Genomic DNA, 72,089 nt, shown 5'->3' on the forward strand with positions numbered 1-72,089 from the left:
CCATTTAGTTGATTCATCTTGAGATCAAGCCAGCAATCAGGAATCAGATCATTAGAGAACTGCAAGTCCTGCATGAGTGTAACTCTCCCTATATAGTGGGCTTTTATGGAGCCTTCTACAGCGATGGAGAAATCAGTATCTGTATGGAGCACATGGTGAGCCCATAAGCTAGAATCTGTTCAATTATTAAGATTTTGGGAGCACGGTACTTCTGCCATTGATTTGAAAGCGTTTGAGTAAATCCGCACCTGTCAAGCTTCCCACAAAATTAAGGGCCTACTCCATCCATAAGGCCTGAATTTGATAGTACTGAAGAGCCTATCTGCTTTATTTGTGCTAAACCAGTGGAGCTGTTAGTAGTGTAAACCCCCTAAACAGTGTTTCTTTGAAAGTACTACTAATATTTTCAAACTTGAGGAAACTTCATCATGAGTTAAGGAGGAATGCTGGATTGAATGCATTGTGTAAGAGCATGCAAGACAAAACTGCAGGGGTGCTATCTGTTCCATCAAGTAAGAACATAGAATGGTTTTGGCAGCACTTTCTGTTATGCCCACAGAGTGAGTGAGTCAGGGAATGTTTTGGATGGAGGGATGGAGATCGTGAGGCAAGAATTACAGATTATGTGTTTCTGACCACAGGATGGAGGCTCCTTGGATCAGGTGCTAAAAGAGGCTCGGAGAATTCCAGAAGAAATCCTGGGCAAAGTCAGTATAGCTGTAAGTATTTAGGGTATGGTTTTGTAAATGTTTGTGTTTTGAATAACACATTTAGGCTTGTGTGCACGTGTGAGTAAAATTGATCCCTTACTATCTCTTGTCATACTAAAGGTTTTAAGAGGTCTCGCTTACCTTCGAGAAAAGCACCAAATCATGCACAGAGGTAACAAAACATAATGTAATACCTAAACAGAATATTCTTCTCTCTTAAAACCAGCACACATGTCTTTACTGCAGAGCATTCATGTCCAGTCTCTCCCATTTTGTTATATTATTTTCATTACATTTTATATTGTTATTATATTTCATTACCTGAAAATGTGCTTATTCTCACGATTGCAGATGTCAAACCTTCAAACATACTGGTGAATTCACGAGGGGAGATCAAGCTGTGTGATTTTGGAGTGAGTGGCCAGCTCATTGACTCCATGGCTAACTCTTTTGTAGGCACAAGGTCGTATATGTCGGTAAGTCAGTCTTCTGCTCTTTTCTGTGCTGTTTGTGGCCACTGGGAACTTCTCGTTTAAGTTAATTGTTCACAGTTAATTGCAAGTCTAATGATAATAGCATGAACCCAGTAATCAGTGCTAACATCACATTTTCATTCTACACCTCTAGTTTTAGGATTATCTGATAAAATCTAGCTGTGAGCAAATAATAAATCAAATATTCTATCTTACTTCTGGATAGTGTATAATAATCATGTGCAATATCTGTGTTTGTTCCTCCTCCCAAGCCGGAGAGACTGCAGGGCACTCATTATTCAGTGCAGTCGGATGTGTGGAGCATGGGGCTGTCTCTGGTGGAGCTGGCAATTGGCCGCTACCCCATCCCTCCCCCTGATGCCAAGGAGCTGGAGGCCATTTTTGGGCGGCCGACGATGAACGTAGAGGAGGGAGGAACGCAGAGCATGTCACCACGACCTCGACCTCCAGGGAGACCCGTCAGCGGTACGATGCACCTCACAGCTGAGGATAGTTTATGAATTTTTTTATGTCATATAAGTCATAGTAAAAGAGCTTTTATTTGGGAGTTCTGTATTTTAGAATCAGTACATCAGTACTGTTTTACTACTATTGCTGCATTTCTAAAATTACGAGTTAATGTCACTATTTGGTAACACAATGCTGTTCGTTGAATGTGCATAAGATATACAAAGTACACTAATGATATTAAAATAAAAAAGTGCTTTTGGAAGCATTTAAAGGTCTCAATCTTGGATCTTAACCTTGGTGGTTTGATCAGTTGGCAAGCCACTTTTAATGTTTTCTGTTGGCATACCATTCGTTTGTAGTTTCTTCACCATTAGCTAATTCTTTTTTCTTCTTCTTATCTTCTGAAATGTATTTTTTGTTTCTGTAGGGCATGGGCCAGCCATGGCTATATTTGAGTTGCTGGACTACATAGTCAATGAGGTGAGATTTGCTGAGCTTATTCTTTGCTTCCTCATAAATGTACAATTGTTGAATTGTTTAGTTTTTTTAATCCTGTATTTGTAAATATATTTAGTGTCTGTCTGTTGATCTTTCTGTTTATAGCCTCCACCAAAACTGCCTCATGGAGTCTTTACTTCAGACTTCCAGGACTTTGTGACCAAATGGTGAATATCATTTTTACATGTTCATTTTAGCTGTGCGTGGTTGAATTTATTTGCCAGAGTAGTGGTTCTCAGTGGTTCTAGACCTGACAGCCAGATATTTGCTCTAAATTAACTTGTAACACATTGGGAAAGAGTCGAAATCTAGACCAGAGGTCTTCAAATCTTGACCTTGAATCCAGTTTGCATTCCTGGATTTTGCCGTCACTGGTAGGTGTAGTCCTAGTTGGCATATCAGTTCCATCAGCAGTTCAATTAAACACCAGTGTTTACAAAATACACTACTGGAAACTGGATTCAAGGTCAAGCTTCGAAAACCTCTGTTGTAGACCATCTGTCCCTGAAGACCAGTTTAAGAATCACTGTGCTAGAGAAACCAATAAGAAACCATTTTCATAGTGTTGCGTTTTGACTAATGGTTTGAGGTATGAATTAAAACATGATTTTGAGCTTTTCTCAATATTTGCCTGGTTTCTGTAGTCTCATCAAAAATCCTGCAGACAGGGCAGATCTGAAGATGCTGATGGTGAGTATTTTTGTGACTCTTTACTGTACTTGTGGTCGCACTGGCAAAATGTAGATTATAAAACGGATGGTTCTGGTGAAAAACCTGAGGCATGTTTTAAAGCAGTTGCAAAATACTTGATATACACATACTCTGCTAAGTTTTAAACATGTTATAAAATTGTTCATGTAGGTGCACTATCAAGGTTTATACAGAAGCGTACCAATTCCGATTTCTTTACAGTGGTGGGGACCAGGGGTTATGATGTCTAAAATGCAAATGGTCATTTACCATCTAAAAAACACACATGCATTTTGGGTACTGTTTTGCCTTATAATGCACTGCATGTACCTCTCTGTCATCAAAGTAATTTTAAAAGAATGGGTCTCATTTATCAACCATTCTTAAGAAGAAATTTCTTCTTAAAACCCACTTGCACAGTTTTCACAAAGATTCTGACATTAACCAGTGTTCTCTTATATGGGTTTTGTTTTTGTGTAAGAACAGAATATGTGCATACTTAAGAGCAGAAGGATGCCAACAATTATGTGGTTAAGAACACATCATGAATTTGACAGACTTTCTCCTAGGACCTTTCTCCAGAACTCAAGAATTTGAGAAAAAACTTAAGAAGATATTAGTGAATGAGGCCCGTGGTCTCGGGCATTACATACTGTATTCATCAACATAACATATAATAGCAAAACACTTCAGATATTTGGTTTCTACAGGGGGTTTCACTCAAAAGTTGCTCTAACGCATTTCAAAACACTGTATGAATCTTCCATCTTGGCGATTTAGTTATGCACACATTTTGAAAAAGTGGTGGAATTTCCCTTTGCACCTTTGAGTTGTTCATAGAAAACCATTCCATAGCCCATGTCTAACGAACAAAATTACTTGATGGAAGAATTATCATCTTTGAGATTATTACTAATACTAAAATTAAGTATTTTATCATATTGTATTTTATCATTTTTAGTCATATTAGGGGTATTCATCAAAGCAATAAGCCTCCCAACACTCCTTAAATTTCTTGAAGTCACCAATGCACAGCTTCTGCTTTCATTTATGCTTAGACTGGACCACTTTGACTAAGTGTTCTACACATCAATGGTGACAGATGTTTTACTTCTCTTCACAGAACCACACGTTTATTAAGCGCTCAGAGGTGGAAGAGGTGGACTTTGCAGGCTGGTTGTGTAAAACTATGGGCCTCAACCAACCCAGCACGCCCACCCGGACAGCTGAATAACTGAATGAGAGAAAGTTTCAGTTTCCCCCTAAAACACACACATGCACAGGCTCAATCTTTCTCTTTTCCTTCTCTCTCGTTTGTCACCGGTAATCCTGCCACATTTTTGCACACACTTCTCATGTACATGCGCCCACATCCTGGATGCATACGCTGTCCCAGTGAAAAATAACTTAGCAGTTTTACACTGTACCCTGCTCATGCAAAAACAAACAGAACTGCCACAAGTATATTTTCACATCTATGTTATATGCATGCAGACACAAACATTATTTTAAGGCCTCTCAGGTGAATCTTATATTAAATAAAGAATTATATAGAGATATGCCTTTTATCTGGGCCTAGATCATGTGCTACAGTTTTTATATATACGTATACATACACACACACACACACACACACACACATATGTATATGTATATATATATATATATATATATATATATATATATATATATATATATATATATATATATATATGTATATATATATATATATATATATATATAATAAATACAGTATAAGGATAAAATGTTCACCTCAGTCACTGTTGTATCAGGCAGTCATGATGATTTGAGTTGTTCTTTAGTCTTTTTTGCCATTGACCATGAACCAGAAATGATTGTATGTGGCATTCAGCCTTTATCTCAAAGAAAATAAAAATAAATAAAAAAACTCTGATTTGTAGGTATTCATTATACCTTTCTGTTGTGACTTTTTTCCGATGTGGGATGAAGATAAGGCAAAGGTGGTTTTGATGGCATAATAGTTCCTAGTTTGGTATTCAGATTAGCCTTTGTAGCATTTTGCTTAACATTCCAAAATTTTGTTCTAACATTGAGAGGAATGTTCATGAAGCCTAGAAATAAGCTAACGACAATGAACATATTTTAAAAAGAGTAAGTCTAAAAATGTCAAGAAAACTGCAAAGTTGGCCCGTTAAGCCATGATTATATAATTTAGTTTTACTTTCTGTAAGCCGACAAAACATTTCCTGTCTATATGAGTACAGCTGATTATTTCATATTTCAGTCAGGGTTGGAATGTTATGGAATTCGTGTTCAAAATACAGAAATTAAGTACCTGTTACATATTTGAAAAAACAGTATTCAGCATGTAGTTACCTTTTACATTTCACTTAATCACTAAATTCCAAAATATGTTCAAGGAAAAATGGCATGTAGCAAATATATTCATTAGACGGACTCTGAAGAGGAATTCATCAAATGCCTTCTTTACAAACACGGAAGTTCCTGCTAAAGCCTGAGTAGACTGATAAATCAATGTGATCAATGCTAGTTATTTATCTTAGCGTTGATAAGCTCTGTTGAGGGATAATCTAACTGAAGAGTCTCCTCAGTCATAGGTCCCCATTTTATTCAGATTCACAAGATTTTGTTACTGGGGTAAGGTAGATTGTTTGCTTAGGTCAGCCATCATTATAAATGCAAGGAGGCCACCAGAGAACCATTTCTGACCAGATATTAATTGGGTGGTCGAGCATTGTCAGCACAGCATTGACACTGACGTGGCAGTGTTATTCATACGAGTGTTTCAGACACAGTGGTGTTGCTGGGATTTATGTACGTTCAAAGTAGTTGCAACTTATATTGCAATTGAAGCTGCTTTAAGTTAAGGGCATTGTATCAGTCTATATCAGATAGCAAGGTCATTGTGTCAGGCATAGAACATTTCATGCACCTCTACACCTTCAGAAAGACATTAATATATTTACTCTGTACTCATTGTCTGTTTTATCAGCTCCATTTACCATAAAGCTGCACTTTGTAGTTCTACAATTACAGACCACAGTCCATCTGTTGCTCTGCATACTTTCTTAGCCCCCTTTTACCCTGTTCTTCAATGGTCAGAACCACCACAGAGCAGGTATTATTTGAGCGGTGGATCATTCTCAGCACTGCAGTGAAACTGACTTGGCGGAGGTGTGTTAGTGTGTTGTGCTAGTGCTGCCGGAGATTTTAAACACTTCTGTGTCATTGCTGGACTGAGAATAGTCTACCAACCAGAAATACCCTGCCAGCGTCCTGTGACCACTGATTAAGGACTAGATGATGACCATCATAAACTGTGCAGCATCAGACGAGCTATTGTCTCTGACATTCTTAGGGGTTAAAGTCACTTGTCCATCGTCTCTTTGCCAAAGATAAACATTTACATGAGGAAATTGCAGTTCCCACTTTCAGCCAGCAGGTGGCGAAAGCTGCATCTGCGGTCACACGGCGGTAGCAAAGCGTTTAATCCAAAGTGATTTTGAAGGTTTGATGTATTCAGAGATCTACTGTGGTTACCGTGGTCAGATGCTCATGTGCTCTTATACCGGGCAGTTCTTAGAAGCATTCTGTGGTTAAACCAGGATTGGTACTGATACTCTATGAGTAGGAAATTAGGATAAGTCTTTGTGACAATAACACTGTTTGTGACTAACATCAACATAAACAAAGGAGGAATGTGATCCTGGATTAGTAATCCTAGTCTAAATGTCTGTGTACAGTCATGACTCGATTGTCTGTCAGTGGGCCATGATGTGTAATCTGATCATTGAGTTGTAACTTGGTATTATATAATCACAGTTTCCACCTGAGAATGTGTTTTGTTTTCTCCTCTTCAAATATTTAGTCATGTGTAGAAGTTGACAGAAGTTATTAACTTAAATTTAATTCAAGCATTTAGTCTCTTCAATGTTTTTTGAGGGACATTTAGGCCCAATCCCATTTCTTCTTTTTACCCTACCCCTCGTTTTCGAGTGTCACCCTAACCCTTTGGAACTGTTACAAGGGGTAGCGGTTGAAATCTTGCCCTACGAAATGGGACGACCCTCAAATAAAAAATAAAAATAAATAAATAAACATTGCTTTATTAAAAGACTATTAGCGCTGCTCTTTAGGCGACCCAGCGCGTCTTCAGTGATAGCAGAGAAGGGAAAAGTCACTGCTGACATTTAGGGCATCATATGCCTTCAAAGAGGGGGATAATTTTATATCACCCACCGTTAATTATTTGGTGATACGAAACTGAAGTCAGCTATTTACCAGCTTCGTATTCGAATTTCCCGGTTCTACCTTAAATGATACAGCAGCTTCAGGCGTTAGGACTCGACACTGCTGTACTGTTTAAGGTGGAACGTGAAAGTTAGCTAGCTAGCTTACAAAAACGTTAGCATGCTATTAGCGATTTTGTGCTTGCTATGAAGAAAACGACCATAATACATTGAAACGACTTTAAACTAAGATTATACGATATTGAAATTTCTTATAAGATAAATGAAAATTCTTACATTTGTGGGGTTTTTTGGTCGCTCGCGCAGTCATCTTGCTCGTTTTTCTTTATTTCTGATAACACTCCGTTTGGAGTGTGCCTCTGGAAAACCTCGGTTTGGAAGGCTTATAGCCCTAACACTTCGCCCTACCCCTCTATCTCAACAAAAACCGGGACACCCTAACCCTAGACGTGAACGCACAAAACAGTGGTAGGGGCAAGGGGTGAAATGGGACTGGGCCTTATTGTCTTCCTTTTCCTCCTGACATCACTGTGATTGCCTTTTTACACTTTGTTAAAGGTGCTAAAAAGGGTTCTTTGGAGCCATGCTATACACACCTAAAAGGTGTTTTCTCAAGGGTTCTTTAGTGAAAAAAAGGTCCTGTATATAAGTCATGAATACTCAAAGACCCTTCACATGATCAAAGTGTTCTTTGCATGGTGAAATGGTTCTTCAGATTAATGGGGAATAGGATGTAAACAGTTCTGTACAGCACCAAAAAGGGTTCTTTCAATCTTATGTCAACCTTGTGTCAATCAAAGAACCCTGTTCAAAAACGTTCTATATAGAACCACCTACAGCAATCTGAAAGACCCTTTCACAATGCCAAGAACCCTTTAATCAGAGTTTGTTGTTCAAGGCTCTATATAGAACCATTTTCTTTCCTGAAAAACCATCTTTTTAAGTTTGTAGAGGAACCCTTTTTGGTTCCCTAAAAAACCATTTGATGAATGGTTCTTAGAGGAACAATTTTTGTAAATGAAATGTGTGAAAGGGAAGAACTTTTTCAAATGTTTAAAGAACCTTCACATAAAGTAAAGATTCTGCACCCTTAGGTTCTTCAAGGGTTCTTTAGTAAAGGCAAAATCTGTCTATAAAAATGAACACTCAAGCACTCATAAAACACTCAAAGAACCATTTGATTGTATTAATGGTTCTTTGCATGATTAAATGGGTCTTAACAGAAACACCAGTTGTATAAGGTTCTTTAAAAAAACTCTTTTAAAATGTAACACTCAAAAGCACCAATATTATTAGAAGTCATAGAACCTGTCGTTGGTGCTGTTTACTCCATTGGTTAAGAGCGTATACCAATTAAATGTTTTTCCTAGAACCATAAACCCAAGCTGATTACCAGTTTTTCACAGTGCATATAATGTAAAAGCTCTGTTATTAACCTGTTTGCTCTGCCCATAAATGTGTTCCTTCGTAGCAGCTGTTGTGAGGTTAGACAAGCCTTACAGAACATTGGCAAAAATTCCATTCAACCTAAATTTTTGTCACCCTGCATGTATCTCACCTCCGTGAACTTAAAAATCGAAATATTTTTGGTCAATGCTATAGTAAAACAATGTCTCAGGCACCAGAGCATGTATTCGTAACCATTTCATGTAACACCTCTATGCGAGGTACCTTTTAGAGGCACTATAAAAGCATTTGGACATTTGGTTGCTATCACCACCACTGTGAACTATTCTGATTCGGTAAGTTTTTCTAGAACAGAGCATCTCACATCAAACCACTCTGATTGACCTTGTTTCCATCTTAACCATTAACTTACGCAAAAAATGTTAAGCCTCAATGGAATTCCCCTTTATGGGCAGACCGCTGCAATGGCTTGAGTTGGGACTGCACTGTATTTTCTGATTGTTGGCAGCAGCCTTAATTAAACAACCCAACCCCCCCCCTTCTAAAAAAACTGCTGTAGAGTGGGGCCATCATATGCCCCATCTATAAAAGCTCATCCAATATGATTCGTCCACATAGTGGTGGTTGTAATAATGCAGTGTGGCTGGATTTCGGAAGGGATGCTGGGTATTTGCCCCGCAGCCATTTTCTCCGAGACAAACAAGACGAGGTCGCTTTAAGCCCTCTCTCCCCTCCACTGCGGCAGCAAAGTCTGCAGTCATTAATATGCAAAAATGCAAATGAGTGGGTAATTAAGAGCAGGAGTTCTACAGAGGCTCTTTGATTGCTAATGAATTCTAATCCGCAAGGAAGGGGGATGGGTTGATGAAAAAAGAATGAGGGAAAAGAGAGCATGGCGACAGAATGAACTCAGTGCACTATCTCTCTCTCTAAAGATGGACCATCCTTCACTGTGGGTGCTGATAAATAGTTGATTTGTCCTCTACACTAGGATGGGGGGAGAAAATGGTCAAGCTAGTGAGCTACAATATATAGGCCGCATTGAATAATGCAAAGTAGAACATAATCCACAAAACACGACGCTGGCTTCCATGATGGAGAAAGTGAAAATTAAGAAACAGTTCAGCTTCGTCTGCAGCATGCAATTTCTATGGACAACATTCTTTTAAGTTTTCCTATATTTAGTGAAAGATACAGAAAACCAATTGACTCTACATACGTTTATAATACAACCAGGCCATGTAGTCGCACTTCAGACATCTGGTTTCTATCTCCACTTTTGTCAAAAAGGTTATAATGGAAGTCAATGGGTAGGTGCCTCTGAGAGCTCCACGAGCACCACTACATTGGTAATGACTTGCCATGAACAGTAAAACTGGATCCAATCTTTGAAAGAATGAATCATGCACATGACTGAAGAATTCCTCAAAGTGTTCTGTGTTTTCTTTGCACAATTTAGCAACTTATTATTTACTATCCAAAATGACTGGTGAATGTTCTCTGTCTTAAAAGTTTTTGTATGTAAAGTCGATAATGTTGGTAAAATAGTGGAAAATCTGGAAAAAGTGTTCTTTGAAGACAATTTTGTCTTACAACGTGCTGAACATACCTCTACACCATAATGAATTAAAAATATATAGCGCTGCTGTTGGAACAAAATGTTGTATCTCCATTTTTGACGTTTTTTCGTATTTGAGAATACCTCTTGTCCTTTACATTGTCTGTAAATTTCATGATGAATGGACTAAAAGAAATGACCCAAAATGGCTTGCAAAGATGCCTGGTTCCATTAATTTACAGTAAAAGCAAGGTATGTTTTTCCTTTCTCCTGTAAATTTACTATTTTGGAGTTACAAGGTTTTGTTCCAACAAGATAAGATAATAGATAATGATAATAGATAAGATAATGACTGCCCTCCCATCCTGCTGAAGACTGACCATCAAGGCCTCCTCACCATCACCAACCCGCTCTCCTGTTCATTTGTGCCAACTGCAACACCCTCAATTACATCACTGTGCCATTCAGATGTATCAGCATTGAGATAGGATGGGACTGTTTCAGCTCACTCCCACTATTCATAAAGACTCAGTCAGAAACTGCCTCAGTCAGAAACTGCCTCTACCAGTGCAGTTTCTAAAGCTTTACCATCCAGTCTTCAAACAGATATTGTCTTAGCTTTTATTTGGTATTTAGCTTATTAAATTGAAAATACTGTTTGACCAGAGGAGGATGGGTCTCCCCTTATGAGTTTTGGTTCCTCCCGAGGTTTCTTCCTCCAGACTGAGGAAGTTTTTCTTTCGACCGTCGCCTCTGGCTTGCTCACTGGGGGATATATTATAACTGTATGTTTTCTAACCTCTGTCAAGCTGCTTTGTGACAACATTGTTGTAAAAAGCACTATACAAATAAACTTGAATTTAATTGAATTGAAAGACACAGATGATTCATGAAAGTACAAAATATGCGCAGTTCACACAAATGTTTATTCTTAGAATCTGGCAACTTCCCATAGACTTCTATTATAAGTGTGTTTCAAATAAGCAGGTTTTAAGTCCTTTTCAGTTCTGAGAAATTATTTTCTGCAGTAATTGACTGTATGCCACATATGCAGCAGATAGAGATCGCATGGAAAACTGCTTAAGTATTCCTTTAAGGTTAGTATAGTGTATAGAGCAGGAGTAGCTGAGATGCTTAATAAATATTTTCCCATAGGCTCTGGTGTGTGTTCTTTGGCACGAGTTGGCAGAAAGGAGCATGTTACTGTGAGTTGCCATCTGACCCCCATTGAGAATGAAAGCGAGAGAATAGGGTTAGGTGTCTTGGCAAGACTCGAACAATGGCAGCATATGTGTGGCGAAGCCCAAATGATGTCATATTGTCGTTTTGGCAAGCATTGACTTCTCAGTCACACACACACAGTGCTGTTATTGTTGTTCAGTACTCCCCTGACACCCCCCACCACACACACACACACACACGCACACCCATGTTCCTCTAATCATGAATCTTACAACACGCATCTGCATGCTGCAGTTTTAACACTAACAGTACAGTCTGCTGTTTATATTCACTACATTCATTCACTAAATCAAGTGCACTGAAACCTGATATTTTAGCATCAAAAAGCATGCTCTATCTAAAACGCTTTGAGAAATGCAGTGCTACTTCTGTGACAGACCAGCAATTACATTGCCTGCTTTCAGAGGAGGTAGCAGAAAGCCCAAAGGGGAACCCTCAGGGCTTTCTAGGCCTTTAGAGAAGGCCTAATTATTTTTTGGCACTAACTTTTATTAAATTTTATCTAATTGTAGCCTGTAAGTATTTAAACTCTGCGAGTATTACAATAATATTCTTACCAATGTTAGGTTTTGGATGGAAGCATAAGATTTAAATGCTTGAAATGCCCAGCAGGTAAGTGGCCAATCAGAAATTGTTTTTATAAGTGGTATCTAGGCAGATATAGCTAAGCAGGCTCTCCTATTGGTTAGGACTTCAAGAGTTAACAAGAAGTCCTAACTCATTAGATTAACCATCAGCACAATTATGAAGTGCCAGTGGAATCAATCAATGTAATTCCAATAGGTGGGACCAATTTCAAGAGAAAAACATCACTCTAGGCCTTCCGGAAGTCCTCCATACATCACTGGCTGTGAATAGGAGTGGGAGACTAAGTCAAGTGGTTGTCAGAAATGGAAAACAGCAGCAGCAGCTCTATACCAGGCTTCTTTACTAGAGACACTATAAAACTGCTAATATATATGTTAATATGTCTGTCACAAGCTTCAAGTATAACACAAAATGTTATTTAGAAGCTACAAATGTTGATGTTTAATCTAGAACTGTAAAAAAAATCTTCTGCAAAAGTGTTTATGCGAATCACTGTTAGCTTAGTGCTAACAAACTGCTAGATTCCCATAGGGATGCTGGCAGAAGTTAGCATTATTGTAGAGGTGTTTTTTCCTCACATTTTCACAGAGTTTTGACATTTGTGGCTCAACGTAAAAGCCTAGCTCTAACAGTGACGGTTCGCCACTACTAAAATCATAAACCATAAAAGCATTGTTTGTTCATCGAAATAATGGCTCATGAAGAAGTAAAAGTACTCTAGTGAATAGCAACTTGAGTAGGAGTTTCCCCACAGAAAAAGCTTCCCTACTTCCCTACAGAGCTGTAGCACAGCTTCTTACTTCTTACCTAAGTTTGTTAGGTTCCATTCTCCTCTTTGGGGATCCTCAGGGTCTACAATACAATTTAATGTTATTACTATTATTTTTTATAGTACGAAGTTATGGTCAAACATATTCTTCTAATTAGGCTATGTCATATGTCATACCTTCAAAGTTACACACCCCTTTTCCCTGCGGTACTGGTTTCTTCCAAAAGTTACAGAATGAAATACAGTAGATACAGAGCCACACGCAGCATCCTCTCTGCATCAGTGCTGATCAGGTTTGGTGCTGAAGTGGTTAGTAGAGAATCATTCCCTTTTTCAAACGTGTAAAAATTAAATGCGATTAGTTCTACACACTGAAGTACATTTGAGAAATACTGTTATAGTTTGCTTAGCAAGATAATTGGCTATGGGTAGTAAGTTACCAGATGCAGTTAGTAGCTATTCTTTAATCCACATGTTTAGCCTTTAGCCATGATTTGTATCCCACTTAATGTCAGTAAAGGGGAGCTTATGGCAGTGAACAGTTTCATCTGTACTCATGTGGCTTCCTATGCCTATGTGTTTGAAAATACAACTAGTACCGTGTTGGCAGGTTCCTTTCATTTGTGGCTTTATTATCTGTCTTCTCTAAATTAATTTGCATTGTGGGTATTTTCTTCTTATGTGAATTTATGCCCCTTTTTCGATAAGTGGCATTTTCAAGTAAAGTGGCAGCAGTGTTGTTAGAGCTAGAGCAGAAGTGACTGAATATGTGAGTGTCATTTTCAACCATTCAGCACAGATAACTCATGTGAAAGTCTCCAAATAAATGTACAGTATTTACCCTACTTTTACCCTAATATAAAGTGGGAGATTACTGAGGCACAGAAGCTGAGTCAGAGTCTTTAAATATACATATATATATATATATATATATATATATATATATATATATATATATATTCACATATACACCCAGAGAAGTACATTGCCAGCAAAATCAACAGTATTGATTACATTCAAATGAACAGTCAAATAATTAAGTTATTACCACAGTGTTTTGAATGGAGTGTGCTAGTTGTCAGAGTTAGGTAGTATGCGCTTATGAAAATTGTTAATTTTCAAATACTAATCCTTTTTCTTGTGTCAATATATACTACTAAATGGGAAGTGTACTTATGTTTCCATGGCTCTATGTCCATCTCTTCATTTGATACATCATATCTCAAAATTATACTATAAGGGGACCTAAGAAACTAGGTTCACAGGACCTAAGGACCTAAGTTCACAGTGTCTTGTTTAACAATGAGCAAATAGGAATGTCTCAGTAAGCTAACTAAGTAAACTTTATAATCCGAAGCATTTTTTGAGAAGACAGAGTGTTGCATATATAAACTTTTTGAATATAGTTGCTTTGTCTGATTTAAATGTACACATGCTTTTTTGTTGTTGCTAGTTATGTAGCCTTTAGCTTGCTAACTAGCAAGTTAGCAGAAAAGTAACAAACTTCACAGAGGGGAAAGAAGTGATGGCCCACTTCTGGCCTACACTTACTACTTTCATCTGGCCCACGTGCTACCATTGAATGATTTTGATGACTCTGTCCAGATCCAGGTCCCAGTACATTACTATTCAATGTTTAACGAACACGAATTTTTAAGTCTACAACAAATAATTTTAAACCAAATTGAATTAGATTGTGAACTATGACATTTAGTAGTGTTCCTTTTGAGGCAGACTGTGTTAGACTACCTAATGTTTTTTCAGTTAACAAAAATATTTTCCATAGGCCAGTATACTGCCATATCTCTGCCAGAAATGGCCCAGATCTGTTTTACTACATGGGCCAAATAAGCATGTTTTAATCTGGGCCACTTTTGGCTTGCATACATTTTGCCAGTATTGACGATGGGCCAGCAGTGCCGTATGTTTGCCAGAAGTGTCCCACATCTGCATACTACCTAAGTACTGATGTCATTGGGGATTCCCCAAGAGAAAATGGTGAGGCCAGTTGACGGGGGCAAAGTAAAAGCAGTTCTAAAATATAGGGTAGACTTGTTTTTGAGGATGTGCTCAACACTTATAGTGCTACCCCAGGTGTTTTACAATGTTGTCAATATTATGAAAATCAAATAAAACGATGACTAAAACATTTAAATGCTGCCTATCACTGTAAAGACTTGTATTCTTGTTCACTGAAATATTAAATGTTCAATGAGAATCAGAATCAAGCTTTATTGGCCAAGTATGCTACGCATACAAGGAATTTGGTTTTGGTTACAGGAGCTCACAGTGCACAGTATCAGACATTCACATATAGGGAATAAGATAAAATAAATACAAAATAAAATAAAACCTGCATTCCTACCTCATTCGCACAGACAGACAGACAGACAGACAGACAGACACACACACACACACACACACACACACACACACACACAGACACACACACACACACACACAGTCATACCTGTAAACCTTACACTGTGCAAAGTATGAATCTAAAGTTAAAGTGCTGAGTGCAGCAGCAGTTAAAGGGTGTATAGTGGCAGAAAAAGGGTGACAGTCAGAGGTGACAGTCAGATAGGTGGGGTAATATGGCAGGTGAGTAAAATGCTAGAACAAACATTGGTTTGAGCGGCAGTTGCAGAGGATGGAGTTGATACTATATACGAGTATACAGTATACTATATACTATATACAGAAGTGCAGTCATGTGAGTTCTAATAAAATAACTTGTTTGAAAGCAACATGTACATTAACACAAGTTCAGTTTTTTAAACATCAGAATATGTACATTACACAGTAAGTATATCAGAGGTATGGGCATTACTTTTGTTTTACTATTAAGGTAACATAGGAACATTTTCTATGGGAGTTATGGAAGATGAATACTTCAACAGGAGAACATGTGACTTTGGAAATATAGGGCAGTGGGAATATAGACCTGTTTCAAAAAGTACAATGAGGGAACATAGGGCCTGGGGATCATTCTGTTCAGTTAATTCAGCACCTGAACTGCTTTGCTGTTGCTGACGCCTCTCTTTCTGTACAGCTTGTGCATTATATTTTAGCAAGTTTGCTCAACAGGATCCCAAAAATAGAAGACAGAACCTAACAAACACCAGTTTCTATGCTAATATATGTTGGCTCTACTAAAAGTTCCATTCTTGTTCTATAGGGAATTCAATAACTGAGTTTTTGATACTCAAACCAAGTTGTTTTTTGCCAGATTAATGTTACTTCTAAAGTACTTCAGTCATTTAATTGAATTTACAAGTATTTACAAGTATACAATTTACACAAGTATGACTTTAGGCCATTGTACCCACAACGCCAGTTGTTCAGTTTTATCCCCATTCCTTTCCATTAGAACAGTGACTGGTTTGGCTCTTGTCTTTATTGAGTTCTTGCATATCTAATTTGGAGTGCATTGAACCCGTTTTGCTTCACATACACTTCCTTTTCTTACCTGCACCGCTGCAACCGCAGCGCTGCACAGTAGCACGGTGCTCGGCTGCAGAGGTGTGTGTGTGTGTGTGTGTGTGTGTGTGTGTGTGTGTGTGTGTGTGTGTGTGTGTGTGTGTGTGTGTGTGTGTGTGTGCGTGTTGAACAGGAAGTGTGTGCTGTGTATACTGTAGCTGGAGCGTGGGCGTTCAGACAGGGCCTCCCCAAAAATATACTCCGTAACAGGGATCCCGAGGTAAAACATGTTGGCTGATGGTGACCATTACCCGCTTAACAGAAATATTAACTGACCAAATTTATTTTTTCCCATACAGTTGTATTCATTCACCCATTGCAGTTACATCATTACATTTTGTTAATGCTTAAACAGACAGTAATTCCATTTAAATTACATTGAGGGTGCATCAGAAAGATTACATGACCAAAAATTAAAGCCCACGTAACTTCCCATGCCTTATTTCTTCATTTGTAAAGATTGCTGCAAGCTAAAATGCTTTAGTACTTGCTAGATACTTTTGATTAATTTCCCTGTCATCAGAAAGCATCCAGTATACTAACAATTGCACAGTGCACCATTTGCAGCAGTCATACGAACATAGCAGGCTTTATCAGATGTATAATCACTGTGCAGATTAACTTGTACTACACCACCTAAAACGTTATCTGCATGCTCCCAAACAGGTTTCATATAGGTGATAGGCAGGTTGTGTAAATGTATGTTCCCCAAATTTTGCGGGTGCAGCAATTTAATTTGAACTGAGGCTCAATGGATGTACAAATTAATTCCCACTTATTTTGATTTGTGTCCATTAAAGGCTTAAACACAAATGGCCGTTTTTGTGGACACATGTCTTGTCTTGGACCATATTGCAACAGTTCAATAATTTTGTGCCATCGGCAATTTTAAATGATGCTGGTGGTGGTAGTGCTTAACGTGTCCGTGTCCTCACCCTTCCAGCTTAGTAACAATATGTGAGGGGCGAAGATCTAGCTAGCGGGTAGGCATTCAACACAACTACCCTGTTGAGAAAATGGAGACAAAATAATAAACAAAGGTTATATTTAGTGTAGATTTAGGTCTAAATCTACAGGTGTTAATGTGTTTACTTAATCTGATGATCTGCACAGAAAAGGGGGTTTAGAAATCGCCTGTGACTGCATGAGCAGTGTCTGAATGCCTCTGTTGTCTGGTGTTCCTTTATGCAGTTGATTTTTACAACAGGCAAGACTTGTAAGAAGCTTTTAATTGTTTAGTTTATTACATTCAAATGTATTTTTTGCATTGGTTATTTGGCAGTGTGCATGGTGGTGATGTTTATTTTACATTCTGCTGCTGTCTTTTATAGTCTGATGGTCTTTTTTAAAAACTTGTTTGTCTTTTTTTTCAGTAATGTATACTAGAGACTTTGAAAGGCTATGTATGCTTTGTTATGGTTTCATTGATTCAATTCATTGTTTGTTCATTCATTTATTGTATGTTCAAAAAATACATTACATTATTTAATTAATCATCAGAATAATTGCTTGGTTACTTGACTCAGATAAGAGGTAAGTAGGGCGCTGTGTGGTAATATTGTACCCATGAGCTACATTTGTGTGGTTTACTGACCCCCCAAAATCAAGGACAGTGCGATGTGAAGTGATGAGTTAGCAAATGGTTTGCAAGTCTCAAAGGAAATGGTGCATGTGTGAGAGCGAGGGAAGAAAAACTTTGAAGCTGTGCATGTGGTGGGCTTCATGTGTACATGTTTGTGTGTGCGAGTATGTTTGTTTTTGTATATTTTCAGGATAAATATGTCTTGGATCTGTAGCAAAAAGTCAGCACAAACAAAATGGTGCTGATTTTTAGGTGCTTTTTTACAAAAGCTTCTTGGGCTAATCTATTTCTTTTTGGTTGCTAATGTTAGGACCAGGTTTTACTTACATAGAAGTACTCACATATACATTCACATAGTTGTATTATATACACATATGTATATAATACATATGGAACATACTACATGTATGTGTGTACATACATATGTAATACATTTGGAACACAGATATGACCTCCTGTCCTGACAAGGTATAAAAACAAAAATGTTTGTGTGCAGGTGTATATCCCCTCCTCATCTGGATGGCTTTTTATGAGAATTGTAAACCACTAGGCCACAATGCGCCTGCCGGTGTCTCGTCAGAGGGTGTAATTCGCTAGAAACAGGTGCAGAATCATCTCACGGCATTCAGCACGCACCTCTCAACCACATGTGAACCACCTTACTGATGGTGTCTAACAACAACTGCCCGTTAATCTCCCATGAATGTCAACACACTGATGGTTTTATGATACAAATTCATGGAAATGAGTTTGTGTGTTAAAGATGTTTTTTCTTTGTTAAAACTGAAAGAAGTAGCATTACAGTAGAAACAAAACACACTAACATATGGTGTCTATGTGCTGCTGCCAGTCACCCTGTAAAGCCTAAATAACTAAGAAAGAGGTGTCACAGCAAAATCCAGCTCAATGTTTAGGTCTCAAATACAAAATGTACATTATACTGATGAAGATGTTAGATGATAACAGTAGATAATGTACTTTCATCCTGAGTTCTTTATGAATACTCTTTCAGTGCACTCACAATCATCAGATTCATCTGGACTTCAGTGCCAACTGGTTGAGCTATTCATAGGTTACAGAAGTGTGTAATAAAGCTTTGGGCCTGCCTGTGTGCCCATGGCCATGTAAAGGTTAAAATGGAATGCAAAAATGTATGGCTATTGTGTCCAGTTCGTAAGTACACTTACAAAATGTTATGTCTTTTGAGAACCAGTGTACAATTTTTGTTGATGCTTAACAGAATATTCATTATGTTAGGAAAATATCAAAGCACATTCCACACTGCTTCAGTACAGTTGAAAAGGCTGTGTTCTTTCACTGCCTCTGTGTGTGTGTGTGTGTGTGTGTGTGTGTGTGTGTGTGTGTGTGTGTGTGTGTGTGTGTGTGTGTGTGTGTGTGTGTGTGTGTGTGTGTGTGTGCTGATTGGTGAACATTCATGCCAGAAAATGCTTCACTCTTGGAACACATCCCTCTGTTTCCTCCAAAGACTCTGCTGTTTGGCTATTTATGGGTACTTGTGACCTGCTTTTGTTTATTGATTACAGAAGTCCAAAGAGACGAGAAAACATGATTTAAGAAATGTGATTTTGCTAAGTCATGCTACTATGATTACATTCTCCCAGGCATATGGCCTAAAAAGCATTAATTAACTTATGATAGCAAAATTTTCTATTCATAGTCCCACATATGCATTCATTAGTATCAAGTGCTTCAAGGTTGGACATGCTTTACAAAATGTTGGCAAAAATCCCACTAAACCTAAAGAGAAATTGAAGCACACACTTTAGATTTTGTTTAAATATGGATAATTAGATTGCATATGTAGGCACCTGACCATCACACCTGTTAGCTTGTTAGACATTCCAAAACCATGACCATTAATATGGAGTTGGCCCTTCTTTGCAGCTACAACAGCCTTTACTCTTCTGGTAAAGCTTTCTGCAAGATTTTAAGAGTGAGTATCTGGGACTTTGTGCCCATTCAGTTGAAAGAGCATTTGTGAGGTCAGGCATGGGTGTTGGACCAGAAAGCCTGGCTTGCAATCAACATTCCAATACATCCCAAAGGTGTTTAGTGGGGTTGAGGTCAGGGCTCTGTGCAGACCACTGGAGTTCCCTCACACCAAACTCATCAAACCATGGATCCCAGTCCTAAAGGACCCCTTTTTGTGTACAGGGGCACAGTCATGATGAAAGAGGAAAGAGCTTTCCCCAAACTGTTGCCATAAAGTTGGAAGCGTATAATTGTCTAAAATGTATATATGACATATATTTATATGCTGTTGCATTAACCTTAACTAGAAGAAAGGGCCTAACCCAAACTAGCGATGCATCAATATCATTTTTTCAGATAGAGTAGGAGTACATATTTTAGCATTTGTTGATACTAATTACTATACCATATTGAGTAACTTAATTAGAATTTATGTAGTTGTTAGTGTAAATGAGTGCAATGTACCTTAAAATGACATAATTGAAATCTAGTTGATTTTAAAGAAGTGCATTCACTACTACGTTGTATTATTACTTTGAATCAAATAACATTGTTGTAGAGAAGAGTGGGTTTTATTCCATGTCAGAAAAGTGCTTCTGTAGTAAAGTAAGTGTCATAGTTTTTATCATCATCGGTTTCTGTCAACAACAGTCTCTGGAGTACAGAGACAGTAGGAATCACATCTGAGGCTAATGCATCCGAGGAGCTCACAACTAAATGCAGGTAGTAAAGTACACGATAGGGAAATATGGTCTATCTACAGTCTATTTTGCAAAGACAGTTTTTTAAAAATCACCGTATTAACACTTATACCGCAATTCTGTTTGGCGGGGCAGGGAAAAGTTGCATATACAGACTTTAGTTCCACAAATATCGACTTTTTCACCTTTTTTGTGTGTTTAAAAATTGGCCAAAATCACAAAGTGCATTTCTAGAGGCAATATACTGAGGTGGAAGGTTAAAAGTGAGCAGTGACTTTGTGTCCAGCCACCATGTTGTTAGTTAAACTTCTCTGTATGTGCAGGCCCTCGTTCACTGCCAGCTTGAGTTGTTTGCTCATTAGAGTGGCAGTGTACTCAGCTTACGTCACATAGCTTTAGCTGGTTTTGTTGCCTTTACTTGAGGTTGAGTATGAGTAAATTAGAATGGCATCTGGCTGATACTGTATACCAGTATCATTAGCGATGCATCCCTAGCCCAAAGCCTGAAAAACTCCCCCAGACCATTATCCCTCCTCTACTAAACATTACTGTTGGCACTGTATTTTCCAGGAGGTAATGTTTTTCTAACATCAAAACAAAATTTGTCTGTTAGACTGCCAGATAGTAAAGCTTAATTAATCACTCAAGAGAACATGTTTCTGATGCCATGCTTTAGACCACTTTAGCTGATGCTTGGTATTATGCATAGTGGGCTTAGGCTTGTGGGCAGCTGTGCGGCCATAAAAAACAATAGTTTTTGTGCTGATATGCTTGGTTTTATATACCTGATGGCAACGGGTGTGGCCAAAACACAATCTGAACACAATGTTTAGGAGGGTTGTCCACATACATTTGGCCATTAGTTGCATGCATGCATGTAATATTAACATTAGCATAGAAGCAAATTCATTGTTGTTTCCAACCTGCTTAGTATTGATTAGCTACAAAAACTTAAACGAGCTGAATAGTGTATTGTTTTACATTCATGTAGCTAAACTCCAGCCTAAAATTTGTTTGGTTAAATGGCATTGTTGCCAATGTTCTGTAAAGCTAGGCCACAGCTTCTATGAAAGAATGCATTTGTGGGTGGGGCATGAATAGGTCAGTTCTTTCAGCTGAGGTCATTTGAGTACTAGACTGCCACTGAACAATCTATAGACACAGATGCTATGGACTAGCCAAGTTTGCTAAAGTAGAGGTTAATGTATGGTGCCCCTGTGAGGCCTTGTTCATTATGCCTTCTGTGTTATTTGCCCTCATCTATTGTAATGTGCAGCCTGCCTCGTCTCTCGTGTGCGCTGGCCGTAAGGGGTGGTGGTTACCATGGTTTCGGCGGTCCTGGCGGATGCTTTCAGTTAGCTAATCCAGCCTGAACCTCTCCAACCTCTGCGCTGAATGCACTTCATGTCAGACACAGCTGCTCCTTCTTTCAGTTCCAAGCATTCATGAGGCAGCCAGAGACTTCACCGCTCCACTAAGGACCAAGGGCTTAGGGCTTTACTAGCCGAGCCAGAGTAAGCTCTGTCAAACGTGTTTGCATGACTGAATACTCTAACCCCAAAACATCCATGGATCCTGAACTCACAATTTTTTGGCAATCAGCACATGAATCAGAGGAATCTATTGTGATTCTTTCAGTATGTGTTGTTATGAATCAGGAACACAGGAAGTAGAAATGTTTCTGACTTGAACAAAAGACCAACATGGAGCATGTTCTCAATTCTCTAGTACATCATAACGTCACAAATCACTAAACCTTCAGAGGACTATCATTTTCACCCTATGTACGAATATATCCCATAGGCCTTTTGCAGGTGCTGGTTTATGATGGCTAATCAATCACAAGAAAATAACGACAGCAATGTGATGAAGGGACAAGTCATTTTCCCTGTTTGTTTAACTATATAAAGCAAAGAAAAACTTCAGACATGGGTAAACAAAGAACAGAGAAGAGAAACATCTGTTTTAAAATAACAGAAAGTACCAGAACCGAATTTAAGTTAGTGTTACACTAGTTTGAGGTCTCAGAACATGCTCAAATAATCCTATTGATTTTGGGTTCAAATGGTTCTCATCCTATTTTTACCCCCATTCTTTGTGTGTTGCCAATGGATTGGCACTATGCTAATACACTGTTGTGGCTAACTTCTTCCTTTCCCCACAGTCCACAATCCTGCTGTCATCTAAAGTTCTACTCAATCCTGACCTCCCATGTCTATCTGAGTCATAATCCAAGCAGACATGATTGACTTTCTGGTTCTCGTTGTTCCTGAGTTCAAAAATGGCTGCCCCTGAAACAATCCCATGTTTATGCATTGAATGCTTTGCCAGTTTTTGGCTTTGCAATATCAGTAGAGCATCAGAAATGCAGTAAACGTGCAATTCTCAGGAACATTCACCTGTGTTAACCCATCAGTAGGTATTGTTTAAATATGCCAGAGTTGTTTTTTCTTTCTTTCTTGTTTTCAAAGTAATCATTTGCTATGATAAACAAATTCAGGCCAGCACCTGAGGCTAAGTGATATTACAGAAATGAGTCATCAGGGTATATCCCATTTCTCTCAGCCATGTACCCCTAAAACCACGTTGGCCTCATGAAACGTAGCTATGCGCTCTGAAAGCTCACACAGGCTTCTGTTTTCATTGCCAAACACCAAATGTTCATGCTTCCTCCTCTTTTTGAGCTCACACAAAGTCCATTTACACCTCTGTGAAAAGCCATTTGCCCTGTGCTTCTCTTGATAAGGTAGCATCTTCTTCAATCTCAAATTAGCAAAGGTGTTGGCTCTTGGTATCTGTGATAGGTGTAGGATGTTTGGAAGTGTTTAACACCAGGTAGGCTTGGGAAGGATTTTGTCCATACAAAGGGGGAAAGTACGAAGGAATTCTGTGGATGACTTATAGTCTAGCATCAACAAAAGCAAGCTATAGGCTAACAATAGGATCTGCACTGTTAGCTTTGCAATAACATTTGGCAGTGCTCATATTAGCAATTAAGGTTTTTTGTGACTTCAAACGGTATGAAGCTGACTGTCTTGTTTTGCAACTGATAACACTGATGCATGACTGCACACAAGCAGTTTTGTATGAAACGTCACAAATGGCTGAAGTCTTTCTGCTTCGCTGGACCAAACCATTTTGTGAAACTCCAGTGTTCCTGTTCTATCCACAAAGATCACTATGTAAAGCAGAGAAAAACTAAAATGCAATGTGCAAAGTGTCACATTCTATACTAACTAACGATGCTTTGATGTTTTTGAAAATTGAATGTGTGCTTTGTTTGTAGTACTCTACAAAACAAATGGAACCATGCTATTACACATCACACCTGGGAATACTGAGAATACTAGCATAGCTGGTCACCACCAAAACCAGCATGTGTTGTGTTTTGGATGCTAATCATTAGCAATGAAAGCTAATATGCTTATCACCAGCACGCTATCATTTGTTGTGTGTTGGATGCTGGTTTACTGGTCAAGCAGTATGACCTTGCTAAACCAACACTGGACCGTCATAAACCAGGTTAGAACAGATTTTTTTTCAGGAAATTTCTTTAAGGAATTTCTTATTCCATAAAGGCTGTATTTTTAGCCTAACAGACCAAAGAAAAGTTAATCTAACAGGCCCAAGTTCACAAAATAGTGTTTCTCAGTTTGCCAGATAACTAACATGAAGAAAGTTAAGGAATATTCATAATGGACCATCCTTACTTTTCAGGTTATTCAGCATAAAAACAATTTCAGCTTAATTAAATACTAACAGGATTTGAAGGTTACGTGGTATGTTAAACAAAAAAATAAACAGTTTTCCATGGCGTCCTGTTGCCATTCTTTCAAAACCAGGGTAGGGTGTGCAAGGAAAAGAGGGTTTGTCTTCGGATTTTGGCGAAGTCTATTGGTTGATACGCTTGTCAATCAAATGCTGTGCGGCTCCCTATTGGCCAGTAGCGTCGGTTTATCGCTCTATCTCCCTGTATTTCAAGTCCACTCGCTCTTCAGTTTCTGTCGTGTCACTCCGCGCGTTGGCATAGTGCTCGGCGGTTTACAACAACAGCGTCCGACTATTGCATTAAACTTGAGCGTACGATTGATTTTTTGTGTGCTGCTGCTTGAAAAGTACCGTGGTCTGAATTCATTTCGAAGCGACGACGTGAAACATCGCATTTTTCGTTTTGGGCGTTTGAAATTGGACACCGCTGTAACGTCCTCGTTTTTCTGCGGAGTAATACACTATTGGGGATGACAATGTGGAGGTGGCTAAAATGTCTACTCGGAAGATGAAACGGTCACAGTGATAGCAACCGTAAGAAAACGGTAAGCTACAACTTGGCAGAGTTCAATTTTCATAGTTATTACGTCGTAATTATACTTCAGCGGGTCCCGTTAGACTTTTTAAGGATAAGGGAGGACGCGGAACTCAATTACTTCGCGATTTACGGGACGTAAAACACGGAGGGGGGATTTGTCCCCCAACTTTATGTTTTTCTCTCTCCCGAAAACACTCCTGTTGGATGCCGAACGCTCAAACCGACGAAAGGTAAAAATATTTATGAACCTTTTCCTTTCACAGGCCAAGACTTCTGTCTGTCTCTGTTCAAATACGCTTTAACTGGTGAAGTTTTGCAAAAAATAAACGAGCAAAACAAAAACTTCTGCAGTGGGTATCGGTAGCTAGCTAGCATAGCAACTTTTCTTCAAGCGGGTCCTAAGTTTTTTTTTTTCCCTTTTTTTGTCTGAGTGCGTTGGGTTATGAGCTCCACTTGTGTGCATGGCCGTAGGAAACGACTTCTTTGTTCACTTTACGCCGCGATGACAAGTGTGAAACGGTACTTCTAAGCTCTTTGTGAAACTGTAAAGAGTTGTAGGGTTATAGTTTTATGGGTGTTTAGGGCACTTTGGAGCGCATCTGAATTGCAATAATAACTTAAAACGCCGTATAATGCCAGGCATGTGTTTTTGTGGTAACACTGGAAAGTCTATTAAAGTTAATTTAACGTCCCTGAATAGGTTGGAAACTATAATCGGGGTCGCATACTCGGTGCAAACAAGAGCAAGGCTTTTAATGTACTGCATTTGTTTATTCCATTTTTCACAACAAACAGCGTTCTGCATTTGCCCTCATCCTTTCAAGAATTCAGTCCATTCTAGCCTTTTACTATTATTTTTCCTGTCTTTCACATGCTCGCTATTGTTCAGTATTCAGTATCGTGACCCACTGCTGATGCTTAAGGCTGCTTGTAAACTTTTCGAGGCCTGGCTCCTTTTTTTCTTTGTGTTGTGAGGGGAGTTGAGGCCCACTCGGCTCACTTTTTTTACCGCTATCCTAATAATCCCAATGAACAGTTTCCTCACGTCCCCTATTTCCCGTTAAACACACGGAATCTTATCTTTTTTAAGTCGATTTGGCCGCGATGGGACGAATAGATAATGAGTTTCCTCCAGAACAATCAATAAGTATTTATTTGCGTCGATCGACAGGCAAGAGAGTGGAGAAGAAGAAGGGGGGCGGGGGGGGGGTCTTATAGAGCAGCATTAGGGAGTGAAGCGTGTCTGTGTGGGGGCTGTTCATGAGGACTTGAGGTTGCTTTCTAAGAGGATGAACAAATACAATAATAACTTTTCTAGCCGTTTTTCTGTGCCACTATATCGTGCCCCCCTTTCCCAGTTCACCCCCATCCTTCAGGGGTTTAACCATACACAGTTTAAACGATGCGATGTCTGTTGTGATCTTTGTACTACGATACGACACATTTTCGTTTGTAAAGAAATTAAAACAGCTCGTGCTGGTGGGCACTGGGATCGCACTATTTTCGGAATATGACGGAAACAGGTGATATTCATGAATCTATGATTCCTGAATGCTGCTAAAGGTCTATGTGTTACAAACCTGACATAGCTTATTATGATTGAATTGTGAGTATTTATTTAATTTCTATTGCATCTTATGAGTCATATCTTGGATACCATGTGCAAGAAATAGAAATTTTAAAAGTATAAACAAACCTCTTGATGACAGGCATACTGCTGTTTTATGGGAATTCTAGTATGGCTATGATGTTAATTATTAGATATGTCACTAAAACCTGAAAGCAGTATCGTAAAGTATTTTGGGTCATATCTTTTGATCCATTCATCATGAATTTTACAGACAACGTAAAGGGCAACAGGTATTTTCAGATTATGTCAAAAACTGAAAAACAGAGATACAAGGTTTTCTTCCAACAGCAGCAATAAACAATATATCAGCCAGTACTAGACTTAGTATATTGCTCAAAGTCAAATTTCTGGAGCATGAGCCAAAGCAGTTTTAATACATTTCTTTATCAATAAAGTTATTCTTTAGAAGGCAAAGTGATTGAAATTTAAACAAATAGAAACTAATTGTTTCTTGGTTGTCTCATTCTTATTTTTATCAGTATGATTACTGATATTGCAAATATTTTTTATAGCATAACATCAAACTGTATTCCATTCACACTACGTATTGTTTCACAACCAGTGTGTTAACAAAATGAATATTAATAAGCGTATTGTGACACCTCCACCATCATCTTCAGAAGAGTGAACGTTTCTTACTAGGAGCACATGAGGAGAGTGTGGGATTATTCACAGCAACACTGTCCTTATTTTTTTTATGGTGGTGATTTTTTGCTTTGCTGAGGATTTCTCCAGCCTTAAGCCTTTGCAGTGTTGTTGTTTCTTTTGGTTAAGCAAATGAAAGAATGATCATCATACTTAAAGATTTCCACAGTACTGTAATATAGTAATCCATAATATTTTCATCTTGATATAGTATTCCTGTAGTATTGTCTTATAATGCTTCTTATGATCTATAATATTTTAGTATCATGTAATAAACAGCAGTAATTGTCTGAATTTAATAAAAAAATGTTTATCTTTTATTGCTGGCTGGACTAGATGTGGAGATTTGGTTAAAAATCCCAAATATTGAGAAATTGAACAGATTAATGTAAATAATTCTGTATTAAAAATCACAAAAGTCAAAAGCAGTGCAGTCAGGCCAGCGACATTGAAGTAAGGCCTCAGTGCCAGCCTATATAAACCTCTATATTTGCTTATTCAGACTGTGTCAGGGCAGTATGGCCTAGCACAAGGAGGTGTTTGGTTCTGCATTTTTCTTGTGACTGTTTTTTAGTTCTGGAGCTTATATGATGTCATTGATAAACATGGCCACCTCTCAATGCCCCCGGACCAGAAAGAAAAATGCTATTAAGTGATTGTATGTTGATGACAGTGGCCATTTAACCAATGGTATTTGGATTTGTAATACATCCACATAACCCACCGTAATTGGTATTATGCTGCCGTTTGATGGAGTGGTCCTTCTTCTCCTGTCGGTGCAGTGGTATTCACACAATTTAATCAAAAACCATTTTCAACAGAACAATGCAAGAGATTTAGTCTTTTAGTCTGCTGAAGCTGCATGTACCTGAACGTTTCTTTGCGCACGTTTAGACAAGGAAATGGATGGGGTCATTGTTTCCTTTTCTTAGAGCGATGGTGATGGTGTGTTGACCTAAAAGCTGTACATTCTGTTACATTGCACTGTGTTTTTAATCTGGCAGTGTAGCAAGGGATGATGGCTAAACCGTCTCCCTCTATTAGTCAGGGAGCAGATTAACGTCTCTTACTGTCTGCGTTCTCTGGCCATCAGTGCGTAAAGCTTTGGGTTTATTGTGTTCGAGGATGAAGGATGCTTTGCTTTATGGACTTGGGCAGGCTGTTGGTAGAGTGTGAGGTTTGTATTTTACATTTGAATTGTGCTGTTTTTATATGTATTAGAATTAGCAGGGGTTTGACTGTTAGTGGGCACATTGCTCATGTGCAAATGTTTATGTTGAGTGTGTATTTGGATGTTCGGCTGCAAAGCAACAGCATTTTGGCATTGACATATCAAAACCTTGTAACTTTTTTTTTTTTACATCTCTGTTTACTCCATTTGAAAACGTCAGCCGTCATTTACATTCTATGAACGTTTCATGCTGAATAGACATGAATAGAAATGGTCCAAAAGAGTTAGTTTATTTTTCACAGCAACGATTTGTAGATGCGTTTCTATCACTACAATACCATAGATATGGGATGGCGATCCAAAACTGTTGAGAAATAGAGCAGAGTCAGCCTTCATGAACTTGTATGTTTGCATATTGTAGCTGTTTCAGGGTCAGCACAGCCTGTGTAGGCGTTTATCATCCTTCTAGGTAAGAGCGTGTGTTTGTGTGGTTGGTTGTTATTGAATCCCCTGGACCGGAGACTCACTGGTGGTGCCCCTATCTGGTTAACCAAGAGTTACGTGCTGTGATGTGGTGCATTGTGGGAAAGCCCAGTTTTAAAGCTCCTCTGTGATGTGGAATAGAATTTCTCTCAGATCACCTCACTACTCTGCATTACACACGCTGTGCCTGACCAGTTCATATCAGCTGCCTCTGCTAGATGGGGTCTCTGTGCGCATCTTTATCAAATTCAGACTACATAGGAAGGAAGTGGAAACTTTGATGTATTTGCATTACTTTGTCTGATATGAGACAAATGCCAATGTCCAGCTCCAGCAAATTCCTAGTATTTTACAGTAATTTTTGCCATGTATACGTATTTAAATTGAATGGGTTCATAGCTTTGTGTTTTGAGTGTTTAAAACTACAGCATTTCTTCTTTGTTCTGTTTATCCATACATCCACCCATCCATTTCCTAAGCCGCTTCTCCGTCAGGGTCGCGGGGGGATGCTGGAGCCTATCCCAGCAGTCTTCGGGCGAAAGACAGGATTCACCCTGGACAGGTCGCCAGTCCATCGCAGGGCTGTTCTGTTTATGTAGCCAATTATTTTATATATGAAGAAAGTACACATCATTATTTTCTCCATTTTAGTACTTTCATGCAGCTGATAACTCAGACCAGGTAGAACTGTTTGTTTATTTAGTTATCAGATCTAGGGAATATATGCATGCTCCTTTGAAGAAAAGGGGCATTTTACACTTCCACTGAAAGATGAAATAGTATAAATTCTGTGCTTTTTTTTTTTTTTTTTTCCTTCACATTTTTTTGCCAATCTCAAGTCCCCATTGTTTTATTGATTTTATTCCACTTACTCACCTGTGCTAGTCACTGCCAATTCCCATTCTTTTTGGTTTTTTTTTTGGTCTATCCTGTTGCGAGGGAGCCACTGACATGGGAGTTTCAATGCAAGCTTGTGCATCCTTCATGGCACAAGAAATCAATCGTGGCATCTTTCTGACCTGCTTGAATGTAGCTGCTCAGTGATGTATACTAACAGATGCCCACAGTTAGCAAGGCAACAGGCAGAGAAGAACTAAGTCTTAGCGAAAGAATGTGGCCTTTTTAGCCAGCATATTTATCATGGAATCAGAAAGTTTTGCCAAAATCACTTCTGTTCACTAGTGTAGATGCATTGCTAGACTGACTTCTCAGCAGAGTTTTGACAACTGACTAATTGAACAAGCCTCATGTGACTACATTACTTTGGATTACAAATTTAGTTTTGCTTGTAAGTGGGTGGTGGGAAGAAATCCAGACAGAAACACTATCTGTCTCTGGTGCAGAGTAAACGAAACAAAGTATAGTATTGAACAACACTAAAAAAAACTATTGTGATAAATTTCCTGTTTAGACTTCAGATAAGCAGCCTAGTCTACACACACACACACGTGTGTATATATATATATATATATATATATATATATATATATATATGTATATGTGTGTCTTTCAGGATACAGAGTGTGATTAAGATGGCATATAATCAAAAACGTAAATGTTGTGTGAATACTGTGTTGGAGTTCTTGATGGATATTGTACTGCATTGAGTATAGCCTTTTGGCACTCCTTCAAAGGGTTATCTGCCATTGCTCTAACTCATTTCTCTGTCTTTCCTCCTGTAGGGTAGTACATTCTCTGTGTGTCTATGTGTGTGTACTAAGAAAGAATGAGTGATACCAGCATCAGAATGACCACAGCAGGAACAGACAAGGAACTCAGTGATCTCCTGGACTTCAGTGTGGTAAGTGTAGATTTCTGCCATATGGTTTTGGTTAGGATGGACAGCTGTCCATTCGCTAGAACTTTAATATAGCATTATAGCATGCAATCATAACTACACAGTATGAAACTGCACAGTCTGATGATATGTTATTGTTATTGGGATATATTACATCACCATATGCTTTAGATCATGGATATACTTTCAGAATAGTGAATAACTGCTGGTCATAAAAAGACAGATGTAGTATATAAACTATATAGGGGTTCTGTTTTGCTGGTGCATTTTGTCCATGCCGTCTTCTTTGCAAATTTCAGAGAAACTGAATAACTCAGGGATTATAGAGATGTTATAAGGCTGGGTGATAAGACAGCGTATATATAGTTATTGTGATCATTATGTTATGATAAAATACAGTATGCTTTGCTGAACAAATTCTGAATATCAACAATACACGTCAGTACTTGTAGTTTCATGATCTTTCTTGCCTGTGTCTTTGTTCTTTGTCCTTCATGGTAATTTGCACATATGATTTCCTGGTTGTTGTTTTTTTTTTTTCTTTGAATATTACTTTGAGTGTAAACCTGTATTTATGTTTGTTTAATCTTGTCCTCTCTGTTTCGTAGACGTTTCCTCTTCCAGTGTCGAATGGAAAGAACAGATCTGCTACTTTAGCCAGCACACCATTCGTGGGCTCAGGTAAGCCTTGCTGCTCAAGATTCTTCTTGTCTGCTGTAGTTGAGAAGGTTTAGACCTTAATGCTAGTAATAATATAGTAATGATGGTTTATTTATATAGAGTTTTTATCAAACTCTGATTTGTGTTAGAAATTCTATAAACAGAAAATATGAAAGTCAAAGTAATTAAAGTAAAAGCAAAAGCAGCAGAGGGAGACACAGAAAGAATCTGAATAGCATAGAGCAAAGAGGTGGGTTTTGAGTTGTGATTTATATGCTGAGATAGAGGCTAGATCATGGATGTCTCCCTGTGGTCTGAAAGCCCTTCTACAGGCTATACTCTCCTCTCATTCATTTTCCCATCCTTTTTCTCTGCTGGCTTCAGCTGTTCCTTTTTCCTCACTGTCTTAGATTGAAGGTGTGGGAGTGATTACGGGAAATGACAGAACAGACACCTCCTTCCATCCCCCACACACATCAACGAACATTAAAACAAATGCACAACCCAAACCCTTCTTTCTCACCCTTCACCATCCCCCCTTTTAACTTCTAGTTTTTCTTTCTCTCTTAACACCCCTTCTTTCGCCTGCTTCCTTTTCGGCGTGAATCTACAATGTCTTTGTTAATTACTCTCTGATATTCAACAGTAAGGAGCTTGTCTGTTCGGTAAGTAATCACCAGTTGTGCCTGTTATAAACAAGCAGTTCATTTGAGACGAGACTCCCCTCTGCTCTACAAAGGACACTGGCAGATATTAGCTTACGAGTCCCTGTTTGAAATAAGATAGCATAAGGAGATGTGCTCACGTTGAAACTGTGCACTTTTAAAAAGGTGACGGTTACTGTTATTGTCCAGAACGGCTGGCTTGTCCATTGTGAAACGTACACACCTCCGCAGTCAGAAGTCAAAGGACAAAAGCGTTCTTTTGGAATTGTAAAGAGCAAGCTGATAGGAAGCACATGTGGTTAGCTCTATGGTTTCAGTATGAGCATTCTTCATGCTACCGGGGCTTTTAGAGATTTCTTCACACAGGCGTTGTAGTGTTGGTCACACTATAATATTGGGAGTTATCATGGTGTGTGATTAATATTAAAGTTTGCATTAATGAAGTTAAGGAACCCACGCTGGCAATCTCTTCTAACCTGACAAAGCCTTGTTTGAATGGCCCTGCTTTATTTTCATTTGCTTCTTTTAAAATTACAGCAAAAGTAACTTTATGCAGTATTGTAAACATTAAGATTGTAAACATAAAGTTTTTATAAATGGATTCTTAATTTTACTTTTAAAATAATCCAAAGCACCCAGCGAAATATATTAGTTGGCTAAGCTTTGTTATCTTTCAATACTGCCAAAGCTAAAAATCGTTTTTATCGTGTTATTTCTATAAAAGAAATAACGGTATACGGATCGAGACAGAGCACGGAATTTGGCTGACAATACTAGTATTCAATTCAAAATCCAGCACTGAATGCTGGATTTTTTGGAGTGAAGGGGGTAAAGAGTTACACTTGTAACTCGTATGCTGCAATTGTGACCTGTACAATGTGCAAGGAAGCCTTGCTGAGTCTGCATTTCACATTGGCTGTGTAGAAGCGTGTGAAGGTTGCTGCCTTCCTCAAGCTTCACCAACCACAAAAAAAACATCTGTAAAGGTTTATGTTGACCTTTTCCACCTGTGTCTGATATCGATGGCTTTAACTGAAGGTAAAACCCCAGTCATCCTTCATATGAAACAGGAACAACAGAATATGGCAGTGGTAATACACAAATAAAGGTTTTTTTGAATAAAATAGGACTATCACAATAGCTCAGTTAAACTTGACCTCTCAGTTTTAAAAGTTGCCAATCAGAAATCAAAACTGGCCTTTTTGTCTTGCTAGGTCATGTTCATGGTCATTTTAAACACAATTTATCATACCTCTTAAAAAACCTATGTAATGTTCCCTCTAAATCTAGTGACTTTTGAGTTTTTATTACATCATTGAAAGTTGGGAAAAATATATTTTGCATAATTTTAACAATTTCCAGAATGTTTAATTTTATTATGAATAAGCAGGGTACATACATGCCTTATTGGAGTACCCAGTTAATTTAAAAAAAATGCTGCGATGAGTTGGGATGTCTGTATGGGATGTCTGCTCAGAGCCACTCACTAATACTGCTTTTCACTTGGAAACATCACTATATGGCAAGAAAATAGTTTTTGACTTCTGATTCACATTTACTTCAGTTTTTCCCTTCACACAGTGCTTAATTGGCAGTTTGTATGAGGCAAATGTTGAAGTATTCTGGGTTATGAAAGGACAGTAAATTATCTTTGAAAGAGGTATGCATTGTTCAGTGAAATACACCTTCATTGCTAGGCCTTTAAAATGTTGATTACTTGATTGACCATCAGAATAGTCCATAGAATATTCAGTTACAAATAAACAGTTGTTAGAGTCATGGAGGAAACATAATGTCTTTTTATCTTCACTGAGAGAGATTTTGAGTTGTGGTTCTGTTGGGTTTTAACAGGTTAGTTTATGAAGTTTTCTCTCATTCTCTTACAGCCCTCAGTGTCTGCATTGCTTTCTTTCCTCCCGCTGCTTTGGCTGCTTGTGCTGTTCCACACCTTGCCACTGTCCTCTGGTGATAATGATTCAACTTGGCATGTTTAAAGCTACAGGACTGCGAGACTGTGGCCACATGCTGTCATTTAGCTCAGTCTCCATGACATTAGCTGTGACGGGGTGTGCGGCATAGAATCTGTGACAGATATTCGTTAGCTTACTCTGATAACTCTCTCTCATGGTGGTTGATCTTGATTCCCTAAGGTGTTTCTGGCCAGTGAGTTTCATTTACTGAGTATGTGAAAGTGAGAATAACTGGGATATAAATATAACTGCAAAACTCTGCAGAAAGATACAGGAACACTGAGGTTGCATGAAGCAGAACTTTCCATTCTTGAAGGTGGGCATGGGCTTCTGGCTCACAAAGTAAGAGCAGAAATTAGCATTTGTCCAGTCTGATTTCAGGGCATCCATTGGTCATTAAAAAGCCTTAAATCAGTTTTGTGAAAACTAGGGCCTACAAAGTCCCATGAGGTATTAACTATTTCCTTTTTATTTTAGTAATTTAACTGAAGTTTTTGTTGTCATTTGAAAGCAGTGTATATGTGTAATAGCAATTTATTTCAAAGGAACCATATAATTTTTTGTGTTATAGATGTATAGACATAAAAGACAGACAAATAACAAATGTTTGCTAAAATAATAGTTACTTAGAAGGTTTCTGAGATGTAGATTAAGCCTAGTCCTGGACTGCATTCTAAATAGATTCACTATTGAAAAGAAAATGTCCAGAATTAGGCTCAAAGGGGAATTCCACCGATTTTACAAAATTTCTGCAAAATGAAATGGTTAAAATGTAAACAGTCCTTCAAAGTGGTTTGGTTTGAAACGCTCCGTTCTAGGGAAATTTGCTGAGACAGAAATGTTCACAGTGGTGGTGATAGGAACCAGATGTCTGCAGCCTTTGATGCTTCTGAAAGCTACATCACAAAGTTATTACATGAAATGGTTACGAATATACTTCTTGACTGGGAAGAAATTTCAGTACATTTTAAAACTTTCAGTGTTTATGTAACACAAACGCTTTTATTTAAAATGTTTTCCATGATTTGGGCTTTTTAATGATGTAACAGGTGACCCTAAGCAGCATTAAAAATGTCTTTTTAAAGTTTAGTTGAATTTGTTGATAACTGGATCTATTGTCCTTGCTTTCAGCTCATTGTATTGGAATTAACTGCAATTGTATATAGAAAGTATCATGAAAGCAATGGTGATGAAAGGAGTATTTTGCAGTCTTGCTTTCCTGAACTGAGTATTGTTTTTGATTGTATTCATCAATGTCTAGATGCTGTGGGTTAATAGGTTTATCCTGTTATGTTGGCTTATGTGTGTGTCATGCGTTATGCTCTGAGCCTATGACTCATGGCTGACTAGACCCATTCCAGTGTTTTTCTCTGTAATTATAGCCCCACTCTCTAACAGGGTTAGTGTGTACCCTCTTCTTTTTAGAAGGGTGTGTGTATGTGTGAATGTGCCTGTCCTGACTCACTCTCTGAGCTGTTCCATGTGCTCAGACACACACACATGCGCTTACACTGTGAGTCTCATTTGTGCCTCCAGGGTAGAGAGTAGTATGGGGTGAAGGTTTCATGACTGCCAGCTTGTGTCTCTATTGTCCTTAGTAATCAGTGCATCTGTACAAACAGGTAGCGTGCAAAAGCCAGCCGATCGCAGATCAGCTCTCCAGACTGTAATGACTCACCAGCTCGTAAAGAGAGAGATGATGGACGAAGGCTGGCAGATAGCAACGCATAGATGCTTTTTTTTCTCTCCTGATTTTGATACTCGTGTCTGAACTCTGAACTTTAATACTTTTTTAAATTTAAATGGTCTTGATAATTGAAAAACAGTTTTACATTTTGTTAAACATACCATTTAACATACTATTAAAACACTATTAAAACAGCCTGTTTTGAACTTAATTTTCTTGAGATGTCTCAAAAAAGTTGCATTCACACTTAAGTTGCACAGAGTATTTCAGCTCTGAGTGTTTTTTAAGTGAGGCATGATACAGGAGAACCAGTCAGTCCTTTACCTTATAGTGTAACAAAAATAACCTGTTACGTTATTTACACTTTTATAACAACTGTGCTTAAGAAACAGTATCAGATGTGGATCAATATCACGTGGGTGCTGATGCCGATCCAGTATTTCAGATCAGTATGTCACTTATGAGAGAACAGAAAGCACAGCTGAGTCTGGAGTATATAAAGTTGTGCTTGTTGCCCTTAAGGTCTTTCTCATTTAACCGTGTGCTCATGCTGAAGTCTGAACGGATCAGCTGGAGTCATTAGACGGCTCTTGCCGCTAAAACGTGCACGTTGACTTTTTTTATTGCGTCTACGGAGCAGTTTTATTTATTCAGGTGCAGGGGGAATGTCTCGTAACTTCAGGGTGAAGCTTTACCCTGCAGACGTTTTCTCCAGAGTTGAGCAGGGCTAGTTTTAAATGACTGCCACACGATTTCTCTCACTCTCTTTCATTAATCATCCAATCTGTTAATAAGAGTGAATATTCGGCATGCTTATGAATATGGATTAAAGCTATTTTTGAGTGTTTTTTTCATACACCCCCACATGTCATCACCCTCCTGTTGCCTCTCACATTCCACAGTATTCACGGAGCTTTTCTTTTTCTCTCTGTCTTGTTCTCTCATTCTCATTCTTTCCCTTTTCCATTCTCCTTTTCTTTTTTTCTTTTTCTCTTTTTTCTTCTCGTCTTTTTATTTTTATCTTGCTTCCTCTCTTCCTCTTTCTGTCCTCTCTGCTATTGCTATCTTTCTTTTTTCCTGTTCTTACTGTCTCGGCTCTCTTTCCATTTCTTTCCATTCCTTTTCTTTTTTTCTTTCTGTCTTTCTTTCTTTCCTTCATTTCTCTTTTGTGTGTGTGAGTACCTGTAAACAGCATATTTTCTGCACCCCAGTATTTTAAACGTTCTTTAAATGACAGCCTTCTGCTGGTGAAATGTTCCGTGCTCACAGGAAGTCCCTGTATTGTTGGAGCACTTTAGGTAAATAAACGGCCCTTAATGAGATTTCCAGGGCATTGTCTAAAGGCAGGTAGTCTGGCATGGAGCAGCAGAATGCCCGTTAACACACTCAAATCATTCTTTCCTGTTTTTTCAGTCACGCTCTGTCAGTGGTGTGTGTGTGCATGTGCGCGCATTGACAGGGGAGTCAGTGATGGCTCTGGCCCAGCACAGTCAGATAGCACCACAGTTCACAAGCTACAGACTTAAGATGTTCTGCACTTTGTCTCTTGATTGAATTTGCTGACACAAGCCCGCGTCTCTCCATTCCAAAACACCTCTGGAACACTGCCGGGAGATCATGGTTGTCACGGCAATGGCAGCAGCCTCGTATTTCACTCAGGTTCTGCTCCGTCGCCGATGCTGTCATGATTTGCTCCCCTCCCCTCCCTTCCCCCTCTTTTAATTAGACAACAAAACAAAAAATATGAATATTCATAAGCTGCAAGTTCATTAATATGCACACTTATGCAAATCAGCACACAATTAAGGTGCTTCTCTCCAGAGATGCTTGCCAGCGTTAAAGCACGGAGGGGTGGGGGGGTGTTGCGTTCTGGAAATTTCTGCTCCATCAATCTTTAAAGTTCTCCTGCTCTGCATCCTAACCCAAATGTGTTTGCATTTTCAAAAGCATCAAAGTGCTTTACGTGTCACTGAACCTTAACGGGTTGTGTATTGTGATTCTGTGCTTTTGAAATGAGGTTGCTTTTAAGTTGGGGTAGACCATCACATTCAGACTAGTCCACACTAACTGTGGATTAGATAGGATGACCATGCAATGTTTCCTAATTACTGAGCAACTTCTGTTAATGTTGTAACAGCCCTGACACTGAAACAGACATGGAAGCAAACACGGAGATAGCATGTGAGCTAATTCTTAATGTTTGTCAAACAAAACAGCTCACAAAAGCGGGGGGGTGGGGGGTGAGGGCAGTCATGAGAGAGTGAGGGCAGTCATGCTTTGTTGGGCTCTTGGCTGCAGATTACTATGGCATCAGACCTGATCTCCTGATGATGGGGCCAAAGCTTTGACAGTTGTGCCTCTTGGGAGCTTTATCTGAGGTTCTTTGCATGCTATCCAATACGAGAGCCGATACATTACAGTTTTTTCTCCAAAACCCAAAGCTGTTTTGTCTGATGTCTGAACACTGACGCTGTGGTCTGAGGATATCTTAAAAAGTGCGCCATAACAAACATGGCTTTTTGAAAAGGTGATATACCTGCGTGCCAAAAGGTTACACAGTGGTCATCCCAAGCCTCCCAACAGACATGTTCACCCAGTGCAGTTCAACAGCTATGTTTCTAGAACAGTTAATCTATGTTCAGTATATGTGGTATTAGTGTATCACTTAACATTAATCTTCAGTTATATTCAGGATTTGCAACACTAGTGCATTGTGGTAGTTTGCATTAAATTAATCTATAAATGAAGAATATTTTTCATTTAAACCAGTGGTAAATTACTTCTTACCATCAATTGAGGGCTGTTAGTGTCATAACTCTGTGAACCATCAGCAGGCACAGGCCTAGGTCAGCACCTATAAAATAGTGTAGGGCTACACAGTATATCATTCCTTAACTGTTACCTGTGTTCGCCGTATTGATATCACATAAGTGTGCCATATGCAGACTCGCTGAATACTTTAACCTGCTGTGATCACCCTGACAAACTGCAGATCCTCTTTGGATGTTTAGACAAATTAAGACATTTGCATGATTTGACATGTCAGTAATTTTGTAAATGTAAACAACTTTAATGTGTTAATTGGTACTTAAAACTTGTAGAACAAACGGTGGGCACTACAGTGACCATGTTGAACAGAGTTTACAGAAAAGGGTACAAATTGTGGTGATGGAAGCTAAGCAAACAGAGAAAAGAAGTTTCTCTTGTTTAGCTGTCATGAAGAACACAGCGTCACAGCACATGCTAGATAAGAACACTTGATCTATGCGAAACTCCTTTAAGTTCTTAGATTTTGAATAGCTGTTAGTTAGATTCATTTGGTTGGAAAGTACTGGATGTGTGACTTTTTCCTCAGTATCGCTATCGTTATGGCCTATTAGGAGTCATATGATTAGTGGGATCAGAGGGATCCAGTGAGTCTGAGTGTGGTACGTGCCAATGAGAGGAATGTGCTGACGTGTAGACAAATCACATGCACATACACATGCTAACAGGCATCAGGTTCTAACGAGGTGATAGCTAAAGGCCTGGCATACTACATACTCTACTAGCGTCATCATATCCCCCTGTACTGGCTCTGTGAGATGCTACCCTTGATGCTACCCTTGATGATTCCACGTTGCCTTAGTGCTTTTCACTGACGCAAATGAGAGGACTTTCCCTGGCCACCGTTTTCATTTCCTCTGTACCTCATTCAGCATGGCAAACTGGCAAATTAAATTAATCCTTTTCAAAGGAGTGGATTATATAAAATCCCTTCTTAATGGTAGGCTGGAGAGGCTAACATAAGAATAGCCAGAGGTGAGCTCAGTGTTTATGCTGTGTAAGCCTTGTGTATTTTTATTTTGTTCCAATTTCAGAGGTTTTATTAATAGCTGATGGAATCTTCTGGAATGAGCTGCTAAGCCGCAGGCTCTGGACTATGCCAATGTTATAAAAAATAAATAAAAATGAAAAAACAGTCTACTTATAAACACTGCTAATGATAATTAATTATACCCAGTACTAACTTACTATAACAGATTAATTTGTAAAGCAGTTGTTATAAGCAGTGATATGTGTTTTTTATTGCAGGTATGGATGATCGGAGTGGTTCAGGCACCTGGGGCTCAGGAGAACAGAACAGTTCGTCCTTCAGTTCACGCGTAAGAACAAACGTGGTTGTTTTTGCTGAGAGTTCACCCAACACTGGCTATGTTTTACACTTTAAATCAGCTCACTAATGTCTATCATTGTTACAGTCCATTAAGCAGTCAGACTGGCTTAGATACTGGCCAACTCAAGTACGACTGTTGAAACAGAGCTACCACTATTGATTATAGTCATAATCATGTAATCTACTGAGTTATTTATTTTAAAACGGGGTCAGCCATGCAGTATGGACGCAACTGAACAACCAAAAAATGATTCTTTGTTCATTGCAAACAATTCTCAGGAATGTATATATCCATCCTTACTGTACATAAATGATAACATGGATCACTACAGATACAATGTTGAGGGTAAAGCCTTAAATAATTGCTCAGATCTCCCTTTGGCTTATAAATCTTAACAAGGGAAACAAAACACAGCAGATGGACCAACAACCTCAAATACCTCAAAGACAAATACTGTGCCTTTTATTGTACATGATGTGTTTTGCAGTTCCAGGAAGCTCTGTAAGCTGCACTGTAAGCCATGTAGATTTCTACCTCACCCATATATCTTTAGGTCAGCTGACAGGAGAACAAAACATGTCAGCTGATTAGATTATAGATCAGACATCAGACACTCTGTAAATATCTGTCTAGCAATGCTCCTTTGATGGTCCTTAAATAAAGACTTAAGAAAGGCAGCCGTTTGATGCGGTAATTGACATGCCACTTGACGTATTTCCTGAGACAGCCAGAGCGTGTAGGTTAGCTTTAGTGGGTCAGTTGGTCATCTGGTCAACCTCAGAGATTAGACATGTAGTAACATTGATCCCTTCGTCTTATCTCTGTCTTATCTGATCCCTCACATGCCACGCTGGATCAGATAGCATACATCTCCTGTCACTGCACAAACCGTATAATAGTGAACAGTGCAGCATACATTGTGATGGTTGCTGTCCGTTATGGTTGAACAATGCTTCAGTAGAAGCCCCCTTTAAGTGATCGTTTTTGTGGAATTTCCACAACCAAGACATGTTAGGTGTCTTTAGCTTGCTGCTGTAGTATTGTACTGGAGATAGGAAGGTAACATGGCCAGTGGAGGCTTATGAACACAGATTAGCCCAAATCATTGCATGCTTGCCTTAAACCGTGTTGAGTTGTTAAGTAATCACAAGTAGACTTACTTTTGTGTTTTACATACTATTATGTTTAATTATAGAAATTATACAATTAGACAAATGTCAGGCTTTTATTGGTTGCTTATATTGTTTTAGCCAAGTACTTTTGTCCATTTTGATTACTTACATTAGCTGTTGCTGTAGAAGTGAGTGCTAATTTCTTCTTATGAAGACTGTATGTAATTTCACTAGTCATAAGCTTATAAATGTTTGTCTAGGCTTTTGGAGACGGAGCTCACTACAGTGAACACGAAAACATGTCCCCCTCATCATTGTACAGCTCAGGGCTCGGAGGTATGCTTCCATTTCATCAAATCCATTCTTGAAATGGACTTTAACTCTGTTGCCATTGTCATGTCAACACTCAGTACTAACATGAAAACATTCTGATGTTTACAGTTACATATAATAATAAAAATTTATTTATAGTCACACATTCCTTCTTTTGATGTTTTCCATGTAATTTATGATTTTCACTCCTTGTTTATAATTAAGTAAGAAGAAATACCTGCATATTGTTTGGTTAACAAAAAACAGTTGTTTGGTAATATTTTGGCTTTGTTTTGCTGAGGTTTTTCCTCATGATCAGTTGATGAGATGTGACCAAAGTCATTCAGAGTTGTTTGATGTGCAATGGTTTATTCCAGAGAAATTCAACCACTGATATTTTTACAGTGGTGGTGATTGGATGGAGGGATTGCAGTGTCTACACGTAAATGTCCACTAAAAATCAGTCTTATTTTCCAAATGCCTCACTGTAGCACGGCATCAGATGATGTTTAAGTTAGGGTTAATAAAGTTTATTTATTAATTACTTATGTTTCCTGAGTACTACTAATCTATGATGAGAGTGCCTTATAAAAACACAATATTTTGAGAGGACTTTTATGTATTTTACGTAGAAATTTATGTATTTTACACTGTTATTGTTTTTTTAACCATCAGTACCGCTAAAATCAGCAGTGCTGTGTGACAGTGATACCAGTATAACGATATAGACAATAGATTTCCAGCACTATCACCAAAAGAGCTTATAGGGGTGTCCACAGTATGGATGGGGTCATGCAGGGATTTCCTCAGTAAAGTCTTGCATGTTCTGGCCGGTGGGGTTCTGTGGGGTGGGTGTTAGATGTTGTTTAGTGGGGTTAAGTCCACTGGAGCGCAGCCCCAACCCCCTGGAGCTTAACCAGAGGGGTGGCTGCCTTTTAGGAACAGCGGAAGGTGGGGGCTTGCTTAATTAGTGCCAGAGCATTTATAATGGGGCAATTTGTTGTTCAGGCCCAAGTCTGAGGCCGTAAACAGTACACCTCATCCACTCTGCCAGCCCCACTGAGCCAGATGGAGCCTGGCCAAACAGGGAGAGGGAGAGTGAGCATGAGAGAGAGCGAGACAGAGCAGCCTTCCAACCGGCACCTTCTCACAATGAATAAATCACAAAATACGTTAAATGAATATTTAAAAAATGGAAAAAGTAACCAGATCATCATAGTGTTTTTTTTAGGATTCTGTTTCTTTGTTTACAGTGCTATATCTTTGGCCTGTTATCACTTACAAACAAACATAAAGAGACAAGTGGAAATGTTTATTGGTGTTTTAAGTAAAAAACATACATTCGGGTTCATCACTCTCCCCTTTTCAACACCAGAGTCTTTTCCGGAACTTCTTTTGCATTTTGAGCTCCTTTGCCGCCGCCTTCTGGATTTTCTTCCACTCTCATCTTTCTTCTGTGCTCATGTTCTCACTTGGACTTAGGATCTCATTTTTCTGCGGCACCTGCTTCAGCCTGTGTTTCTGAATAACCACCAGAGGAACCGCTGATAAGATCCTTTCATTCCTTAATCGCACTTACTGGATCCCTCATCATCTCCCATTCACGCTACAGCTCCTCCATCTTCTGCCTCATCACAGCCTTGTATGTGATGCTCACCTCCAGATTTATGGAGCAGAGCTCATCCAACATCGCCCCGATCTTCTCCACGTTTTTCCTTTCTGCTTTTTACATCTTTCTCATCTACTAAATCCCCAAAACATGAGCAAATGGGACAAAATAATGCTAACCTGTTGGTTCTGTGAAACTGAAAAAATAATTTCAAGCAGAAACAGAACAACCTCCTCATACCTTTTTTATGCCTTTCAACTTTTGAAGCTAAAGTCAGCTTCTTTTTCAAATTTTCCCATTCCACCTATATATAGTGTCTAAATATACAGGACATTCCTACATAAAGCATATTGAATGTAATGCTTAATTAAATACTAACAGTAAACACTGGAACATTATAAAAATGCATACAATACATGACGCTTTTAGAGAGTACAAACATTTGGAGATTTTGAGAAAATCTGATTAGTCTGATTAAAAAAAAACTCTTTAAAATAATAAAAATACAAAATATGTTTTAACCTAAAGAGCTTCCCAAAACCAAGTACATAAACATTTTTAAAAATTAAAGATCACAAGGGAATACAATATGAAATACAATAAGCACATTTTGCTTAGTTGTACCTGACGCGTCAGTCTGATTTCAACCAGTCCGTTAAGGCTGTGGATGGAACATAGATCCAGAAGCTTAATTCTTCAATTAAGCTTGTTATTATTTTTAAATATGCTTGTTATTAGCTAGAAAACAAGTCAAGTAAAGATTCTGATTATTGGCAAAATGACGAATATCGCATTCAGTTATCGGCCTGGCCAATAATTATTTGACGCCTATTTTACAGTGGTCAGAAAAATGAAATGTTGTGATGCATTGGTATATCAAGAAGTTCTCTTCAAATGCAGTGTTATATTTTTGCCTTTTCACTCACTCTTATGCCAGCACGTCCCCCAGTTCATGACATGACTTTGTGTGTAGGATCAGGTCTGGGAACAGTTGAGCTACAGTGATTGTGGATGTGCATTTGATTATTGGGTATCTTAGTATATGTGGGTTTTACTAAGACTCTCTAAGTATGTTCAAAGAAGTGTGCAGTATCAATCAGTAATGTTAGGACATGATCTTTTTTGCAGGTAAATCTGAAAGAGGACCATATCCATTTGGCTCACAGGTAACGACTCCTATTGGATCTTTTGTCAGACTTTGAGTCCATTCCATGCAAATGTCCTGCTGTGTCACTAAAGAAATAGTTTGGCCTAAAATCTCATATACACAGTTTTAAACTTGCTTCATATACTTTTTTTTTTGCACTGGAGCTACAAAGCTAATGTAACTAACAAGTAATGGAAGCATATATGGGGGAAATTATGCGCACTGTGTTATATTGAATTTAGCTTTATAATCACTTGAGGTGCTGCTAGATTTTATTAACTTGCCTCTGTTTCCGTCCGCAGTTCCTACCAGGGGAAGTCCTGTCCAGTCCTGATGGTCTGTCTCCCTCTGGCCTCAAATCCACATTCTATAGCTCATACCCCAACCGCAGGAGACCCCCAGACACTGTTCTCGGTAAGCTGTACAGAAATAAGGTTAGGGCTCTGACTCAGAGTTCACATGTAAGAGCCAGAAGCATTGCAGGACACTTGTAACGGCTAGAACAGACTTGATGAAACTTAAAATTGGGGCCGCATAATACAGTTGAATGCAAAAATTTGGGGCGCCAAGTCACATTTTCTGTTTGTTTTTTCCCCAGTATGCCAAACTGAGCAGAAAATAGGAATTATAGTAAATTTTGCATGAAAATAATATATTTCCATGTATTCTCTGTCGAGATTTTTCACTTTAAAAATCAGCAAAACACTTTTGCACACGATTGTGTATTATTTATTGTGATTGTGATTTTGACCTTCATTGTAACAATATCACAGAAATCTATTCAGATATTTAAAAATCTGCTTGTGATTGATTTCTGTTTGTGTTTTTCTTTTTCTCTCATTCAGATACTCAGCCGAAAAAGATCAGGAAAGTGCCCCCTGGTCTCCCATCCTCGGTAAGTGCATTCATCCATGCTTGTGTGTGTGAGTATGTGTGACCTCGTTAGTAGATGGTAGCTCTTTCAGGGCACAGAGTCTGTGTCTGAGCCTGGATTAACACTGGCACATGCCATCAGACTACACCCCCACCCAATACACATGAAAAACAATTGAAAACACATGAACATCCTTGCACATCACATGAAGGTGTACATGAGACATTCACCATATGTTGCAAGAGTAAATCCAGACATGCACCCATGAATACAGTGTTTTTAGCTGTAACCACATATTCCTATTTTTAGGGTTGTGCTTACCCATGCAGTATTGCAGTATGCTGTTAAGCATTCATGCATGCTCCTTTTCGTCAAAATAATAAGCTCTCACCTCACCCTTCTCCCTCGCACTCACACATGAGTGCATAGTCTGGTATCTGGGCTCTAACCTGGCTTAGTAAATCCCAGCACAGACTGAGACTCATCCTTTAATACCTGGCCTTTTAGACCTGCTCTGGGGAATTAGGATTGCTGTGTCGCTTAGTCACCTTTTAAAGGACCAAAAGTCCAAAAATAGCTGAAATTAAGTTTTACTTGACCATTTTCCAACCTCTCTTTATCTTTTATAATTAAACAGGCTGTTACTATGCCTGTAAGACTGATATATGTAAGTGACCTCTGTTCTGATTAGATGACATCACTCTGGTTGTGATTGGATGGCATTGTGTCTCATTTAAAAAGCAGTTCAGGCAAAAAACTCTTTATAACCTCAATCTGAATGGGCAGAGTGCTAAACTGCTGTTAACAGAATTGGTGGATATATGTAATTGGCATTGATTTTTGTGATCTGGCAAAAGCAGTGAATTACGGCCTGTACGGACCAGATAGTATATTTTGAAGATTTTACATTGTTTATATACTACATTTAGATCTTTAGTTTAAGTAATAACTAGTACAGTTTGTTTTTATGGTATTAAAAACAGGATGTTTATGAGCTGTTATCTTTTAACTGTATTTGTTTCAGTTCATCAGCACTTATGAGAAAATGTCATTGTGTCAAATGTTGTTCATGTTTTAAACATTAACTTGCCTATGGACAATAAATGATTGTATTTGCATCATTTAAGAATTATGATTATTACTGTGGACTGTGTACCTGTTAAATAAACCAAGAAGGTTGGCAATATGGCTAGTACTTCATTGAATCCCAACCCTTTTTCATAAACTAAAAAAAGAAAACAGCCCACTAAAGCATGCTTTCCTTTGTGGTGTCCTCCACTCTCTCCATTCCATTTTTATTTTTGTCTTCCGTTCTGCTCCCTCCCTCTTTTACATTTATACTCTTCCTCTTCTCCACTTCTCCTTCCAATGTTCTCTGTCCCTCCCCCATCCCTCTCTCCTGCCTGTCCTCGCTCATTTTTACTTTCCCTCTCTCTGTTCCTTTCTGCACTCGTTCCTCTCCCTCCCTCTCTCCCAGCTGCCTGTGGTGTTGGCTGGCCTCCAGGAATGGGCAGATGGCTCTGTAATTGGGAATGCATCTCTCTCTCTCTCTCTCTCTCTCTCTCTCTCTCTCTCTCTCTCTCTCTCTCTCTCTCTCACTCGCACTCGCTCGCTCTCTCTCCCGCTCTCTCTCTGTCTCGCTCACGCTCTCTCCCTCTCTGTCTCCCCCTCCCTTCTTTTCTTTCTCCCATCTCCCTTCACATCATACTGTTTAATCAAATTACACAAATAACCCTCAAAGCCCTGGATCCTCAGTCTTTGGGCTTTATAGCTTGATTTCTTCATTTACACCAAAACCCCAGAGCTCGGAACCAATTAAATCAGACAGGATCTGTCGCTGTGCCAAGTAAATGGATTCATCTTGCTTTTCATCTATGAGTTTTAACCTTTTGTTGTGTTGAATATTTGCAGAGGTCATCTGTGTTTCAGTGGCTTCCTTGGCCATTCATGATTTAACTCTTATCGTATTTACACCGTTCTTTTCTGTATAGCACACTAAGGTCTTAATTTTTGAGATGCGAGTGTATGAATGTTTGTGTGTGAAGGAGTGTCTGTGGTAGCCCATGCAGCTATTTGGGATGTTTCCCTTGGGACAGCATGTGTTCTGTATTCTGTGTTCTGTGGTGGATGTTTCCTGATTCAACACACATGCACAGCACTGTCTCATTACCGCAGTAACAGAACTATTTCACCATGACACAAAAATATATGCCTCATTTTAGTTATGGTTGTTTTTTCTTTCTTGATATTGCCCATACCTGGTTATAAGTCAATATTTATCAACATCGTGATAGGTCACAATATGCTTTTCTGAACATTTATTGGATATTGTCAGTGCTTAAAGGAAAATGACCAGCTGTGTGTGTCATTACAAAGAGAGCTTAATCGGTCCTTTTAATTGGATTTAGTGCAGTGCACCATATGAAATGTCGAATAAGCATTTAATCTATTCCAACTGATCATACTTCAGAAAACTGAACTTTGTGATGTGTATTGTGTTTCGTGGAAATGTATGATGTTATATTTTTGCATTATTGCCCACATGTAACCTTGCACATATCTGGATCTACAGGAACGTTTGAACAGTAGTCTGAAATTCTGCTAATGGAAAACATATTCTCTGTGTCTCTTGCCCATGTGTACAGGTCTATCTAGCAGTTCCTGGTGAAGACTATAACCAGGAAAATGCAGATTACCCAGCCTCTAAAACTGGCAGCGTCTACCCTGGCCCTTTTTATCTGCAAGGTGCGTGAGCAGTTTTTTTTTCTTTCACCTAAGGTTTCTTTTTGTGTTTAGTTTGTGCTATATGACTTAAATATATGTTTTAAGAGTTATTTATTTGGTGTAAGATTGGTCCTTGTTTATCTAACGTGTGGATTGTGGAAGACAATAAGACATCGTCCTGTTTTCACAGAAGGTCTTCAAGACTGGGGTCAGCCAGGTTACCCATCTATGCCGCACCTTGGTCAGTCAGCCCCCTTCGCTGCCATCAACGCTGATCGCCTGGTAAACCCCAACTTTTTTGTTTAATCTGGTAATGCAGCACAACATCTACCCAGTTTTGTATTTATCTCAGATGTAGTTAAGCTTCCAACACATGTTCGCTTCTTGTTTTTTCTCAAACCTATAAGGCTAATGTAGCCAATATGTAATGAAGATTTATACCCCATCAATTAGCATTATACTGACTGAGGGTTTTTGACTTCGTATGAACTTCTTGTCATGTCTTGTCATGTAAAGCTAAAATCAATAGTAACAGCAATCTTTCAACTGACATTTGCCTTTTACTTCTGTCCATTTTATAGATAAATTTAGGGGTGTGAGTCTTTGAGCTGACAGCAAATCGAATCAAAAACAACTTTGTGAATTTAAATGATTGCATTCTATAAACTAATTTGTTAGTGTAGCATTTACAAATGTTTTTAATTATGCAAATTAATTGTAATATTTTTCTTTTACACTCAGTTGCCTTGGGAGTAATTATTAAAGATGCATTGAGAAATCAAATGAATTGTTACACCTCTAGTTATAGTACATTTATTTATCTATGCAGTACTAAAGAAGCAAAATTTAGGCCTGTCCTGGGTGATTGACTGTCTTTAGGGTACAGAGGGGTTTGTGTAAATTTGACTTTTGGTTGAATTGTCCTAATAGTGGTCAAAACAGGGCTAGTAAAGCATTAAGTATATGAGAAAAGGTACATAATCATCAACACCATATGTCTTGGTCACTATACTGTGTGTCGTACAGTGTTTGGTGAGTAGCTGAGTTGTTTATTTTTATTTCCACTATCCTAGAAGAGACAACCCCTGCCTCTCTCCCCTCCAAACTACCCTCACCATGGCAACGAGGTTAACGGGGGCAGCCTTCTGGGCAGCTTCCAGTCCTCATCCAGTGGCTACGGGGTCCCCAACCACACGCCGCCCATCAATGGAGCAGACAGCATCATGGGTAAAAAGCTCTGCCCTGCTCTAGCCACAGACCAAAGAGCAGTGGCACATATGCTCCTTGCTACACTCACTGGCCTGCTTGGCCTGGTATGGTTTTGAAACCCAGTGTCACATGTGTGTTTCTATATTATATTTTCTCTTTCCTGTTCAGGCAATAGAGGCAACACGGCAGGAAGTTCAGGGGATGAGATTGGAAAAGCTCTCGCATCAGTGAGTCAGAGTCTTTTCAGCCATTTTTTTTAAATCTAAAATTACTGTATAACAGCTTTTTTACCAAAGCTGCACTTAGTGATCATTGTGGATGGATGACATGGCAGAAACAATACTTCATCATTAATATATTCTACAATATTAAGTTGCTTAGAAGACAAAATGCACCAGTGAAATAGCAATGCTGCATTTAGAAAAATATTTTTTTAAATAAATGTTTGTAAACATAAATTAAGAAGGAACAGGAAAATCGAATCTAAAAATGAATTTTAAAAAATGTATGAATTACTCATAAAAGTATATTTTCTTGTAGTTTGACATGATACCAATGAAATATTGTTATATTGCCAGTCTTCAGTGACCACAATGGAATGGCTAAACTGTCAGGCTATCTTTAATATTAGCTTTTTTTTTTAATAATTAGATTTACCCTTCAGACAACAATGGAAGCAACTTCTCCTCCACTCCACCTACCCCAGTGGGCTCTCCACAGAACATGTCAGGTATGAATGTATCTGTGTATGCAGAAGTGTGGGAATGTGCGCATGTGTGAGATATGTAGTTGCCTGTTAAAAGCTCAATGGCTCCATCTGTTGTTGAAGAACTGTATTTAGGCAATTTATTTCATTTGCCTTATCCAGAGAAAGCATACATGTTAGTTAATTTATGTTTGTCTATGGTCATAAACTCTGCATACTGAGCTGCAGACTGAAATTCATGCTGCTGGGCTGTTGATTTAAGTCATTTTTATGTTAAGAATGTTTTTCTACTCTGGTTCTCCCTTTGCAGCCTCTGCTTCCCAGTGGTCTAGAGGATCCACACAACCTACACCATCACCCAGCTTTGAGGGAGGACTACAAGCACTGGTATTTGGGTCTTTAATTAGTAATAAACAAGGAAAAAAGTCAGGGTGCCACCAAATGGGGTATTTAGTGTCTAATGAAGGCACTTTATAGATTAGAGGTTTAAAAAGATCCAAAAAATGAATTTGCATGGCATTCTTCTAGAAACTAAGGTCATTTTTTTCATGGCTTTAGACAAAAGGTTAAAAAAAGCCTCTCCTATGCCTTTGAGTTCATTGTAAGGCTTTTTTTTTTGTCTGTCTGCCTTTTGTTTGAGAGTGAGTTCTGCTTGTTGCCTGATGCTTTCTGAAGTTTTCTGTTGCTTCATTCCACAGCAAAACAAGATGGAAGACTGCCTGGGTGAAGCTCTCCACGTGTTAAGAAACCACGCAGTGGGGACTGGCCCAGGGTCAGGGCTGGGAGCAGATATGCATAGTCTACTTAGCGCGGCCGGAGGAGCTGCTGGCCTGAGCTCCCTCAGCCAGAGCTTCCCTCTCCATGGTCGGCTGTCTGGCATGGTGCCCGAGCACCATGAGGAATCGGCAGGCCTTCCCCCCACCAGTGGCCTCCTGCATGGGCACCACGCCCCCCCACAAGCCCCTGCCAGCTCCCAGCCCGAGGCCTTCACCAGTGAGTCACAAGCTTATGTAGTACAACAGGAATTTGAAATACTAGCTGCAGTCAGTTTGCTGTTTAGTATAGGATGATGCACAAAAAAACATAACACAATATAAATCCCCCTATCATTTGATATTTTATTACTGTACTGACAAGTAAATACAATTCATAGTGCTGTGATGTATAACTTTGAACGATAGCAATAGGCAAAGACAGTCTTAAAGATATTACAGTGAATGGCTAATATTCTTATTCCTCTCTGTCTAATGAGGAAAAGGTGCACATCACCACCTAGTGTACAAATGTAGCAGTTGTACTAAGTTCAGGCCTTTGCTGCTAAAACAAACTGAGGAACAGACTGGTATAATTATTTTATTAAAATAAATAAAATGTGCATTATTGATGCTGAATAAATAGTTGATTTTAATAATAACTGTTCTGGGTTTATCACAGCCGAGTTTAGTGATCCTATTATTGCAGTGCCTTGTAAAGTGTGTGGCTTTTCTAAAACCTTCTCTTTTGTTCCGTTTATGTTTCAGGTTTGCCTGGAAGCCTTTCTCGCTCCTCTCTTTCCTCCAGCACAGACATCAAGAGGGAGGAGAAGGAGGATGATGAGAACAGCTCAGTCAGTGACAAGCTGGAGGATGATAAAGACAAGATGAACCGCAGGACAAGGTATCTGTGCTCACACAAGATTTCACGCAGCATTATTGTGTGCTTTTTATACCAAGGCATTGTGCAGGAGTTACACACATAGAGCCTGCAGCTTGGGTTAATGGTCACTGACTGTGAAAGGTGCGTTAGTGTGATTTTAAGAAGGAAAAGTGGGAGGGAGTGCATAGTTAGGCTGTGATTATAACATTGAACAAAGTGGTGAGTGGGTCTATTTTTTCCACTATTTTGTTGTACTTTGTTAGACAAAACGTGTATGTCACACTAAGCTGTGTGCAGAGCGGAAACTTAGCATGTTTCAATTATTGTATCGTTACTGTCTGGAACCTTTACCATTTCTTCACTACATGTAGAATTTAGCCCTGTTCTACACATAGCTTTTCTATCTCAGTCCAAAACAGTATTACACTTCTTAGGAGTCACAGACTATAAAATTGTCATAAGTCAAACTTTTTATCATTTTTTTCCAATTCATTTTAATAGTATGGCGCTTTTTACCATGTTCATTGTCCCTAAGCAGCTTTACGGAAATGCAGGTCCAGACACATAAAGAGCAGGCTAAGAGTGGCTCTCCCTACAAGCATTAGGAAGAAGCCTTGAGAGACACTAAGACAACCAAGGCATAATCTGCTTTTCGGAGGCTTTGCATATAATCAAACACATACGTTCACATATTTATGCACTTGAAGTCACTTGCAGCCCCCACTTCTGGCCTTGTCCTCGGTGCTCCTCACACTGTATCCTGCGTACTTTTGTTGTGACTGTAACCCCTCCCTTCTTACCCCTCCCTTCTGATCCCCCAATTTGCCCCCAAGTCTCCACACTGATGAAGAGGAGGATCTGCCAGTGGAGGTGAAGGTGGAGCGGGAGAAAGAGCGGCGTATGGCCAATAATGCCAGAGAGCGCCTTCGTGTGCGCGACATCAATGAGGCCTTCAAAGAGCTGGGCCGCATGTGCCAGCTGCACCTGAGCAATGAGAAACCGCAGACCAAGCTGCTCATCCTGCACCAGGCTGTTAGCGTAATTCTCAACCTGGAGCAGCAAGTGCGAGGTCAGTGGGCTGTGGACCTCGTGGGGTGGGGGGAGCAAAGTCACAATAGGTGGCACGCTGCCACACATTCACACACAGTGGAGATGTGACTGTGAGGTGGGCTATCAGTCCTGCTTGTAGAGGGGAAAAGTTGGCTTGTGAAATGACATTACTTTAAAGTGTTTGCCAGTTTTCTGTTGCTCCCAAATGTTAGAGATCAGCCAATACTTGTTTGGTGTGCAAAGCTTCTTGAGTTTTGCACTGGAGCTACGAAGCTACGAGAATATAGTTAAGTTATTGAAGCTTACAGCCTGCTAATTAGTGTTGGACATGCATCACGCCTAAATCAGCAGACACCTGCGTCAAACCACATGGAGCTGTTAAGAAATTTGAAATAGACTTGCTTATGCAGTTTCTAACACTGCATGACGTTATTTATAAAAACTGAAAACTTTTTCATGCATATCGCTACAGGAGCCTATGTGCAGCCTGAATTATTTCTGTAGTTTTGTTAATTTTCGTAGCTAACAGTATGGCATACACTGAAACCACATAAGCGAGCTTTTTTTGCCCTAAACAACTTAATGCGGTTTGAGGCAAGTGTGATCAAGGTTTGTGTAATGCTAACTGTTGGGGTGGGGAAGTACACAAGCCTGTTTTACCTTCTCTGAGTGGGGTTGGTAGCTGATTAGAATGGCATAGAGCTTTCTGCAGTATCTGTTCTTATGTTTATGTATGTCTGTGTGTGCTGCATGGCCACATACCTGTCCTTTGCCTGTTTAGTTAATCCCCTGTCTGTTTTGTCCTCCACTCACTCTTTTCATTGCCAGTGCCATCTTGTCCTGTCTCATCCAGCCGTTTTCCTGCTTACCCACTCTGTTTTTGTCATCAGTCAGCAAGATGCTACAGTTTAAGTTTAGCACGTTTGTTGTTCACTTATGCAGCTTTCCCCCAGTAGGTTGTTAGGAGTAGTGCCGGCTTCATATTGGAGTTTTATGCTGATTACATATGAAGCCGTTATTAATAATAATTGGATGAGTATTATTGCTGCACGCAGAATTTAATAAGAGTAAAAATGGACATGAATACCTATTTGGAATGCTGATTTCACTTAATTCTCATTTGTGATGGACTTCTAATGGTTAGATAACATGATAGAAAACACATGATTGTGTTTTCACAGTGGTTTTACATCAACCCCAAAAGCTAAATTTTTACTTTATTGAAGACATCCATTTTTTTTAGTTTCTTCTCTTTTTAAGTGGAAGGTTCTTCTCAAAAAGCAACCCAACTCAAGCTGAGGGGCAGTCTTCTTATAGATGCCCCCTCTGTAAGATTTTTGCAAATATTTTTTTCCTGTTTCTACCACATATAGTCTAGTAAGTAACCTCTTTTCAGTGTTGATGCTGTGAATAATAACCCATTACAGACCTCTTGTTATCTGAATTCCACTAAGCTGCAGGTTTTAGTACCTACTCTGTGACCTGTTCTCTATTGCTCTTTCCCTGCTGTATTCTAGCATGGCACTTCAGATGAATTGACCGTGCAGCATACAGGAGTTCATTTGTTAACAGCAGGTCCATTTTTGTCCTGCTTTCCATTCTCAGTTGGTTGTATTAATTTGCTTTTGTAAATTTTCAGTTTGCAGCTTTTTTTTTTTGCATGTTCAAATCTGCCGTGGTTAACCACGCCCCTCCCCTCCCCCACCCATTTTTTTCTTGCCAGGTCATCGTTCTTTTTTTTTTTCTTTTTTCCTAGTCATCCTTATCCGTGCCTCTGTCCTCACCTTTTTCCTTCCCCTCGCAGATGGCAGCAGCAGGCTCTGTCTCATCACTAATAAACACATCTCTGTGCAGTGGGATGGGTTTAAGATGAGATGCCAGTCTCTATCCTCCTTAGCTTTCTCATTGGCAGTTTGTGGTTGTCCATACCGCACATGGCAGGCGGTGCATCGCTTCTACCCTCTTAAAGCTTCTTTCTCTCTCTCTGTCTTTCTTTCACTCACCCATCCTTCTTTTCTCACCCTTCGCTTCTTGGCAGCCTCCACAGGCCCTCAATCCCCACTGGCCCCTCACAGAAAACAGATTGACTGCAAAATGCTTACAGCACTCAGTGAACTTTCAGTGCGTAAGTAATATTCAGTATTTAAAGTGGATTGTCTCTTTGGGTGGTCGTGGACACCTTGAATGTTTGCGCTACGGAAAGAAGAAAGAAGAACTATTCCTTGAAGAAGAAAAAAGCAGCAAAGGCTCAGGCATGTCGGCCACTCGTTTTCCTCTGGGCATCTTTTTTTTTTTTTCTCCGCTCAGTGCCTCACTCCACTCAGTCCCTCCTCTTCCAGCCTCAGAACTGGCAACAGTCAGACAGCTGAGACTCTCCCAAACACAATTACAGTGAAGCTCCGCTATTGTCAAGAGAAAAGGGAAAGGGCTGTGTGCATTATGGGAGTGGGTTGTTTTCATTTTGTAATAGGGAATATCGAGTCTTACCTTAACCTCAAAAGGCACCTCGGTAGACAAAACTGATCCCTAGTGGACAAGGCGTATCCATACTGTGGCAGAATGTGATAACTGTTACAGAGTAATAGGCAAATTGTGTAACCTTAACTATATGAATTCATTAATCTGAATACACAGATTCTATCCGCTATATAATGCTCCTAATTTTCATATGTAGGGAATTGTGATTAGGGAACCATTTTAAACCTGGTTGATTTCAGTGATTGGTTGATGGAACTCACATTTAAATAAAACATTTTATGTGGTACCCAGCAAAGTACACAAACTCTTGATATTAGATATGGCAGTGTCCTGCAAGCTCATTCAGCATTAGCATTCAGCAGCTTGCACAAAGGCTTTACCTCAAATACTTGTCCTGTGAGTTTATTAAGCATTAATTGGTTAACCAGCAAGTTGATTGCTTAATGAGATAATTAATGAGCGCTCGGTTGCCTCTGGCAGCAGTGTGTCTGAGGAGTGCTTGTCAGTGGAGGAGAAGGAGCAGCGGGACCGGGACCGGCGTCTGGCCAACAATGCGCGGGAACGTGTGCGTGTGCGGGACATCAACGAGGCCTTCCGGGAGCTGGGCCGCATGTGCCAGCTGCACCTGAAAAGTGACAAGGCCCAGACCAAACTCGTCATCCTTCAGCAGGCTGTGCAGGTCATCCTGAGCCTGGAGAGGCAGGTCCGAGGTAGGGCTTTAACGGCCAGGATTGCCCCTAATGCGGATTTCCCTTCTGCCTGTGCTTGGAGAATGGGGTTAGGGTGGAAGTCCAGCTTCTTGATGGAAAGACACTATATTCTTGGCTCCATAGTCATTGCTGCCATTGGAAGCTTCTCTGTTTGCCCTTGACTGAGCTTAGTAAATCTCCTCTACCTGTCCTCTTTACCTCTGCCATTCTCAAGCTGAGCTTTTTTGCCTTAAAGGAATAACCTGATGATTTGCGTTGTCACAGCTAACAACATGGAAACTAGTGCTAGAATGGCGTTAGCATAATGTAATATGCATGATGCTAACTAGTGCCTATTCACTGTCATTTACTGTTAGAGACATTAGCATTATTGAACTGAACTCTGTAGCTTCTTCCTCTTGTCCTCTAATAACCGTCACATCCACCTCCTGCCATTCTGTGTTGCTGTGTGAAATTCTCCATATGACTGCTTTTTCTTCTCTCCTTGTCTGCACCGTGCTTCCCTGTTGCTGCTGTCATTGCTGTGTTGACAGAGGTGTTAAGCACAAAATCAAGTGTTTGCTAACATGTGTCTCCCTGTCTTGGATCGCCACAGAGCGTAACCTGAACCCAAAGGCAGCGTGTCTAAAGAGAAGGGAGGAGGAAAAGGTGACAGGCGTCGGAGGAGATCCTCAGATGCCTCTGGGAGGAGGCCACTCCGGGCTGGGTGGTGACGGGCACAGTCATATGTAATATTTATGTAAGTGCTGCATGGAAAATATAACCATACATACACTACAGGCCAAAAGCATGAATGCAAGTAGTGACTTACTTTTCAGTGAAGGTTTAAGAAAAAAATGTACAAATAGTTAAATTTGTCAACAATCTATAGAATAAAATAATACTGCCAACAACAATACAATCAGCAAATATTTTTCGTCGAGCCCTAGGAATTAAACACAACCAGTTCACCTGACTCACCAGATACCAAACTTATTAAGAATGAATTAGTTGTGTATTATGTAAACATTTTGTTAAATCATATTATAATTATTATTCAATCATAGTATTCATTTTATTATTATTTATTTATGTAGTTATTTGGACAATTCAGGTTTATTTTTACTAAGTTACTCTTGCTTCTAGACATCCTCTATATGCCTTCTGTAATAATTTTTTTTCCTTTCCATTTTCCACAGATCCAGTCATAATGAGTGCTTTCAGACGTGGCCTTAATCTTCTATGTACTGTCTCAATGTGCGCATACACTCACATCGTGACTGTGCATAAGAACCTTTTAAACAGACATGACTCGTGCAAATACAACATCCTTTGGTGAAAAACTGACACACAATTAAACACATACATCATGGACCATTGAAGCATCCTGAAGAACACTGCTGAGAAAGAGAGACAGGAACTCTCTGAGCATAAAGAACAAGGGTATTTGCTTTGCGCTCATTTTTTGTCTTTTTTCTTTTTTATGGGCACCTCTTGCTTACATGACTGGGAGCAATGGTGTATTTCACCAGGACTGATGTGATTCAGTCTAAAACTAGACAACCATTCCCCACAGACTCAACAGCCGTCATCTATGTTTATAAGGAGAAAAAAACAAAACACATCCTTTTTTTGTCATGTCAAAAACATGGATCCACCAGCTTCTACTAGTTTCAACTAATATCAAGTATTTGCAGAAAAGACTGATATGGATTTCCAACTACATTATTGAGGCCACCATCTGGCCTCTAAAAGAAGACAGTGTGCTACTACATAGCGCGCACACACAAACTTTTTGAGCAGTCAAGGGCTCAAATGAGGGAACAGAGAATTTTTTATATAATACATAGACTCATTATTTTGTACCATCTCACATCTCAGCAAGAGTAAAAGTGAGAAGAAAAGCTGGAGGTTATAAACCCCTCAAATTCTGCTTGTGTTTATTGCATTAATGTTGAGCATCTGTGCTCTTATAAACTATCCTAACTGGAACCCTTTCATAATCTGCCATGCCAGCCAAAGCATCAACACCAACTCTTTATTTGTGTTTATAGGACTAGCACATGTTAGCTAGCAATTGAGTTTTAGAATTTTAAAAGAGGAACAAGCAGTCCTCTTGACTGCACGGAGCAACTGACACCTCTTCATCCAAGAATATCTTCATCCAAGGAACCTCTCAAACTTCCACATGCTCCTGCAGCAACATAGCATTTCAACATTGTGTCTTTCTGCCCTTGATCTTTTATCCCTGCTGCTCTAATGTCTGAGGGAAATGCCTTGGACATTGACTCCATCTATGCTTAAGCATTGTTTTTAGAAGCCTGAAATGAAATTTTTTGGGGTCAGTGATACATTGCTTAACTCATGTCAGGGGTATTTGTGTGTTTCGTTGACTTGGATAGTGTCAACCATGAACTGCATCTGCTGCCACTTCTGGACAATATTTTTCTTTGAAATAGAGAAAGATAGATAATGGCTTATTTGAACAATTATGTCAGGTCTTCATGAGAAGATCCTCTTGTTAAACTGTCGACTCTTTACATTTCGTTTAATTTTTTATAAAGTTCTTTTGAATGTTATTTTTACTTTTTGATGTTTTAAAAAATATGCGAAAAATCCTAGCATTCAAGGATGCCAGGAACAATTCTAATCATTTCATATGTCTTTTGCAATTTTGATAAGGTGTTTTAATGAATGGGAATGGAATAGGATTTAGCCAACCGTTGTTTCTTGAGAAATGCCTATTCGTTCATTGTCATAAATTAATATTCCCTATGATCGTTGCTCCCATTGTCTAGAGGGATTGAGTCACTGCAATTATGCCTTTTTTTTTTTTTAATGTTTCATTGCCCTCAGAATCAAATAGTAATTATAGTATTGTGGTTGCACCACCATAATGAAATCTTTTCATAAAAGCCATGTTGTCCTTCACCTGAAAGTGAACACGATACTGATTCCTCATTTAAACAACCGCTTTCAGCAGTGTTCTTCAGTCAGTTAAATAAAATATCTTCAAGGAATGGTTCGATGAAAAGTTATATGTACACAAATCTCTGATTATCTGAGATGTAGTCAGTGTGACAAAACATGTTTGGGGTCCAAATTTGTTCTTTAGCACTGGAGCTAGAAGACTAACATTCCTGATGTCACCAAGATCTTTGTGTAGAAACATCAAAATTTCTTTCAAACTGCATCTAAGATTGTACAAACCTATTGACAAGTTTAGGACACACCATGACTTACTGTGAACTATAAAACAAAACAAAACTTCACTGTGTAGCACAATGCTGTGGGCAGCCACTTTAGACAGCTAGTGTCGTGCTGAAGTTCGTCTTGGTCACACAGGCTTATACGTGTGTGTGTGTGTGTATGAGAGAGAGAGAGCGAGACAAATGACAACTCTAGTATCCATGTGTCTGTATGGATATTTACAGATAAAGTGGAGCACAACTGTGGAATATTATGTCAGTTGACTTGTAGTGATTCGATCGATTTTAGCCTTGTAGCTCCATTGCTAGACTAAAACAAAATTGTGACACCAAACATGTTTTGGCTGTTTGAGTACCTCTGTGTTGCATGGAAAATTATGTAAAAATTATTTTTCACCAAACCATTTGATAAAAACTCGAAAGATAAGGGTTGTAGTCATTTGTGTTTTACAGAGATCTATATAGTGTCGGAGGAATCTTAGTGGGAGAGAGCTGAGGGTGGCCTTCTTCATTGTCCTGACTGACTGTCCGCACCCAACGGGGTCATACTTGGGGAGTGATAACATACTAGTGCCTGCACGTTTTATTTTTCAGTTCAGTCCTGAAGTCAGGTTTTCATTCAAATGTCACATGTTTTTTGGTGGCTTTACTTGAGAATATTTTATAAATTCACATGAAGACTGGGGCATGGGAATTTTTAGTGTATCTTAAAATGAATTTTTGCTCTTGCGAGCAAATAAAAGTACTTTCTTTGTAAATGTGTTCCATGTTTAGTTTTTAATGTGCTCAGTGGTGCACAGTGCTGATTCCGATCAGTTATGAAGTATGTTTCCTATGCTTTCAGTATCTGTATTTATCTTGGTAACACAGCTCAGATACTTTAAAAGCATCAACCACAATAATGCATTCACCAGCATGTATGACAGGCATGAAAGGCCTGAAACTTCCATCTGAAACTGAGCTATCCATCATTTATGATGTACAGGAGAAACTGAAATCACAATCATTGGCATATTATGCAGAAGGGATGATAAATGGAGTGAAATCTGAATTTATTACAATGTTCAGTTCAGTATTTTAATTAGTCTGGAAGCCCACTCTAATATGGAATGATATTCTTGTTAATATGGAATATTATTAAGTGTTCTTGCACTCCAGAGGTTTGAATCATAAATTTGTTGTTCTAGTGTTCTAAATTGAATCAAAAGCTGTAGTATGGTGCCTCAAATTGAGGTAGTTACTTTCTGTGGGCTGTACTGAAACAAAATTTGTAATCTTTCATATGTCTCTCTCGTTCCTCTAAATTCAAACCTTTTCTATAGGAGTGGAAATATCAACATCTCTGAAGGATTTAGAATTATGGCCAGTTTACTGACAGATTGAGCCAAGTTTAGGTTAAAAAAATGCAGCTGAGAATCTCCACATGTGCAGTTTTGTCTACAGGGTTATTCAAAACTGGATTCACGGCTTTGCAATAATGAAGATTCATTCAGTTCAAAGCAAACATATGGGGTTAAATTTGCTTAAGTACCTTGCATAGAACCCTAATCACATTTCCTCATGCATCCAGAATTGGGCTTTTTAAACTGACTCTGTAGAGTTCTTATTTTGGAAATCAAGTGCACAAAACTCATTACTCATCTTAGGTGTTTTTTTTTTTTTGTTTGTTTTGTTTTTGACACGTTCATCTGCAGAATCTGCTGACTCAAGACATTGGGGAGGTTTTCTTTTGTCCCCAAAGTGCCTCCACTTTCCTATTTTTTTATATAAAGTAGCTATTCAGAACTGTTATGTATATAACGTAGCAATAAATGTGCCATTTTAATAACAGAAGTATACCTTTTTTCAATTGTCTGTCTTTTTTATTGCTTATGTACCCAAATAAAGAAAAAACACAATGCAAGAGAGGCTTTACGTTGTCACTGAATGCTTCACTGTATTGATACTTAAACAGGTGACAGATTGCTGTGATCTCACTCTATAAGAATGTACATAAACGCATAGCTATACACTCAAGCTTAGAACTGGCCAAAGGGATTAAGATCATTTTCATTATTTATCAAAGAAACGGTACTGTGCGAAAGTCAGAGACCAGTGCCATGAAAAAAAAGGCATAAAACACATTTAACAGAAAATGACACTGAATCCTCAACAGCTGACTAGAACATTTTTCAGTATTTAATGTGTCCACGCTTTGTCTTCACAGCTTGAATTCTTTTCAGGAGACTAGCTAGCAGTTTTTCAAAGAAATCTGCAGGGATATTTTTCCACACCTCTAAAGTTCAGTCTTAGAAGTTGTCTGCTGCTGTCTTTTGACTTTTTTTCCAGTAACAGCTTCTTCACAGTTACACATGCTTTCAGGCTCAAAGTGTTGAGTTCTTGTCTCAGTGGAAGGATGGACAGAAACACCTGTGGATTTTTCAGATCTGAAGTGGAGCCTGATTTTCTCCCTCAGAGATGAAAGCTTTAAGTACTATTTATCACATGGGGACAGTTTTGGTGGTCTAACAGGTTGCACATGGTATTACCATTTCTCTGTATCAGAAATATCTTCTGAAAATGTATAACTTGAACTTAATGCCTAATTTGACTTGAAATTAAACCCTTAAAATCTCAGGCACACTGCATACTAAGGCTCATTATTCAGTAACTACAGGGACATCAAGTGGTTGTTTGAACTCTTCTTATGCTATAGAAGTGTGTAATAAAACTTTGGGCCTGCAGGTGGACCCTGGCAATTTAAGGAGTCTTTTGCACAATACTGTAGACAAACTTATTAGATTTTTCTTGGTGTAAACATTGACTCCAACTGGTTCTTGTGGCTTTGAATCCAGCACGTATAAATAATTGTAGTACGTTTTGTGTCATAAGGCAGGCAAGATAAGATTAAAACATTCCAAAACTGCATAAGCCATGTATTTATTCTTTGTTCTGCTTCTGGCACATGTACTGTGAGAAAGGCAAGGCAATTACAGTCCTCGTATAGTAACTTCAAACAAGGCCATACTTTAAATAGTGTCTAAAATAAAGTCCAGCTTCCATGAGGGAGCCTTAATTCTGAAGTCCTTCTTGTTTGGTCAGATATGTCTCGGCACAGTATAACTATGGGGATTTAGGCCACAAAGACAGCATGGAAAATGTTTTATGGTACCACAGACAGTATATTCAGATGCAATTTCCCACATTATTGTATGTAGAGAATAACTTGATGTAATTTCTTTCATAAACCACAAATGTAGAAATAACTACTGCTGACATATGGTGTGTGGATGCTCAGTCCTTGGTACAGTCTAAGCTTACTGTCACAGTTTATGAAATGGTCTCTATATTTAAAAACGTGGGAAATGGGATATGAATGTGCTGCATGTGTTACCATAAAATAGCCCAGGGTTTCTTTGTGTCATATGTGTTCTGATAATTAAAATGAATGTATCTAAATGATAAACCTCAGCTATTAATAAAGCTATTTTAAGACCCCTGGGGACTATGGAGCTTTGTCTATGGAGGTAGTCTATGGAGCTTTGCAGGAACTTGAACGATTTAATTAGATTTAGATTTAATTAACTATTCTGAATTTCTATTTACCAGTTATATTTCTTTATGATTATTTCAAAATATTATTCAAAATCATTTTACTTTTATACGCTATACATTTTTTAATTTTATTGTATTTACTTTTCTGTGCCCTCAAAAAGTTTTTGGACACTTAAACCTTTGGTAAACTTTGATGTTCTTGAATTCTGATATTCTTATATGTGTTTTTTTTACAGTGGGGTCAGTGAGCTTGTGTTCATTGACTGAATTATGTGTTTAAAGGCATTTGGCATGCAAACCTGCAGAGGTCTGCAAAGGAACTGCTCAAATGCTAAAAAGAAAATGACAGTTTTGGGAAAAACACTCGACATGTATTATCACAGAATACTGTATTGCGTCGTACAGTGTCGCGACGAACGGGTTAGCTTGGGGCTTTTGTTAGCTTGGGATTAAAATTGCCTCTGGGTAGAGAATCAGATCAGGACACTATATGAGCACCACTTTATTAAGCATTCCAGTCATATAACACAGACAATGTTTTCCCCACCAGAATTAAAATAGCAGTGGTAATAATTACGCAACAACAAAAACATTAAAACAAAAGAGATTGAGACAGTATACAACACAACCTTAATAATATTCAGTGTTGAAAATTGAAATGTTAATATTTAACATATGGCGTATTTAATATTAACATATTTTATCCACACTTTTTTGTTATATTGGGGAAAAATCTCATTCTGAATTTTGTACTTTTGGGCCGGCTTTACGTTACATTTTCTTTGGCTTTTATTTTGAAGCCTGTCGCTACGAATATTTCCTGTTGAGGTCGCGTCCAAAACTCGTCACCATCGCGATATTTCTTTTCCGACTTTCCTCTAACAGGTCGCGGAGAAGAGACTCGAACCAGAATGCTCTCCAAAATAGTAGGACCCAAATATGTCTCCATTGCAAGGACGTGGTAAGGGTTTTTGTGATAATGGGTTCGGTAAATGTTTGGTTATAGGAGCGTTTTCTGTGAAGGGAGACAGTTTTGTCCTTGGTGACCTATCTATGCAGCTGTCTGGCACTTGCTTGCTAGCTAGCTAGCTGGCCAGTGTGCTCGGGTCTTCTATCGGACTCCGCAGATTTGACCGCGCTTCACTGATGGTAAAATACTTTGCCTTACATTCGTGGGGAGAACATGCCTTAAATGAAGTGTTGGTCCTGAGATGTTTAAGCAATTTAAGTGAAGCAGCAAATCAGGCATCGTAGCTTGGCTTTACCAGCGAGTGCTGTAGCCTTAAACGGTGCAGCCATTAGTTTCCCTCAAAACATTGTACATTTGTACGATTATTATGGAACTAAAAATTGATTTTAAAAGCCGATTTAAGCCATGGAAAGTCTGCAAGGTCGCGTTCCGAAGCAAAAACCTATGTGGTTATATGTTAAAAAGAAAACAATCAGTTTCAAATTGTTTACGTACTTTAGGGCTGTAACGGTTCATTCAGACGTCGATTCGATACGGCGGTGTCTCGATTCACTAAATCATTTGATACAATAGAAATACGTAGAAGGGCCAACGCTTACAATGATTTCTCACAATAATGGAAAGCTGAAGAAGGGATTAAATATGTCAAAATAGCATTTATCTGTAATAAAGCTAGCCATGATACAGCGATACAATATACTGGTCAGCAATAACACTGAAACCACCTACCTTGTATCTCCAATCGTTGTCCAGTTTATCAGCTCCACTTACTATAGAGGAGCATTTTGTAGTTGTACAATTGCAGACTAGTCCATCTGTTTCTTCATCATGCTAGCCCAATTTCACTTTTCTTCAGTGGTCAGGACCCCAGCGAGACTGGCACAGGGCATGTATTTGGCTGGTGGATCAGTCTCAGCACTGCAGTGACACTGATGTGATGGTGTGTGTTGCACTGGTACAAGTGGATCAGACACAGCAGTGCTGCTGCAGTTTTAAAACAGTTCAGTGTCTGAGAACAGTCCACCAGTCAAAAATATCCAGCCAACATAGTCCTGTGGCCACCAGCACAAACTGTGCAGTGACAGATGAGCTGCTGTCTCTGACTTCACATCAACAAGGTAGGAGTGTCTCCAGCAGCACGGCTGTGTCTGGTCCACTCATACCAGCTCATCACACACCTCCACCTCAGTGTCACTGCAGTGCTGAGAATTATCCACTACCCAAATAATGCTTGCTCTGTGGTGGTCCTGTGAGGATCCTGACCATTGAAGAACAGCGTAAAAGAAGGCTAACAAAATACGCAGAGAAACAGATGGACTACAGTCTGTAATTGTAGAACACAGTATACCTGTATGATAAGTGGAGCTGATAAAAATGGACAGTGAGTGCAGAAACAAGGAGGTGATTGTTACAGTGCATGTTACAATATGATATGCTATTGTTACTCTATGGCACTAACTTTTTTAGTTCTGTGGTTTATCAGTAAAACTGATCTGGTTAGTCTTTCAGTAGGCAGAAGTTGCCAGTAAAGACTGACTAACTTAAGCCTAAAGTGAGGATTGTCCAAAAGGAATTTTTGTTTATCTTTTGTTCTATTAAATAGGTTTGATTTTTGGCCTCAATTGTGTGGCTAACAGAGATCCTGCTTTGTGAAAGACTTTCTTGATCAGAGTGGCTGCCTCAAGCCAGAAATCATAGCTTTTTATGGCCTGTTCAACTTTCACCTGATAAGAGTGCATTATAGTTCATTCAAGACATTAGATTTAAACTTCTATTCAGTTTTATGTAACTCAGTGATAACTTACCTGCTGTCTAGGGTTCCCACACTGACTTTATGGGGAGGAGTTGGGGGCATTGCACTCGTCCATTTCACAGACTGGAGACTGATCCTGGACTATGTGCCCTACATCAATGGAAAGTTCAAGAAGAATGACTAGATGTGTGAACTTCAAGCGTAAGGTAAGCGTTTTGTGTTGCTCTATGCTAAAACAGCCAAATCGTATGTATCATGATTTATTGCGAGGGGTCTTTTTTTTTTTTTTTTGTACCATAGTGTGCTGTGACTGTAGGTCTCATTTACAGACCATATAGAATGATAACAGGTCCTCTCAGTGCTTCTCAGCCTCAGGAATAATCTGCATGTAATTCCTACATATACAATAAACTTTCACAACCAGAAGATGCCTTAGGATTTGTCTTGAGTGAGCATCCCCCCAATTTGGGCAATCACAGCTTTATTTTTATGACTTTTTGCTTAATGCCACCAATCAGGTTCACTACTCCATTCCAAGTCAAGTTAATGTCGTCTTAAACCTCAGGGTGAGACCAGTTCTTTTGATTGATCATTCACCCCATATTTAAGGTCAAGAGAAATCAGCTATTTGAATCGTCACTCACTGCTGCAGCAAACAGTGTTTTTGGATCTATATCCACTAAATTTGCATCCAATATATTCCATTCTGTGTTCTCAAATGTGATTTATTTTCTCTTGATTTCAGAATAGTTTTAATTAAAGGTACCTTTGTACTTGTAATATGTAATATGGTATGAGCCTGCAGTTTGGCAGTCATAAAGCTGCAATAGAGTGTAATGTTTTGATAAACAAATGTAAAAGCTGTTATATACATTGAAATTTATCTCCCCATCTATAGCTTGGTTGAATGATTGTTTCAAATCATGCTCTTATGCATTGAGCCTGTTCTTAGGTATGTAACTTTTGTCCTATTAGAGAAGCAGTGTGTAATATTTATCTAGCAGTAAGGTTGCAAAATTGCAACTATCTGAATACCCCTCCCTTACCCCTACATTTCAAAGCATGTAGTAGAACCTACAGTGGACGTTTCCTGCCATCGCCTGTCCCGATTACATTTTGTTTCTTTGTGTTTCTGCTTCTTTGACGATGAGCATTCGCCCTTCCTTGCTTTTTCTTGTGCTAAATAATAAGTATAATCCTCGATTTGTTCAAATTTGGATTCTCAAACTTTTCACAACACAATGTTAGCCAGCATTAATGTAAAAGCATGAAAAGTGCTCTCTAGAGCCAGTGTTTGGTTTGTTCGTTCTGGGCTACTGTACTGTACTGCAACATGTTGGAAGAAAACCCACTCTTGTGTAGGTATGGGGGGCTCATCCAAAAATAAGGAAAACACAATGATTCATAGTTACAGGTGACTATACACTAATGAAAATATGGTTTTGTGTACTACGTTCAGTTTCTGCTAGTAGATAAATTTCATTAGATAAAATATCTATTCTTATATTAGAATTAGATGAAATATCTATTCTGCTAATAGATCAATTTCACACACTCCTTTAACAAATCTAGCTGTGAGTTTTGGTCTGATGGAGTGAAAGGAAATACAGTTATGGAAGCAGTGAATGATTCATTCTGTTCTGTTCTTTAATTCAGGACAGATTCTACACTTATTTGTGTAACAGGTCGATGTGGTGATAACTTACCTTGGCTGCTAGTTCTCAACAAGAACCTGGCAAACATTGAAGTTGGTTAATATTAGAAATTCATGGTGGCAAGTAACTGTAAATTTGTGATGGATTTCTTTCATTTAAGATGAGGGATTCAATGACATTAGGAATTGTATAGTCACATAAATCTAATTTTGGGCCACAAATCATTGTTCCAGTCTGTTGTGTCCTAAATGACTCAAGAATAAATGGAAAATGACAATAGTACTGCCTTTTTTCTCTCTAGGTCTGACTGTTTGCTGAGGTTGGATTGAATCAAGGTGAACATCCTAACTGCGAATAACTGAAGGGACATGGGCACAGCTAGACTGCGAGAAATGGACTAATGAACCATCTTGTGTAATTTCTGTGCAACTAAAAAAATATATATATATATAAAATTGTGTTTTTGTTTTGTTTTTTTTTTTGGGAAAAAAGTTATAAATGCAAAGCTGGGTCTCACCATACAGGTGTACCTCTGCCATAACAGACAACTTTAACTATGAATTATTTTTTAGCAGCCATGTACGGAACCTGCTGCATATTTATAATCTGACCACTTAAGTCTGAATAAACTGAAAGCAAGACTTTAAATGCTAGTAGAGTCCCTGAATAATCAAGCTTTGATAATTAACTGAACTGTGCTTCTGTCTGAAAGGACCCAGTTACATTGTGCTTACGTAAAACTAATTGACTGTATAATGAGGCATTCGTTTCTTTCTGTACTCCCCACCTCCTGTCTCCTACATCTGGGTTGACTGATGGTGCTTGTCAATAAAAGAGCAGAACTTTCACTGCAGTGTTCAATCGTATGAAAAAGAAATTGTTGAACAGATAAGTATCATTAACATTTAGTCATATACTTAAAACCATACTTAAAGCTTTTATATTGATCTCAGTATGCATAAAAGCAGTGGCAAGACAAAAATCAGAATAGTTACAGCAATAGTACAACAATGCAGAGCGGTATATGTTCTAGTACCTCTCGAAGCATACTTAGATTATTCATAATGTGTGATTCACAGTTCACAAAATGCTATTGTTCTTAGTAGATTCTAAGCTGTGTTATCCTTCATTTTTTTTCCCAGACAGAAAAGAAACCTTAATTCAGTGTCACCGAGAGTTCTTAAAAAGCAATTCTACTAGACACAAAACCTGGGCAATATGATGGCATTTATCGATATCATGATAAGTGACATCACAATATTTCACAATAAGCTTTTCTCTGGATATTACGGATATCAATCAGTACTTAAAAACACTTCCCAACTGCATGTGTGATTAAAAAGCATAATGAGTCATGATTTAAATACCAATTGAATTTAATACAAATAATCAGATTAAGATCTTATTTTTAAAATGTCAGAACTTTATTCAGAAAACTTATCAGATGTCAGAAAAAAAGTAAATATTGTGATATATCCTGCTTCATAAAACACTTGCTTGAGTATTGTGATATTACATCGCCCACCTAGACACCCCCTTTTAGGTTAACTGAAGGGGTGCCCAAAATTTTGACACAATGTTGATTGTTAACAGCTACTCAACGGTATTTTAGAAAACATGCAGATTCATAAGTGCAAGAATTGGTTCTTTAAACCGACTTCGTATTTGCTTACTCGATACTACAGGTCTGCTCATGTTTGGGAAACATTAAATAATAAGAAGTTGCATTTAAGCTTGGGCTTCACTTCATCCTAAAACAGATTCTTGGAAGCTGAGCAGTCAAATTAAAGGGATGTGTTTGGCTTTTTATGACCAGGGATGAGGTATCGAGTAATATTTCTCTTGTGCTAACTCGTAGACGTACCGAAGAAGCAGTTCACTGTCCTCATGGCCCCGATTCTCTACTATTGTACTAAGCCAAATCAGGGAATCAAAATCGGCTGTTCTGTTCTTAAGAATCGACTCCCGGAATAAAGCGAGTCACGTGCAATAGACTCTCGAAGAGTGGCACGATGTAAAGAAGGCGGATGGAGCTCTAATAATGATCACATGTTTATATCTTAGATATAGGCGTTAGAACTTAATATTTCTAGGTTATAAAGAAGCAGTCCACTCATGGTTTGATTCTATTTCATTGAAGTGAACTGAAACACGAGTCGGTTAAACTGAACCGAGTGTATGTCCAACTGTTCTTAAGAATCGACCCCTAGTATAAAGAGTGGATAGGGGAGGTCATGAGGTGAGAAGAGCGGCGTGCGATAAAGAAGTGGGATAGAGGCTGCAGCATATTCACATTTATTCATTTTCGACGTAGTTCTGCGAGCCCTACTTCGGACAGAAGCATGGAAAGGAAAAGGTGGGAGTGCTCGGCTCTCCCAAATGGTTGGAAAAGGGAAGAAGTGACCAGAAAGTCGGGCTTGTCCGCGGGGAAAAGCGATGTCTATTATTTTAGGTACTGCTGCTGGTTTAGCCAGGGGATAACGCTAGCTAAGCTAACTGGATAACGTTGCTAATATGGCTTACCCAGCACTACGATAAATCTACCGTAACAGTTACTTACTATTTACTTAAGTTTAGACCACCCCAGAAGAGCGAAAACTTTGGGCTCGCATCGTAAGTCTAACTCTGGTGACGGAACATCGCTACAGACTTGTTGTTTAGCCGACTTAGCTAGCTGCCAAGCTACCCAGTGTTGTTAGCAGTCTTGCTAGCTAGGTATATGCTAATTTGTTATTGTAGCCAGCTTAGCTTTGTTTGGGGTCCAATTTTGGCAGTTCTCTGGCTAACTTAACAGCTTTGATAGTTTAGTGCACACTTACCCGGGTAAAAGTTGCTTCTAAACTTTAATGGATTAACTTGGCTAGTTAGCCCGCTGTATTTATTTGCGATCAGATCTGCTAATTGAGTAGACCGATATTGACTTGCACGAGGCAACAAGTCAAGTTGAGGCGAGGTGCTTCTTGAGAGTGGAACACTTTACACAGCGTTTAAGCTGAAGAGCGGATTTCGTTATGCATGAACTCCACTCTAAAATAACGGCTCCTCTGCTTTGTAAACAAGTTAGTTGTTTAAAAATATCATGCAAATATATTGCCGTGAAAAAAAAAGTATATAAAGTTGTAGTTGCCCTGACAACTGTAGCAAGTAAGGTTAATACTCTACTTTTTGAAGTTTTGCTTACTCTAAAAGTAGTTAGATTGACTTAAATACTACTCTTGTTGTGTTACGTATTGGCATAATTTAAAACAAGTTAGTTAAATGAAATGTTTTCTACAATAACGATTAAATTACTTACATAAGACTAGAATAACCATTTTTGAGGATTTTTAATAAGTTGCAGCATGTTTGCTGTTCTGTTAGTATTTCTAGCTATGAGCTGATCTTAACTAAATTTAGCTCAGTAACTAACTTGATTATAGAAGAAATAGTAAGCATTACTAGTGTTGTATTAGTAATTTTATCAAGTAACTAAGCCAAAACAATTGTTTTACTGTGTCATTTTATCACACTGTGGGTTGCAATAGTGTACATTTTCAGATTCAGTACAATTTTTGATTCTGAGGCAGATTTTATGTGCTCAAAAAAATGTCCTTGCAGAAACAGTAGAACTGAACTATAAACAAAATAAGTTATTAATTATTGAGTTTGGTTTGCATGAAAGAGAGTAAATGACCAGAGGGGCATATAGGCTGTAGTTTTAAGTTTTGTTATACTGTTGTGAACAAATTTTTCAGATCTTTGATGTTTGCTGAAATCATTGTACTTCTATCACTATTGTCCATACACTCAGTACATGCTGTATTGCTGGAAAACACCATTTTGATTCTAACTGAGGGTTAAAATAATTCCGAACATCTTCCACATCTTTCAGAATGTTTAGGGACATGCAGTTTGCATTTCATGGTTGCTCATTCAGGTCAGATTTAATATAGTTTAATTGCAGTTCATTTCCTTGTTGTCCTTAGGATATGTGGATTCTCTGGTTAAATCTAACACAGGAAAAACAAAACTTGGGAGGATTTCTGCTGATCTGGTTATTGCATTTTATTGTTTTTGCATTTGTAACAGGGCTAATTTCTAACAGTTTTATCCTTATTTTGTATCCACAGTCCTACAGGAAAGAAATTTCGGAGTAAACCACAATTGGCACGTTACCTGGGCAACTCTATGGACCTGAGCTCCTTTGATTTTCGTACAGGAAAAATTATTATGAGCAAACTGAACAAGAACAGGCATCGTCTGCGCTATGACCACAGCGGTCAGACCAGGGTAGGTTGCAGACTTGTGAAAAAGTGTGAAATTGCATATTTTCTAGTTGCCATTTACTCTGGACATCTTGCTGTAGGTTAAAGTGGATTTTCCTGTGAAATATAGAAATATGACATTGCTCATCACAGGGGTTTCCCAGTCCTGGTGACCCTACGCTATGCACATTTTTTGTGTTTTCTGTCATCTAGCAGGCCTGATTCAACTCTTTAATTGGTTAACAAGCTTTCTGTACCCAGAAAAGTATATTGTGTATCATGATGCCAAAATGTATCACAATAGCAATAAATTATCATTGCCTGGTGCAGGTTTTAATACCAAACAGTCAGTTTTTTTGAATTTTGTTTGTAAATGCTTACTACTCACTCATAGTTTTTATAATGTTGCATGGCACTTTCTGTGTACATTATCTATTTTATTTATTTATTTTAAAGGGTAAGCCTGATCTGAACACCTCTCTACCAGTGCGACAGACAGCCTCTATCTTCAAACAGCCTGTTACCAAGGTCACAAACCATCCCAACAACAAAGTGAAGTCAGACCCTCAGAAGGCTGTGGATCAGCCAAGACAGGTAACCAAACAACCTTTAGGTTCATCCAGGTAGAATTTGCTGTTTCACTGGGAACAAAACTGAATCTGAAAGCTTTGGTTATAGTTTCACTGATGGTACCTTTAGCCATTCTGTAGTGGGGCGGCTACACAAAAATGAATTTGTCAGAATCACATAAATCATATCTTTTGTGAGTGAAGGCATGCTTGAATCAGTAATGCACTACTGATTAGTATTACTGATTAGATGAACTGGGGTGCATTAGTGTTCAAACTACACATGTTCTGAACATCTCTAAATGTGGTTTGATTGGTCAGATCACGGTGCAGTTTTGAGAGGCACTGTATCCCAGTTACACCTGTACTTTTATGATTGGATTACTCAGGATATAGTGCCAGGTGTGAATGGGGCCAGTTCTACTGGTTGCTACTATGCCTGATTATTATTTGCGTTAATCTGTGTTTATAAGGTATGATCAATTTTTAGACCTGAACATTGACATCTAATCTGTTGAATGTTTCTCCTCAGCTGTTCTGGGAGAAGAAGCTTAGTGGACTGAATGCATATGATATAGCTGAAGAGTTGATGAAGACTATGGATCTTCCCAAAGGCCTACAAGGTGAGTAGCTATGTGGAAAATGAAGGAAATCTGAATGCATACATTCCACATCTGATCAGGGATGAAACCAAGATCTTTTCAAACACACATACATGCTATAGCTTAATTTATATTGCTTGAGGGTAATGACATTTTTCTTCTCTGGGCTGTGGGATTTTATGTACCCAAAACCTGTCATAGTAAATTTTTACATGGCCATTTTACAGCCTAAAACATTTTCAGCTTCAAACTATTTCTAACATCCAAAAAATAAAAGGAAAATTCTGTACTCCAAGATATAACCCATTTAAGCTGCATTGTTCCTATAGTAGTTGTCCAAACTTGTCCACATCGCTGCTGTCAGAACAAATTTTTTTTTTCAGTTTTTGGAAATTTGAAAGTTTCTGTTGCCCTTTACA

At 38.8% G+C, this 72,089-nt stretch overlaps 4 protein-coding genes across 11 annotated transcripts in view; all 4 read left to right on the plus strand.

The window, feature by feature from the left end:
- Nucleotides 1-4,774, plus strand: part of map2k2b (mitogen-activated protein kinase kinase 2b) — a 5,868-nt gene extending 1,094 nt beyond the window's left edge. The window contains exons 3-11 of the mRNA XM_017697104.2: nt 9-155; nt 642-719; nt 831-882; nt 1,062-1,186; nt 1,456-1,669; nt 2,082-2,134; nt 2,258-2,319; nt 2,797-2,842; nt 3,966-4,774. Coding sequence (XP_017552593.1) covers nt 9-155; nt 642-719; nt 831-882; nt 1,062-1,186; nt 1,456-1,669; nt 2,082-2,134; nt 2,258-2,319; nt 2,797-2,842; nt 3,966-4,076 — 888 coding nt within the window. The 3' untranslated portion in view covers nt 4,077-4,774. The remainder of the gene's footprint in view (nt 1-8; nt 156-641; nt 720-830; nt 883-1,061; nt 1,187-1,455; nt 1,670-2,081; nt 2,135-2,257; nt 2,320-2,796; nt 2,843-3,965) is intronic.
- A 19,663-nt stretch (nt 4,775-24,437) lies between these two features.
- Nucleotides 24,438-60,246, plus strand: tcf3a (transcription factor 3a). 5 transcript variants are annotated; one of them, XM_017697108.2, is made up of 19 exons: nt 24,438-24,953; nt 30,335-30,453; nt 31,059-31,131; nt 39,507-39,577; nt 40,962-41,037; nt 43,751-43,788; nt 44,072-44,183; nt 44,615-44,664; nt 47,289-47,388; nt 47,558-47,649; nt 48,441-48,594; nt 48,745-48,803; nt 49,228-49,306; nt 49,593-49,669; nt 49,981-50,275; nt 50,803-50,938; nt 54,926-55,155; nt 55,751-55,894; nt 56,334-60,246. In XM_017697108.2, exons 2-18 carry the CDS (start codon nt 30,379-30,381, stop codon nt 55,885-55,887), a joined length of 1,854 nt encoding a protein of 617 aa, XP_017552597.1. In that variant the 5' UTR covers nt 24,438-24,953; nt 30,335-30,378; the 3' UTR covers nt 55,888-55,894; nt 56,334-60,246. The 5 variants fall into 5 exon arrangements, with proteins under 5 accessions (XP_017552597.1, XP_037386872.1, XP_017552594.1 ...); XM_017697105.2 differs by lacking the exon at nt 54,926-55,155 and adding an exon at nt 51,751-51,986 and having other exon boundaries at nt 24,441-24,953; XM_017697107.2 differs by lacking the exon at nt 54,926-55,155 and adding an exon at nt 51,751-51,986 and having other exon boundaries at nt 24,441-24,953; nt 47,561-47,649.
- Nucleotides 60,247-62,710: 2,464 nt separating this feature from the next.
- On the plus strand, nt 62,711-67,103 carry LOC108427156 (cytochrome b-c1 complex subunit 10). Its single transcript, XM_017697110.2, has 3 exons — nt 62,711-62,838; nt 64,664-64,806; nt 66,557-67,103. Exons 1-2 carry the CDS (start codon nt 62,789-62,791, stop codon nt 64,782-64,784), a joined length of 171 nt encoding a protein of 56 aa, XP_017552599.1. The 5' UTR covers nt 62,711-62,788; the 3' UTR covers nt 64,785-64,806; nt 66,557-67,103.
- A 1,334-nt stretch (nt 67,104-68,437) lies between these two features.
- mbd3a (methyl-CpG binding domain protein 3a) overlaps nt 68,438-72,089 on the plus strand; it is a 10,333-nt gene continuing 6,681 nt past the window's right edge. Inside the window, exons 1-4 of one of the 4 annotated variants that reach the window (XM_017697111.2) lie at nt 68,438-68,707; nt 70,365-70,524; nt 70,956-71,093; nt 71,601-71,691. In XM_017697111.2, the coding sequence (XP_017552600.1) occupies nt 68,598-68,707; nt 70,365-70,524; nt 70,956-71,093; nt 71,601-71,691 (499 nt within the window). In that variant the 5' untranslated portion in view covers nt 68,438-68,597. The remainder of the gene's footprint in view (nt 68,708-70,364; nt 70,525-70,955; nt 71,094-71,600; nt 71,692-72,089) is intronic. The other 3 variants (XM_017697112.2, XM_017697113.2, XM_017697114.2) reach the window with 3 other exon arrangements.

Source organism: Pygocentrus nattereri, chromosome 19 (genome assembly GCF_015220715.1).
Source record: "Pygocentrus nattereri isolate fPygNat1 chromosome 19, fPygNat1.pri, whole genome shotgun sequence".
Taxonomy (NCBI): Eukaryota; Metazoa; Chordata; class Actinopteri; order Characiformes; family Serrasalmidae; genus Pygocentrus; species Pygocentrus nattereri.

Coding starts and splice junctions, on each gene's coding strand:
- tcf3a (XM_017697105.2), top strand. CDS start 30,379: ATGAGTGATACCAGCATCAGAATGACCACAGCAGGAACAGACAAGGAA. Junction 49,307..49,592: donor CTCTCCACAGAACATGTCAG/GTATGAATGTAT, acceptor CTCCCTTTGCAG/CCTCTGCTTCCCAGTGGTCT. Junction 50,939..51,750: donor AAGATGAACCGCAGGACAAG/GTATCTGTGCTC, acceptor TTTGCCCCCAAG/TCTCCACACTGATGAAGAGG.
- LOC108427156 (XM_017697110.2), top strand. CDS start 62,789: ATGCTCTCCAAAATAGTAGGACCCAAATATGTCTCCATTGCAAGGACG. Junction 62,839..64,663: donor GTCTCCATTGCAAGGACGTG/GTAAGGGTTTTT, acceptor CCTGCTGTCTAG/GGTTCCCACACTGACTTTAT.